General features: G+C 43.8%; 8 protein-coding genes across 13 annotated transcripts in view; 4 read left to right on the forward strand and 4 right to left on the reverse strand.

Moving 5' to 3' along the window:
- celf3a (cugbp, Elav-like family member 3a) overlaps nt 1–6,438 on the reverse strand; it is a gene marked incomplete at its 5' end in the record, with an annotated part of 19,643 nt that extends 13,205 nt beyond the window's left edge. Inside the window, 2 exons of the mRNA XM_083680343.1 lie at nt 5,775–5,857; nt 6,294–6,438. Coding sequence (XP_083536469.1) covers nt 5,775–5,857; nt 6,294–6,438 — 228 coding nt within the window. The remainder of the gene's footprint in view (nt 1–5,774; nt 5,858–6,293) is intronic.
- A 3,020-nt stretch (nt 6,439–9,458) lies between these two features.
- On the reverse strand, nt 9,459–25,357 carry rprd2a (regulation of nuclear pre-mRNA domain containing 2a). Of its 4 annotated transcripts, XR_014554494.1 has the most exons (12): nt 25,168–25,357; nt 21,041–21,170; nt 20,386–20,540; nt 20,132–20,184; nt 19,759–19,885; nt 19,264–19,439; nt 18,584–18,938; nt 18,219–18,443; nt 17,369–17,560; nt 14,813–17,120; nt 10,435–10,531; nt 9,459–10,119 (listed from the first exon to the last, which is right to left on the reverse strand). XR_014554494.1 is itself a non-coding variant. In XM_083680363.1 (10 exons), exons 1-10 carry the CDS (start codon nt 25,259–25,261, stop codon nt 15,217–15,219), a joined length of 3,375 nt encoding a protein of 1,124 aa, XP_083536489.1. In that variant the 5' UTR covers nt 25,262–25,357; the 3' UTR covers nt 13,800–15,216. The 4 variants fall into 4 exon arrangements, 2 of the variants coding, with proteins under 2 accessions (XP_083536489.1, XP_083536488.1); XR_014554495.1 differs by having other exon boundaries at nt 9,459–10,531; XM_083680363.1 differs by lacking the exons at nt 9,459–10,119; nt 10,435–10,531 and having other exon boundaries at nt 13,800–17,120; nt 17,369–17,524.
- A 3,458-nt stretch (nt 25,358–28,815) lies between these two features.
- On the reverse strand, nt 28,816–33,681 carry ciarta (circadian associated repressor of transcription a). Its single transcript, XM_083680437.1, has 6 exons — nt 33,497–33,681; nt 32,214–32,560; nt 30,249–30,324; nt 30,049–30,127; nt 29,745–29,895; nt 28,816–29,479 (listed from the first exon to the last, which is right to left on the reverse strand). The coding sequence occupies exons 2-6, from the start codon at nt 32,556–32,558 to the stop codon at nt 28,925–28,927; spliced, it is 1,206 nt and encodes a 401-aa protein (XP_083536563.1). The 5' UTR covers nt 32,559–32,560; nt 33,497–33,681; the 3' UTR covers nt 28,816–28,924.
- A 1,121-nt stretch (nt 33,682–34,802) lies between these two features.
- mrps21 (mitochondrial ribosomal protein S21) lies at nt 34,803–37,254 on the reverse strand. The gene is made up of 2 exons (XM_083680438.1): nt 37,144–37,254; nt 34,803–35,503 (listed from the first exon to the last, which is right to left on the reverse strand). The coding sequence occupies exons 1-2, from the start codon at nt 37,224–37,226 to the stop codon at nt 35,323–35,325; spliced, it is 264 nt and encodes an 87-aa protein (XP_083536564.1). The 5' UTR covers nt 37,227–37,254; the 3' UTR covers nt 34,803–35,322.
- Nucleotides 37,255–40,204: 2,950 nt separating this feature from the next.
- Nucleotides 40,205–42,651, forward strand: crabp2b (cellular retinoic acid binding protein 2, b; the record flags this gene model as incomplete). Its single annotated transcript, XM_083680203.1, has 4 exons — nt 40,205–40,443; nt 41,410–41,588; nt 42,265–42,381; nt 42,601–42,651. The coding sequence occupies exons 1-4, from the start codon at nt 40,362–40,364 to the stop codon at nt 42,649–42,651; spliced, it is 429 nt and encodes a 142-aa protein (XP_083536329.1). The 5' UTR covers nt 40,205–40,361.
- A 3,153-nt stretch (nt 42,652–45,804) lies between these two features.
- On the forward strand, nt 45,805–52,173 carry scamp3 (secretory carrier membrane protein 3). Of its 2 annotated transcripts, none has more exons than XM_083681230.1 (9): nt 45,805–46,304; nt 46,568–46,648; nt 47,346–47,465; nt 47,695–47,818; nt 48,035–48,163; nt 49,028–49,187; nt 49,917–50,018; nt 50,308–50,425; nt 50,963–52,173. In XM_083681230.1, exons 1-9 carry the CDS (start codon nt 46,251–46,253, stop codon nt 51,110–51,112), a joined length of 1,038 nt encoding a protein of 345 aa, XP_083537356.1. In that variant the 5' UTR covers nt 45,805–46,250; the 3' UTR covers nt 51,113–52,173. The 2 variants fall into 2 exon arrangements, with proteins under 2 accessions (XP_083537356.1, XP_083537357.1); XM_083681231.1 differs by having other exon boundaries at nt 47,698–47,818.
- Nucleotides 52,174–52,991: 818 nt separating this feature from the next.
- Nucleotides 52,992–56,392, forward strand: rnf115b (ring finger protein 115b; the record flags this gene model as incomplete). The annotated part of the gene is made up of 9 exons (XM_083680225.1): nt 52,992–53,069; nt 53,641–53,699; nt 53,823–53,880; nt 53,980–54,254; nt 54,824–54,892; nt 55,002–55,074; nt 55,295–55,388; nt 55,781–55,896; nt 56,134–56,392. 9 exons carry the CDS (start codon nt 52,992–52,994, stop codon nt 56,254–56,256), a joined length of 945 nt encoding a protein of 314 aa, XP_083536351.1. The 3' UTR covers nt 56,257–56,392.
- Nucleotides 56,393–58,047: 1,655 nt separating this feature from the next.
- ash1l (ash1 (absent, small, or homeotic)-like) overlaps nt 58,048–69,954 on the forward strand; it is a 30,862-nt gene continuing 18,955 nt past the window's right edge. For both annotated transcript variants that reach the window (XM_083680378.1, XM_083680379.1), the window contains exons 1-4: nt 58,048–58,165; nt 59,198–59,294; nt 63,137–63,953; nt 64,914–69,432. In XM_083680378.1, coding sequence (XP_083536504.1) covers nt 63,348–63,953; nt 64,914–69,432 — 5,125 coding nt within the window. In that variant the 5' untranslated portion in view covers nt 58,048–58,165; nt 59,198–59,294; nt 63,137–63,347. The remainder of the gene's footprint in view (nt 58,166–59,197; nt 59,295–63,136; nt 63,954–64,913; nt 69,433–69,954) is intronic.

The raw sequence follows: 69,954 nt of genomic DNA on the forward strand, positions 1-69,954 counted from the left end.
CAAAACTTAATTAAAACCGTTGGCTTTCATAGTAACATCCATTGACTGTGGACAGTATATATATATATGACAAAATACTCATGTGGGCTCATTTTCAATGGGAATCAAGATAACACGAAAGGGTTGGCTAATGAATATTGCATTCATGCATTCATGGACGGGAACCAGTCAGTGAGCACCAAGGCGAGAGCAATATGCATATTCATGAAGGTTGACTGGCACAACTCGGATATAAAGTTGGTTTGCTCAAAGCTAGCAACATGACATACTTGCTAACTCATACCAGTAGGCTACCTTCTTAACAATCTAGGCATCGTTAAAGTGGATGTCGCTTAGCTAGGCACAACATTACTAATGAACAATAGATCTTTTTGTTGACCAAATACGACATATCGACATATCTCATTGACTTCCAGTAAAAAAAAATCACGGCTTTGTCTGCATAGCGTAAAATTTCACCAAGAGGGATGGAAGAAGGGGCGGAGTCAGATCTCTCGCTTTGCATATCCCTCTCTGGTGAAACGTCTGGCTCCTCCTATCTCTGTCTGTACTACCTGCCACCCATTGCTTTTAGTAGCATTACAACCTACTTTACAAACTATCAAAACTTAATTTAATTCCTGTTGGGACTATATATACTGAAAAATGTATGCACTCACTGCAATGTAAGTCGCTTTGGATAAAAGCGTCAGCTAAATGGCATATATTATTATTATATTAATTAAAACCGTTGGCTTTCATAGTAGCATGGGTACTTTTAGAGGTATGCAGTTTTGTATGCACAGAACTATGATGAGCACTCGTTTCATTTGTATGAAATGTGACTGGCTAAACTAGCTGGCTAGCTGACCAATATGCTAGTTTTCGTCGTCATTGCCAAATACTGGAAATACAGCAACTCAACTTCAAAACTACTGTGCTAGTCATACAATGATGTAATTAAGAAATTTGCTGGAAAGAAACTTGAAAATCACTTTATTGATTGATTTATTGTTTTATTAAATGAACAGTCATGACTGGTTTGAGGCTGAATATTTCGTCTGTCCAATTGTAACCATGGTGACGTTTTGACAGCGCATATTTTAGTCAGGTTTCTTTTTTATCCTTCCCATAATTGCTTGCGAGTTATCAGACAGATCAGTGTGGAAGGAGTCGCGCTATCTGTCATAAGACAAATGACCTGTCAGTGAATCAATCAAACACAAAGAGACAGACATGTCCATGCTTGTACTGATCAATAATCTATTATCAATTAATCTGTCTCCTATGTGTCAATACTGCTAGACAAACTCAGTTTGATGCTCTGAGAGAGAGTGAATTTCTCTTATTTTTGTTCAGTATTTCTGTTCATTTAGAGATGCACCTGAGTGCATCTCTAAATGTTACAAACATAAAACATGTATGTCTCTAAAAAAAACTCCACAGCTGATTCGAAAATGATGTTGCCTGTTTGTTCTTTGTATGAAGTGTTGGTTGAATGGACAAACATATGTCAATAGCGGTTTGTCTACATTCTGCTAAAATGTTCCTCTTTGAAGCGCTGGTTGAACAGTAATATGTCAAGGGGTGTTTGTCCACATTAGTACAAGGCTACAGCGAAAGAGCCGAATCATGGTGGGATTTCTCTGTTTATAGAGATAGGAGCAGCGTCCTAGTTTTTGGGGTTTAGTCAGCCAGTTTAATTCCACCAAAGTGCAATATATATATATAGATGCATGTCCATCAGATTAAACACTAGCCTCGTCCTGTGCCACTGAGTTCCCTGAGAGAGCTTGATGAGTCTCATCATTAGAGCCCCTTTAAACTCCACACACACACACACACACACACACACACACACACACACACCCCGAAAACACTCCGATGTTACTCTGTAACAGATGTCTGTATTTAAGCTGATAAACGTACTGCCTCAATACCCCCCCCCCCCCCCTTATCCAACGACCCCCCCACCCCTACCCATGCCCAGCCTTGCATACACTGCCACCCGCTGCTCATTATGTCAAACTTTCATTCATTTCTCCCCCCCTCCCCCAATCGTCCTCTCCTCACACCTCCTCCCCTCTTCATTCATCCAATTTCCCTCCAATTCACACCCATTTACCTCCCTCATAAATCCAATCTACGTTCATCATTCACTTCAGTCGACCTGCGAGGCACACACACCAAACCAAACTTCGACAGTGAGGAGAGTCTGTATAATACTGGTCCTTTGACCTCCTCTATTATGCACACATTGATATGCATACAGTATGCAAATGCACACACATATACACACACTCTAACCAAGCACACAGACACACACACACACACGTGTGCTATTGTACACACCGCATAATCACCCCACTAACAGACAGGAGCATATGTGTTTTACTAGCCGACTATTACTCACTCAGTCACTGATTTAGGACTACTCGGCCTAATGTATGCTTGTACAAACGGAGATATCGAACACAGAACAAATACTAAGATACACTCATCCAGGTCACTTTTGTAAAAGAAGAGGTTAAAAAAAATAAAACAATGGGACTAAGCTGTTAAAATAAAGGTAAAAAACTAAACTAAATACTGAACATATACACACATAAATTCACATCATATACAAGCATTAATTTTTAGACTATTCACCAAATTCCTCTGTCTGAATGTTCTGACTCATCATAGCTGAGTAAATGTCAAGCTTAGTCAGATGTTCCAACAAAAGGAGAAATCTTTACTCTCAGACTGAAAGACATGGGTCTATAGGGAAATGGCTATCCCTAACCCTATACCCTCCTTCCAATCCAATCTAGATCTAAAAGGGGTTTTTTCCCTGGCATACACACTCATACTCCATCCCCCACTTCAGTAAAGCAAGTCAGTCTGAACACCTGCCCTTCCCTCCCCCACAGCACACACACACAGACACACATATATGCAAGGAGAGACACACATATATACACTCAGAGACACACACATACTCACTGGAGGACAATCTCAAGTTCTGAGAGACAAATTATCACACTAAAACTCTAAATCACTAAAACATTCAACTAAGCTGATGAAGGCCACTCAGCTGAAACACACAAATGTACCATGTTTTTAAAAAATCCTTGTGCATATGCCAATTTAATAATGTCATTTGAAATTGTATCAACTTGAAGAGTACTTCCACCCAAGCAGCAGTCTTGTTTATGGTACGCTATATCTATACTCAACCAGGCATTTGACCTGTGTCAAGTGTGGGATGGGATGGCCATGGTGAAAAGATTCTATTCAGGTACCAAAATAATAATAGAAGCGTAAGATGACACAAAGGGGAGGGAGGAGAAGAAGGCACAAAGACGTGACGTTTTGGAGTAATTTGTGAGCTGTTCCATTTCTGTGGTTTGTGTAGTGTTTATCTGTCTCGATAGCAGCTGACCAGACACACTGGTCTGGCAGCAGGGCTCCGTCTCCGGGACGGAAGATATCTCTGGGAGATAGCAGGGAGATGGAGGGATAAGGACAGAGGAGAGACAAGAGGACAAGGGTACAAGACCGGAAAAGGAGGAAAGTGGGAGTGTGTGGCTTTTTCTCTCTCTCTCTCTCTCTCTCTGTCTCTTATCTCCCTTTCTCTTTCTATGTCTTTCTCTCTCTCTCTGTATGTCTCTGTCTCTCTTTATCTTTAAATGAAATAGGGAAATTCTCTCTCTCTATCTCTGTCTTTCTCTCTCCAGTGTCTGAATGTGTTTTGACATGTGTTTATTTGGCTCCATCTACAGTGGTGCAGCTGAGTTTAGAGACAAGCTCTATCTCCACTCTCACCTGAAATTAAACAGAAGGCCAGGTGCCACTCAGATCACACCATCTGTTCACCCCTCCCTCCCTCTTCTCTTTCCTTCTCTGTTTCTTTCTCTCTCTCTCTCTCTCTCTCTTTTCTTTTGTATTATATACAGTATACTCTATGCCTTTCCCTCAACCTTGTATTGTGAGTAAAATCAAAAGCAGTCACATTTCCACCATAGCTCTCACTGGGGACAGAGAGATGAATTTAAATACGATGGGAGATAATGGCACACTTCAGCTCTCATTATTCAGGTGAGCATTGGTGTGTTCCAACGTTCCTGTCTTAGTCACAATTGCTTTCATGTTATTTCTTTGTAGCCTCCATCACAGAGATGGAGAAGTTAATTATTCTTTGGCAGTGCAGGAGCCATTAGATGACAATTACACCATAGCTGGTAGTGGCAGTATGTGTCTCTCTCTCTCACTGTATGTGTGTGTGTGTGTGTGTGTGTGTGTGTGTGTGTGTGGGGGGGGGTTTCATCATTGGGAGGGTGGGTGGGTGGGGGGGGGGGTAGGGATGGGGGGACATGGGGGGGAGGTTGTTCATGAACACTTTTACAAGGCTTAGGGTAAGAAGGTTTGGGAGGGGAGTCACAAGGGAGATAGACGGGGGAGAGAGAGTTTAGCCATGGGGAACCTGCACACTGATCTCCTCAGAAAGGTCAGTGAGGTCACACTACTGTCATGCTAATAATAGGATTTATATTGCTGCTGCTAACCCCCAATCCATCTCTCAAACACCCTACTACTGCTCTGTCTCCTTCCCAAACACTTGACTATTTAGGTGACAATTAACATTGAGTTGTTGCTATACCTGGGTAATATTAACATAGTAATTACATCGTTTTTTTGTTGTTGTTGTTGTTGTTTTTTTACATATAAACACTGTTATTACAACATTGTATTACATCAACATGCTGTTACACAGTAAGTAGGTTATTGAATGGTATAAAGAATTGAACGGTTTGTGTTATTACACAAGTGGAATAAGAAGCAGTCCTTATTCCACTTGTGTAATAACAAACCGCTCAACTCCGCTGCCACGCAATTACACAACAATTAGTCTATTAACAGTTGTTAATAGAGTAATTACAGAGTTACTACACACATAGGGGCAATTTAATGTAAAATAAAATAGGCTAAAAAAGGGGAATATGAGATAGAAAATGAGAGAGGTATTAGAATGTGTTAGAACAGAGGAGACTGGGATGGAAACCGGGTCGTCGTCCCAATAATTCATTGCTATCTTGCATGTAGTGCGTTTCTATAGAGACACTAGCGGCTGTCTGTCACATCACATTCTGCTCTGTAAATGTCACTAGGCTGGACACCTGCTGCCTGGGTATGCTAATAAATGAGGTTCAACTTTGATTCAAATGTACGAGTCGAGTCGAGAGAGAGAGAGAGAGAGAGAGAGAGAGAGGAGGAGGGACAGAGAGAGGGGATAGAAAGAGGGGGGATGGAGAAAATTGAGAGGTAGAGGTAGAGAAAGACCTATATATATATATATATATATATATATATATATATATATATATATAGAGAGAGAGAGAGAGAGAGAGAGAGAGAGAGAGAGAGAGATAGAGAGGTAGAGAGATAGGGAGAGAGAGAGAGAGAGAGAGAGGTAGAGAGAGAGAGAGCAAAGTGACTCCGGCATGCCCTGAAGCTGTCATTTATGACCCAAGACATGGGCAGTGTGACTCAAGCACTAACAGGGTGCGTCACGTATGGAGAACAGACCACAGCTGCCTCTGACCTTCCCTCTGGCCATAACAGCTCAGGGGAAGTAAACCTCACATGTCAAAGTGAGTTAATATTTCCTATGTCACTGCTGTCTGTGTGGTGCAGTGAGGTAGAATGGTAGAATGGTAGAATGTAGAATCACAATGTCACTTGTTCTGCTTTACGCTCACGGAGGCGTGTTCTGTTGAGCGTCACATGTGACTCAGAGAAAAGCATGCACTCACCCCTGGTAGTGTCTTCTGCTCATGCAGTGCATTCTGGGCCTTGAGGGCAGACTCCCGTGCACAGTATGTCAAGAAAGCACACCCTGGAGGAAAGTTTGAGGGTTCAATATACTCTTATAGAGAAGTGAGTACAGTATACAGTCGCTAAACTAGACAGGCCTATTGTGATTTCCTTTAATTTGATATGTCAGTTATAGTGTGTTCATCCGACATCTGTAGGCTATAGCCAACTAATAAAGACAAGGGGTTGGGGTTGGCTATATCACAAACAGATCTGGAGGGACCATGCTATGACACATGTACCCTGCATAGGAATTGAGAGGTTTTCTGGTACAGATCTTGCCTAACAGTGATAGCAGGACTGTTAACTTATAGAACATGCCTCATTATGGCATGAACGCAAATAGCATTTGGAAAATAGGTTTGAACCTTAATGACCTGCCTGTAGGCTTATAGCCTAATCGATGTCTGGAGATATGTTTCGTGCGCTCTAAAGACGCGGGTAATAGTTTTCTTTACCTTTGTGCATCCCCGTGTACTTGTCCTTTATCACCGTCAACTCATAGATCTTCCCGAACTGTTCAAAGATGGGTTTCAGGTCCTTCTCCTCCAGGTTACGGGGTATCTGCCCGACAAAGAGCTTGATTGCGTCGGCTTCCTTCATTGAGACAGTGAGGGTGGGAGCGACCCGCTGCGTCCCGAGGATGGACAGTGGAGAGGCGGTCAGGAGGAGTGGAGAGGACCCAGACCTTCAGACGAAGTGGAGATGATGAGTAGCGGTGCTGGAGATGAGGAGAAAGGGAGGCGTTTTAGAACAAAAGTTAAGCATTAGGTGGAACAGGTGAGAGGAGGGGCATATTGTAGGCTTAAGAATTAATTATTCATCCGTGCCTCAATTTACCATAATTTTAATTAAGATGGTGTAGGGCCTACGTTAAACGGGCATAGCCTACTTTCACTAACGCAAAAAATATATTTAAATAACAGCTGTAAAATGCAATGGTAAATTGTTGTTATTAAGGCTGTGATTGTCACTAGATTCTTGTTAAGATTAAAAACAATAACTGTGAATTGCAATTGCAATTGCAAATAGGACGTCATTGTTTCATTTTGTCAACAAAAAATAAAACATAAAATTACAATCGAAGGGCTATCATGTCCTGGACCCTCACTGTCTTTGTTAAAATATGTACTGTAATACTTAATGTACCCTAAATAAACATTGAGCATTGCAACAAGGTCCTTTGTTAAGTCCTCAGTGCATATAAGCTTCAGTGATGTGATGTTTAAATCCATACAGTGGCGTGACAATGTCAATGTATATTCAGTCTCATTGGTCCCTTTGTCAAGAGAGGGTGACAACAACAATGACTTGAATATAATCGCTAATTTCACATACGTCTAGAGGAAAACAAAATGATCACTCACTGGGATTTCTGTGAATCTCTTCCCTTGGTCACGGTTCGTTGGGATTCGCACGTAGGCTATTTGTGTCTTCTGTCCACTCAATCCGTCAAATAGGCTTTCTTATGGTTCGTTTCTTTTCTCCAGTTCAATTCATTTGTCTGTGATTTAGGACCCCTCTGAATATTGACAAGTTACCTCGAAAGAGCGCATGTACCAAATCCGAGCGACGGTCCTTTATCCGGCACACATATGAGCGTGTTGCTTCTTATGTCGTTGTTTTTGGGTGCTCTTTGTGTACACAACCTGTTTTCCAATCTAAATAGAAACAATAATGAAGTATATCTAAAATTGACAATCTTTCTTTCTTTCTGGGATTATTCCTTATGATCCAATACAGCGGAAGGTTGCCTATACTGCTTGCCGCTCGCTCCCGCGTTGGCTCCTACTCCGTTGCCTTTGACGTCGTAAGCCGGTGTCTCCCTCCCAGTCGATCTCTATGCTCCATCCCTCCCTTGGGTTGTAACAAGCCGTGATGTCTGCCGTTAGGGACCGTCAACAATTCAAGCAAGGACTGCCAGGGCGAAAGCCCTTCCTCCTTCCTGTCTAGTGTAATTGTATGGTGAATTATCTTGGCGATATTTTTTTACATACGAAATCTAGGCTACATATGGTGTAAGCCTTGCATTTATAATATGCATGCAAATATGTACGGAGATTATAGCCTGTGTTGAACTGTGTTTTAAGTTGATGTTGATCAGATCATTGCGAGATCTACGTAGGCTACCTATTCATTCATTTGCAGGAGACACTTTAATAATAGAACGAAATCAATCAACAATCAATAAGACAATGGGCGTGGCTAGGCCTAATTATGAATAGCCTAATATCCTTAAGATTGGATATAACTAGGCATAGGCCTACACATATTTTCAAAAGTAAACGCAAGAGCATTTCCACAGGACTAGGATGATAGGTGGGGTTTCATTTCTGTGTCTGTCCTGTTTTCGTCCGTCATCCTAACCATGCACACGCTGACGGTGCCTGACTTCAAGGGATGCAAATCCGTCTTTTGTTCTCGCAGTAGAGCTGGCAGAAGAGCTGGCCGCGGTGCTGAAATGGTAGACGCGGCTGTTGACGGACTAAATGCGTGTCTTCTCAATAGCCTATCCTCTTCATACAGAATTATCAATTTTGATACATTCAATCATATGAAGAGTTAATCCTGGTGCACACAACCATGTATATAACTCTACCCTCAACAAGTGAACATGTAAACAAAGGGCCCACATGATAACATCCACTGTAGCCTATCACTCGACATGCGCACATAGGCCTAGAGGCAGCTGGTACAGTACTTCACTGTAAAATCACTGTAGGCCTACGTGCAGAAGGAGAATATGACCAACATTCGTGTTCTCACACTGACTAACAGCTCTTGCCAAATAACCACTGAGTCAAATTCACATTTCGCATTTTCAAACATCCAGTCGTGTGTTCTCCTTTTTCTTCTCCCGTCGTTGTGCTCGAACCACTTCTTCATTTGCCTCGAATGGTGAGGCTACCATCTGCCATCCGTTCCTAAATCTCCCCCCGACCCTTCCATCCCAACGCACACGCATGGATAAAGGACTTATAGAGTAGACTACTACCATTCGAGTTCAACTAAGGCTATCGGCCTCGCAAATCTAAAGACGGGTTGTGGCCTATCTTAAGCAGGAAATGTTCACATAATATAAATGAGTCGTTTACAGATGGAGCATTTAAATTGACAACAGAAAAGCAAATGGTGAAGTGACAATAGACAGTGCCGTGCAAAAGTATTCGCCCCCTCTGCACAATTTTCATTTTGGTATCTCAGAGCCTGAAATTGACCCCCCCCCCCCCACACACACACACACACACACACACACACGTATTTACACAGCCTACTGGACACTTTCAAAGTGAAAGAACATTTTCAATCATTTATTAAAAATGAAAAACAGAGAAGACCTGTGTGGAAAAAAAATATTGCTGTGGGTCTCCTAAAATTAGCTCAAATGCAAACAGTTTTGGAATGGATAACCTTGTCTTTGCAGGGCCCCTCATTTGAATAGGAATCAATTATACACTCTGTTGATCAGGTTGTCACTACAAACTGAACAAATTGAGAGAGAACAAAACTGCAGAGGATGCTACCCTGAGGCCTGGGGAGACTTAACATCGAAGTTGAATGGCTAAGAGGGAAAATCAGTCGCTGGGACATCATTCCAGTCTATATAACCGAATTGAAATACATTTTAATGTATTTCAAACTTCCAGATTGCGACTATATGCAATGACTTGTTACAGTATGCTAGCTACTGTAATTGTCAAAATTGTATTAACATGCTATTACTCAGTACATTTGTGATTTATTTGTAACTGCATAGAAATGAAGCTGAGAAGTTTGTGTTCCATATTTCACTTGTGTAATACACACATAAAGCTCAACTTAACAAACCATACAATTAATATCATGTCTGTAATCAGTGTTACTACACAGGTATAGGGGCAGCCTAATGTAAAATATTAGCAAACAATTAAATAAAAAGTAATTGGTCAATAATAAAAGAACAATAGTTTGTTATGAAACAAATACATTATTTATTGTGCAAAAGTAAAAAAAAAAAATCAATTTTTTTTTCTAGACATGTATGTGTGTGAGAGAGTGAAATAGAATAGATAGGAGAGAGAGAGTGAGTGAGTGAGTGAGTGAGTGTGTGTGTGAGAGAGAGAGAGAGAGAGACAGAGAGAAAGAGAGAGTAAGACAGAGAGAGAGTAAGAAAGAGAGAGATTAACCAGTCTGTCCTCTTGTTGTCTGCACCATGTTCACTCATCCTGGCAGTACTTACTGTCCCTGACTAAGTGGCAGTGGATTTTCCTTCAGCCTCTAGTCTCTCTGCTTACCCCTTGCACTCTTCACACACGCACACGCAAACATGCACACGCAAACAGACAGACAGACAGACAGACAGACAGACAGACAGACAGACAGACACACACACACACACACAACATTTCAATCCGTATGATATGGTAGGCTAATAATCATGTTATTGTAGAAAAGTACTTTCCCTTGTACCATGGTTAGAAAGAAGGTGAAATCACTTGAATTTTATCTGGAGATGATTTATGAACTACATTATAGGAAACTCCAGGCCTGTAATACAATGTCAGTGTCGAACTTTAGGACCTAATGTTGAAGGGGGCAGTAACATATTTTGTCCTCTACCTTGTGGTATTATGAAGCTCAGTCAACAACATCCTTACATTGGTCCTCTGGTCTCTCACACAGGTATGAGACAGCATCAGACATCCAGGGTAGCCTACTGGTGACACAGAAAGGGGTAAGGATGGGGGGGGGTGGAGGGATGGAGGGAAGAAAGGGCAAGATGAAGTGAGACAATTGATTAGTTCAGAAAGTAAAATGCAAACACTCAGTAACTGTAGCCTAGTTCATAATCTTGTAAGTAGTCTGTCAAACAAGACAGCTATAGGCCTACAGCACAAAGTTATCACACAGGGAATCATTAGGGCATCATCTTGAGAAAACAATATGTGGGTCAATTATAATCCGCAGGCACTTATTTTACAGTATTCAACGTTTGGACCGTCTCTCTATTTTTAGATTGTATCCTATTTAATTCCCCCGCCGTATGTGCGTCATGACCGTTCTTGTTTGTCTGTTTGTTTGTTTGTCTGCCACCCCCTTCTAGTTCACATGCACGACTCGAAAACGCGCACTCGGAAAAAGGGATGACGACAATATGATGGGGAAGACGACTCTTTATTTGCTGCACGGTGCCGTCCACTGATTGGACACAACATAACACATTCGTCGCGACCTTCAAATCACAACACGGTCATCTTGAGGTGGGCGGGGGTAAATTGCAGGATTGTACACAAACCGCAGACTACTCCCGTGCGATACAAAGTAGCCACATCAAACGAGGCGCGCTATGACCTGTACAACAGGTGACTTTTGTTTGCCTCGTTTCAAAACAACGTCACAACGTTACATCTTAGGGTTATCTTTTTGTTCACTACAGCGGTAGGCTATGTCGTTTCGATTCAACCCTCACTGTAATATAATGCTGCTGAGTATTTACTGACATCTGGCGCCGAATACTGAAAGTAGCCTATTGAAATTAATATCAATATTCCCCTATAGGTTTTGACCATTTTACACTACATACGATTTCCCTTGGCTTTAAATCCCAATGTAGGCTATTAGGAGAACTGAAAACTTGTGACTGCTGTGGTTTTTAGTGACTACCCATCACTGAGTATTAGGGTTAGGGTTTATGTTAGAACACTCGCAGGAAAATGGATGTTACAGGATCACATAGGCTACATTCTAAACAATATTTTGATATTGCTTGCAAGCACTTAAGTTTGATTATCCTCTACTGAAAAAAAGAAATAGCCTAAATGTATTAATCTAAATAAATAACCTCCTTAACGCAAACTATCTCCACAGGTTAGACTACTTCTTCAAAGTTTACTTTGTAATGTCATATTTGCCTTGTCAGTATTAAAAGTCACAGATTAGAGTTTGATGTTAAAAAAATCTTCAGATAGTAGGCCTAATCTGAACTACAGAGTGAAGAAGATAGGGGCAGAATTTAAGTTCTAGAGTAGAGTTCAAAGTCCAAGAGTAAGGCTGGAATTCAATGAAATTAGTACTGCAGAAACCCCACACTGCAAGTCTCTGCAGAGTGAAAATTGAGGAGGCCTATTCGATTCATGTAATTTAAAATGTTTTACTATATGTTATTTTCTTGATAAAGCATAGGGATGCAGAAATTTAGGGCCTACTATTTGTCCACAGTGCAAGTTTGATTGAAATGAAATTAAGTGAATTGAGTATTTTCACATAGGCCTAATGGTGTGTATGAGTATTGTTTCTCCATTGATCAACACTGGTAGTTAAACCCTTGACCAAAGGGCATTGTTTACGGGCTAATCCTAGTATTTTAAATTTCCATTACTAACTACTCATTATTGAAAGCAGATTGGCTGTTGTTCACAAAAGCAAATACGTCTATAAACACCTAAGCGCAATGTGGAAATGCTGTTTTATCCTGTTTTTATATACACTAACTTTTTAATTGATTAACAGCCATCCAATAATGATGCCTTCCATCTGGCATTCTAATTAATGATGTAATATTAACATTCGTTCTATTATCAGGTAGTGGTCAGTGTAGGTATGGGTCACACTATTTGAATAGTCCTCCTACATGATTTATATTCAATTAACAATCAACAAACTGTGCAACTCATTATCCACTCAACCTGACCCTAGAGAACTGTTGCATGTCAACAGAGTTGCCGTTGATCGGTTGAGCACTTGTAAATGATGTATAAGGGACTATGCGCATAAAGTGGTGTTGAGGTTCAGATTTGGTAGCAGAATACTTAATTTACAGGGATTCTCAAATTTAGTATCAGGGCCCAGCTATGGTCGTCTTTCAAAGCTAGCCAGTCCCTGACACTAAAAGTTCTGTTTGAATACTTTTAAAGTGCATCTTTCCTTCCTCGTTCCTCCCTTCCCTGAAGAAATCACTGTCTGATCTGACATGACTTGATTGATAAAAGCAACGCTGTGGAAAGCTGCCTTTGACCAATCCAACCATTCTACATCAGTGAATCACATCAAAGAAGAGAGGAAGGAAAGAGGCACTTCTGAAGTATTCAAAACAGGGCCTGAGAGTCACTATTGAAAAGAAAGCAGTCATCTAGTCCTCATCTGACAGCTGACTGAAGTGGAAGTGGACCGTTTAAAGAGCAGATTTCCTGTAGCATGTCAATAACCGCGCCAAGAGTGGAATAGTCAACTTTCAGACTTTTGTTTTTATTACACTAAAAAACGATTTTGCTGTCTTATTGTTGATAACCCCTCCATGCGCTGTCATGCAATGTCCTTTACTGTAGGTAAAGCTGGTGCTGGTTCGTTTGTTCACCTTTTACTACGTATTTGAGTGACGTAGCCTACAGGGTTCGATTTCAGAGACAACCTGATAAAATGGATTCAAACTCAAATTCTCATCAAAATATAAAAAAATTTGACGACATATTGAATTACTGTAGATACAAGTCAGCAGCATTCCACTGAGTAAGGGTTTAGAAACACTGGTCTAAATGCTGTCAACTGAATAAATTATTTGATTTTGATTGCAAGATTTGTGGGCCTATACTGTATATCAAACAGCACTGCCAGATTTAAACAGTACATTTTTAGACACTTTTAGAGAATAGTGATTTAAAACTAATGGAAGACAAAATTGATAAATAGCAACATCTTATCACTGTGACGTTTATTGAAATGACAAACATCATAATGGTCTTAGAAATCTTTGTACTGTTGAATCTTGCACCATAAGGGGTAAATGTTCTATGGCTGACCCATGAGAAACAACCTTTTTGGCTAAATAAACTCATACAAACTGGTGTGTACACACTAGCAAAAGGCACATGTGCACTGAGGAACAGCTCAGTCATATTGTTCAACATTACGTATGTGTACAGTTTAATAGCAACAGATGGGAATCTCTAACTCGCTTTATTAAGTACAACAGTGCACAATGACTAAGTTGTTATAATTTTTGTTATCAAGTGCATGGATAGGTGGGCGTGATTACGTCAAGAACATCTCACTCTCGTGGTCATGGTGTGTGGGCCTATTCAATCAATTGCAGACAGTGAGTTCCTGCAGTATAAGACAAAATGTGATTCTTTCCTTGTGCGACAATCAATTGGAAAAGCAATTTGTTTTCGGTTTGAGTGAGGCCATGGTGGTAGAAGGACAGACAAACAACAAGACTCAGAGAGACACACTTCCCAAGGCTGAGAAAGAAAGTGACCTCCCACTGTAGTTTTCAAACTAAGGTCTTTATTCAAGTCAGTACAAGTAAAACATTGGTGGAAGCTGGAGAGTTCCGTTTCTTTCTTCATCCCCCACAAAAGGAACTTCTTCTGCGTCGGTTTAAACTTGATGTTTCTAATCTCTCCTTAGCTATGCTGGTGTCACCCTCCTCTAAGAAATGAGAGAAGATGTGACACCGCCAGGCAGCGAAGAGTTCTTTTCTTTCCACTACTCTATGTACAGTGAACAAAGCCTCGCTTTACAAATAGAAACATTCAGAGTCAGAACATTTAGCTTCGGTTTTCACCAACTACACACAAACTGATATTGTAGAAGAAAATAATATCTATATACATTCTCTTTGAGTCTACACATGTTAAAAAGGTAGGGTAAACAGAAAGAGAAGTCGATGCAATTCCTATTGGATTCTGGTTAGGGTCTTTGATATCAGCCTCAATTTTTTCATTGAATTATGACCGGAACATAGCATTAACTACATGTCTCTGACACGGTCTTAGCGAAACTGAACTAAACTAAAAATGCAGTTGAAATAATGAACAGTAGTCTAAGACCGGCTCACTCACGCAAATGCATGCACACAAGCATACATACTGTAACCACACACACTCACGCAGAGCTACGTCAGAGGGGGAGATGAATTAAAGGTTTAATGCAATGCTTTATATATTTCGAACAAATAATTAGAACAAAAATTTTAAAAAAAACTGATTTATATAGCCACCTCTTATTTTCTTCTATCCCCGGTCTCCAACCATCTGGTCGACCACTCCATTCATTCTTCTTCCTCCAATTCCATCTGTCCATTTCTTCTCTTCCTCTCAGGCCTTTCTTCTTCCATGCCTTGTTGTCCTTCAAATCTTTTTCTCCATTTTTCCTTTTCCTCCAACTGTTCTCTTCCATCCCCCTCTCCCTCCTACTCCACTCCCCCTCTTGCTTTAAAACTATACTTAAATTTCACCTCTTTCCAAACCCATCTGTCCATTCTTCTTCGATTGTAGTCGTGCGCACATTGACGGCCCGGGAGTTTTCATACTGTGTGACACATACAGTAGGTGATTGTCACATCCATTGACACATCCATATGTTATGCACTGCAATGCGATGAGCTCAGAGCTAGTTGCCTAGTCAGAAACGCGGAGGTAAGTGTGGTCTTTTCGGGGGGAAGAACGGACCCCCTGGTCCCCCTCCTCTTGGGTGTCCACCAAAGGGAGGGCCTGGCCGCTTCCCCCTTAACATCTGCCTTGGTTCTGGGCCGTGGAATGGTGGACGGGGGGTTCCCCGTGGGTGGCCCCTGGGGTGAGGGGGGTGGTGTGCAGGGTGAGGAGGACGGTGGGGGGGCCGGGGAGGCGGGGGTCGTCTGAGCTCAGGGTGGGAGGGCAGGGGGTGCCTGTGGCCATAGAGTGGAGGGGAGGGGCTGCGTTGGGGGTAGTCATAGTAGTAAGGGTCCTCTGAGGGAGAGATAGGGGGGGTGAGACGCTCTCTGCCAGGGTGGTAGTAGGGGTCATCAATAGGCAGGTGATGAAGGTTGTCGGGGTGATGGTAGTGGTCGTCAGGGTGACGAGGAGGGAGATCTTGAGGATAGCAACGGAGGTCGCCAGGATGCCTGCGGAGGTCGTCAAGGGGATGCAAGTTGTCGGGTTGATGGTGCAGGTTGTCTTGGTAACGGCGGAGGTCACCGTCGGGGTGGCGGCGCAGGCCGTCTGGGTGACGACGGAGGTCGTCGTGGTAATGAAGGAGGTCGTCAGGATGACGATGGAGGTCACCGGGGTGGCGGTGAAAGTCGTCAGGGTGATGCATGGACTTATGCTGGTGGTCATGGATCACGACTTCCCCAGCACGATCGCCGCTGATGCCCCCTCTATCCCCCTCCATCTCAGGGTTTTGTAACGGTGGCTCCACAGGCACCATTACCCCACCGACCATGACAGAAGAGGGCGGGACCAGGAAGTCCTGCGATGGGTGTTGGAGCCCAGGGCTGGGTGGGGGCGGGAGCTGAGGAATGGGGGGCAGAGGGCTGGTGAAGAACCTGGAGTTGTTAGCCTGCGTCTGGGGATCCTGTCCCTGGTAAGGCTCCTGTCCCTGTCCCTGGTAGGGGTACTGTCCTGGGACAGTGCTGTCAGTACTACCACCTGGAGCAGCCATGCTGTGGTTACTGGGATGATGAGGCGTGTGTCCAACTAGATAGGCATTACCATACCATCCTCCTTCACCTCCTCTAGAGTTCAACCCCACCGCCACAGGCCCACTGGTGCTGTTGCCTTGTGTATTACTGGGCGGTCCATCCCTGTGTTGCGTTGGGACTGACACATGCGTGGCGATGTGCTGGTAGTGTCCAAACCCTGATTCTGCACGCACCCCCTCCTTCCCTCCGTAGGGAAGCTGGTGGCGGTGGTACTCTTGCCCATTCTGAGCCCCTTGAAGCGAGTGGACGTGATGGGGTTTGTTGGGGTCTTGCCAGGAGGGTTCGTTGTGGTAAGCGGTAGGAGACAGGCTCCCGTCGGCTGGTTTGGTAGCCCCTCCAGAGGAAGTCTGGGCTGGGTTGGACAGGAATGGCTCTAGTCCAGGCTTGTCCATGATCTCGTCCTGGGTTGGGGTACCTCCGGTCTCGGCCTCGTCCCGTACTGGGGTCCCCCCCAGGTTGTCTGCCCCTGCTAACGGGCTGAGGTCACTGCTGCCTCCCTGGAGGGCCTCGCTGGCCAAGCCCAGGTTGAAGGCGCTGAAACCAGGGTTCCCCTGGAGGAAGCTGTGGATCTTGGACTCCAGGGTTGAGGTGGAGGTCTTTTGGTCTTTCTGCTGTTCAGTCCTCATGCCTCTGTGAGGGGCCGTAGCTGGGGTGGGGACGGGTGCTCTCTGAGGGTTGGTGTTAGGCCCTACTGTGGGGACGGGTGGTGAAGACATGGGCGTAGTGGAGGAGAGAGGGAGGCCTCGGGAGGGTGCTGCAGGGGTGGAGGCTGGGGGAGGGACCCTGCCTGTACTGGACGAGGTTGAGGAGACGCTTCCTGCCGGGCTGTGCAGTAGGGAAGAGAGGCCTGAGTGGAGAGAGAGCAAGAGCAAAGAAATTAATTAAGACATATCAGCATACATAACATATCAAAACAGAATCATTCCGTCAGTAATTGGTGATAAAAGAATAGCGATATATAAGAGTAGGATCTCTCTATTTTTAAGCAACATTTGCTGTCCCTGGTGCATTTGCGCCGGTCCACATCTTCTAAACCTCTAAAACTGTACTTATGAATAAAATGTGCTCCTTTAAAGATGATTCAAATGTTCTCACCCTGCAGCCCGCTGGCCTGGCCCTGAGTCTTGGACAGGGCACTGAGGATCTCCTCAGGAATCACGTCCACTTTAGACAGGATGTTGGCCAGTGGGCTGGCCCCCTGGGGGGCCACTGGGACAGGGGGGGTGGTCTTCAGTGTGTAGCTTGAGGAGGCTGGGGTTAGAGAGGAAGAGGTCCCCGGGGACACTCCTGGGGGAAGACAGTCAGGCTTAATTTAAAGAGGCAATCTGGGATTCAAACAACAGCAAAAGCAGTCTCCCCGCCACATTCTTTGATAAACAGCTGAGGGATGGGGCTGGAGAAATGTAACCACTCTCAAATTCATGGATGGTAGGCTTGGGCTTTCAACATGACTCGAACTACTGCAAGTAGTTTTTCTCTCTCTGGCCATCGTTACCAGCCCAACAGTCAGATTTATGACTACCTCCACCCCTTGCCCTCAGACAACAGTTATTGATCATGCCTTGAGATGCTTGTGTGCAAGTTTAATTTGGACAATGTTTATTAAACAAACGTTGATGTGTATAATAAAATAGAGGTGGAGATGGTATGGGCGGTATTCACAGAAATAAACCGGTATAAAAGATTAAAGGAGCTTAGTTCACAATCAAGGGCGTGCATCACAATCAAGGTGACATTGTGAGGTATTATGATGTCAAGGGTTGTTTATATGATGTAACAGCAAATAAGAGAATGTTATGGTTATGTCACAATTAACAGGATGCTATGAGGATGTACCAATGGCTAGAGATACAATGCAAAGCAAATTACATCACAATAGCTGACTCAATGATGCAATAGAGAATAGCAGTGCCTTTATGAAGTCACAATAGCTGAAGCTCCTCACCTGTGTTCTTCATGACAGAGGTGATGCTGCTGAGGATAGAGCTAATTTTACCCAGGTCCACATTGGCCAGGTTGCCTGAGCCTGATAGGTTGGTTCCTGAGGTTGCTGAGGAGGGCGTGGCCTGTTTGATGGGTGTCGCCTCTGCTGTGGCCACTGATGGCTGTGTGACAACAGGGACTGGATTGGACACCACCGTGGGGGCGGGACTAGCAACGTGCTCCTGAACTGTGAAAACAGGAAATATTCAATGACAGATGCTATAACTGTGTGTTAATGAAAACAGTGTCTTTGCAATACTCAAGGGCCTTATTAGCACCTGAACAGACCCCTAACATCCTCAACCCATCACATTCCCTACCCCTCACCTATTATGCTGACACTCTCCTCCTCCTCCTCTGAGAGCTCCATGTCCTCCACATCGCGGTTGTCTTTATCCCCGACCGTGAAGCCCTGTTTAGGGGACCCTCCAGGAGAGGACAGGGGGCTTGGTGCTTCCCCGAGGGTGATTTCTGCCTCGTCATCCATGGCCAGGCCGTCAAGGTCGGGGTCAAGGTCCAGGTGGGTCCCCAGGCCCCGGAAGGGGGACTCAGAGCCCGTGGGGGAGGGAGCATCAGCGGAGGGGGAAGGAATGGGTGAATCATCCAGGTCCGGTAATGTGGACTTCAGGGTGTCCAGCTTACGCTTGAGGTGCAACACCCGGTTGGCAAACGTCTTGTAGGCCTTGATGTGAAAATCAGAATATCATTCATTATTATTATTATTATTATTATTATAATCTGACTGACAAGCATTTCACAAATAAGAATCTCTTCTTAATTGACTTGACTCTAATTGATACAGTATGAAATATAGCTGCGAGCAACAATGAAATGGGGTTCAAGCTATGAAGCACCATCATCATCATCATGGTTCAATACCATAGTCGTCTTCAGGGGGATATCCTTGATGCCCATGAAAATTTGTATGTGAAGTGAACAAACTAACCTGTATTTACTGACCTGTTTTAATTGGGCTATATGAAATTGGAAGTTTGAGTACAACTCACGCTGGCGACTATCTTGACCTCCTTGTACTGCATCTCGTAGAAAATGTCTGCATTGCCCAGAGCGTCCAGTAGAGGGGGCCCTCCTTTGGACTGCCGGTCCAAGAAGCTGACAAACTCCTGCAGCTTAGTACTGCCATCCTCAAAATCTTTAGAGAACTTCTTTCCTCCAGCCTTATCTAAAGGGGTACATTATTAATAAATATTTAGGGGGATGAGGGCGGAGAGAGAGAGGGGGAGAAGCTTGTGGTACAAGCCTTGCTTCAGAATAGGGTTAATGTTTTTTTTCTTTCATGCCAACGGGAGGCACCTTTATATGAAGTGACTGAGCCAATTAAATTACTGAGTCAATGAAGTTACTGAGTCAATGAAGTTACCGAGTCAATGTCCATTTACAACATGGCAGGAAATGTGTGTGTGTGTGTGTGTGTGTGTGTGTGTGTGTGTGTGTGTGTGTGTGTGTGTGTGTGTGTGAGAACTGGGTTTCTATTTGTGCACCTTTCAGTTTCTTGAGAGCCTCAGTGCTGCAGACATCCACCCTCATGGCAGCCAGCTGCTTCTCCCTCAGCTCCACGTCCTCCACAGAGCTCTTGTATTTGGAGAGGTGCTCGACAAAGGCCTGGGGCTGTAGGAAACACAACACACACACACACACACACAACACAGACACAATCAACCAACAGTAACTTGGATATCAGCTTATGATACTAGCTCTTTCATCAGCATTTATTTTCAGTTATTGTAACAGTTCTCAGTGTGATTTATGGAGTTGATATGTGGTTATTTTTCACTGAATATAAACACAGCTGAGGTCTATAGAAACAAGCAAACGGACAAGCAAACGGTTCAACAGTTGGTAGTGTACACTTACCACAAACTCAGCGACAATCTTCGACTTGAGAGCAGCATTGGAGTTGACAGTAGCTGGAAAGACATAACAAATACACATCAGAAAGTTCACATTTCAACACAGAGGTGTGAAATACAAGATTTAAAAACCACGCATTGTCAACATAGCATTTCACACAGATTACATTAAACTCCTGATGGTGCTCTGTGGCGAAAGGGTAACACTATTACAACTTAGTACACACAGTGTGGAGGCGGAGGTTCCGTTGCACTGACCTTTAGGCTCTTCAGCAGCAGCGGAAGGAGGAGACTCCTCTTTGACCCGACTGGCCCTCAGCTCAGATATGAGCTCCTCCGTGTACACACTCCTCTCTTCCCAGATGGTCAGGATCCTATCCACTGACCTCACTACCTTAGGGTCCCCCACATTACTGCAGCAGAGAGAGAAAGACATTTGAGGTGCACTTGATTAAGCTTTTTCTTTTTTTTTCTCCTTTTAAATATGTTTTTTTAGGGCATTTCTGCTTTATTGGGATAGAGACAGTAGAGATTGACGTGAAGGACGGGACGGGAGAGAGAGGAGGGATGACATGCAAGGCGTGTCGGGGGTCGGAATCAAACCAGGAACCTTGCGATTATGTGGTATGCACATTGGTATTCTACGCCATTAAACGCCCCGCACTTGATAAAGCTTTTAAGGCAGACTGGAACCAAGGCAAGGCAAGCTTGTTTATGTACACCCCAAGTTCCTAATTTTCGTGGAAATGTGTATATAAACACACATACATAGATACATAGATAGATAGATAGATAGATAGATAGACAGATAGACAGACAGACAGACAGACAGACAGATAGATAGATAGATAGATAGATAGATAGATAGATAGTATTCAACTCAGGTCTAGTTTGTGTAGTGTAGTTCACTCACTTGACCAGCTGGAAGGCCTCGGGGAGGACCCCAGCGAAGGCCGTACGGTAGACGATGGCATTCTTCCTCTTACAGTTCTGGATGACATCGTTGGCCAGATACAACAAGTTGAGCCGGTGCGAAGCATCAGCTAGCAGGAGAGAAAACAGCAGGAGGGAAAACATTTGTCAGTTAAAGAGGGGGGTAATCTGAACATCAGTGATGGGGCCGTTGCAAACTCAACAGCAGTATCCTACTAATGACATACATTATGCCACACAACCTTTACAAATGGGACAGAGGACATTCCATCCCAGACTCCCCTAGTAGAAATATTGTTTAAGATTATTATACAGGCCTTCGTTGCATTTAAAAAAGAAAATGTATGCAAAAATACCAAACAACGTGTTTACCTCATATGTGTCTAGCCTTTCAGTTCTGAACAAACAGAGCGCTGATGTTAAATCAATAATACTGTGATTACTACAACATTAGACTTGCAGGAACCATACCAGCATTCTCACCTCACTCACTTTAGGCTAACTAACCTTTACTTTGTTTCGGTCCAACTAGTACACTAGCACATCATGTTTTGAGTTGTCTGTATGCTAAGCACTAACGCTAGCCTTGCACCATAACGGCCGGGTGCAAGATGCCTTGGGCAACTGAGGCCATTCCCAGTCCTGTTTCAGAGGAGTGAGACAAAGCTTTGCCCAAGGCTAAGTATGCTCCATGCCTGGGCAGAAAATGAAAATAGCTGTGGCCTGGGGTGGTCCAGTAGTCTAGCACCTTGGCCTACAGTGCACACATATGCCTATGTCCACATGGGTTAGAATCTGGCCCATCCCCTGCTGACATACCCTCTCCTCCTTACTTTCTTCACTCTCTCGATCCAATAAAAATGAAAAATATAGACACAACTGTCTATACACAGCTCTGGGCAACTCCAAGACACAACACTGACATGTGAAAAAGCTTTGAACGAACCTGATTATCTAACAATAACGAAATAGAGCAAAAACTATGTTTATTCTCCCTCTCTTAATCAAACAAACAAGCACATATTCAAACAGTCCACGGGATGATTAGAAAAAAACAGGTCAGCACTGGTTCCCAAGAAAATGGTAGTAATCTATATCAACATGGAACATGAAACTGAATATTTAGCTCTATTCCAATAAATAAATACATGACTCTCCAGCAAGTAAAAACAAAGACACGTTTTCAAAAGACCACTTAAGCCTATGGGATTAAACTAATCAAGGGATTAAACTGAATGCCCAACAGTAGGGCTGCAAAGATTATTCAAATAAATGAAATTGACTATTATCATAATCTATGATATGCACTTCGAAATATATTTGACAAAGACCACTGTTGAAGAGAGTATAATCTCAGCGTGTTAGGATACCATTATCATGTTCCAACACCCAAAATTGAGCGTCACACGCATTTTAAGTGATGACATTAAGTATTAGCCTACAGTGATATTTATATTAAGTGTTACAGAGAAGAACATGTTTCTGCATCCACCGCCAGAATATCTCAACATAGCTTTGTCATGGTGTTGTGTGTGAATACCTGAGCCACTTCAGTGCATTTCTGGTGAAGTTTGTCAAAATCGTTTCTATATTTTGTTGAAAGTTTGATAGAATATAAGATTATATGAAAAGATATTTAACAGAATAATCAATTAGAAAAATAGTAATGACTTGGTGGAGCTTCTCCTTATTCCACTTGTAATAACATACAGCACACTCTCATAATTATCATAAGAAAAACTGATATGCAATTTAGTAGGTATTATGTGGATTTTAACAAAATGTTTTAGTAGAATAATGACAGTTAGTTATTACACAGGTATAGGACAGGTACAGGGCACCTTAATGTCAAGCATGATTCATGATCTGAGCCAATTATTTTTCACCTTGACCACAGCAAACCAAATAGGCCCAGCCTCACACAGCTCTCAAAGACAACCTGTCCATTAGCGCACATCATGGAAGGGAAGGGGCACCTGCCTGGGCCCTTAACCAATACATTTCAATAGCAAATGTCCTGGCTTTTGCATGGCCCATCAGGTAAATTAATAGGGCAACAGCTGTGCCTTTCAGCAAACAGCCCATCACTGTTCAGGCTCTTTCTTCACTAGTAGCACTTACGACAACCCAAGTAGCAAAAGATAATGGTTGTTTTTTTTAATGTTTTTTTTTTTTTTTTTAAGTAATATGTCAATGACTTATGACACATAAACACAGCCATGTCTACACAGAATATTCAACCATGGAGCGATGAGGCTTGGATACAGAACCTAGGTCTAGACCTACTTGTATGAATACAAGTAGGCTTCAGTATATTGTGATACATATAGGCTAGCCACAACCAATGTTTCATTTCACCCACTGAGACAAACACAACCTAACAGCATACACAACTGCTAAAATATTGAGGTGCATAATAGTACATTGCTTCACTATTCACCAACAAAGACTATTTGACTGAATATTAACAAGCCACTCTTTCTCCAACAAGAGAGCCACATCATCAGCAGTCGCCCAGCCCACCTCCTTCTGCACAGTCACTCACTGACAATCTCTAACTCAGAGACAGACCTGCATCAAAACTGAAAGCAGCAACATGCATAGTTTAGTTCATTTACACAGTTCTGTATAGTACAATGTATACTGCAAAACAATTAGTTTTAGTAATCTAAGGGCTGCTGCAACGATTAATCGAATGGATGAGTTGATCGGTGTTTTATAATCAGTCATATGCACTTCTAAATAAATTGTACAAAACCCACGGTTGGTCGGATCCTCTCAGTGTTTTACGATACCAATATCATATTCCAACACCCATAATTGAGCATGTGACACTCATCTTAAGTATTGTGATAGAGAAGAATAGACATATTGCTTTAGAAACTGTATAATAACTTATAATGCGTGTTTTGTGTGCGTACCTGCCAACTGAGCCACTTTAGTGAGATTCTGGTTAAATTTGAACTAGTTTAACATTTTTCGTTGAAAGTCATGATTCTATACAATATTAAATTATTCAACAGAATACTCAACAACACAAATAGTCATCTGTTGCAGCCCTAAAGTTATCAGAGGGTATTTGAAACACCAAGCCAATGCACAGCAGTACATTGGGATCATCAATACTGTAAAACTGCCAAAACAACTGTCACACTCAAAACACAGCAGAGGACAGGAGAGCACAGAGACAGAGTGTTACCTCCAGGAGAACTGATCAATACAGTGATGAAATCAGGCCTTTCTGCCACTGCTCTCTGACTAGCACTGCCATATTACATCAGGAATCAGAAAGACCTATCTGATCAAATACAGTTAAGTAGAGTTTCCCCATGCCCAATGACCTCACTATATTTGAGAGCTTTTGCACAGCACATTGCTCAACTTGCCATCACTTTGCAGAAACACAAACTTCTACAGTTAGTATCAATAGGTAGCATTTCCTTCCGTTGGTTACACATCACTGGCCATATCTTTCATCTTCAGCAAAACCTGCTGAAAACACCTAAACAACATATGTCAAATTGGGGGTAAACCTGGCCTCACTTCTGCAATTCACTGCAAGTCTTCTGCACTTCCCTAAAGTCGTAAAGGTGTGTGACTGTCAAACTAGCTCTAAGATAGATAACCATGTACACAAACCAGGTTAATGCGATTCAAAGTTGAGTTCACTAGACACAGAGATCACCAGCTCCAGACACAGAGGATGGAGTGACAGTTATCATTTTCATTATTAACTATATCATTTCAGAGTTAGGTCAGCTTTGCCAGCGCGGGCCATGTTCAGTTCAGAGCTTACCTCTACTCCACTTCCAAACCTAAACTTTCTAGCTAGCCAAAGGAAGCTACTAGCTACCTAGCACCTATGTTGTTGTAGCCATAGCTACTGCTTGTTGCACCTTTAATAAAGTGGCTGGGGCATTTAGGTTATGTGACCTTGTATGTACAGCTACAGATTTGACAGGTGTCAAAAATGCCATCTAGATGACAAGAGAAGTTCCCCAGCTAGGCTAGCTAGCTAGCTAGCTAGAGCATTGACACAGCTAATAAACAAGCCTGCCTGCCTGCTGCTTTACTACTATCACTTAGCTAGCTAGCATAGCAACTCACATTTCCTCAACCATTTCGTCCAGTACTTCACGACCAGGCTGTGGTATTTCTTGTTCTCGATGCACCAAGTTGACAGTCCTTGAATTGATTCCATTGTGTTCGACAATCCTTGAAACCGTCGGTCCAAAGTGGACTCCAGGGCGGTAGACGAGCCACGACTGTTCCCACTTGACGCGCCAGTTCCAGCAGCCATTTCCCAAGCTTTGTACTGCTGCTGGCTGCAAGCTACTAGGCTAGCTGACTCTCGCTAGACGCGCTGATCAGCGCAGACACAGATACAGTCTGTAGGTCAGGGGGCACTTCTGCCGCCCGCCTAATACAAGTTGTTCTTGTTTTAAATCAGACAGTAATATGAATTATTAGAGTGGTTACTCTTCATTTGTTGTAACTCATACAAATAAAGCCGCGATTATAAATGTTACTATCATTGTTGTTGTTGACTTGGTTCGCTTTCACAAACTGTTCTTCTCATCTGTCAATGGCACGTGTATGTAGCGCCATCATGTGGTTACCGGCAACGATGTGGTTGACTTATTTTTTGTGACTAACGTGACTGACCTTCCGGCATGTGATTTACCGGCAGGCTACAGCTACACCGATGTAGAGAACATGGCAAAGACCTGCAACTATCCAAGAGAAAATATTGGAAAGATTGGAATTGACCAAATGTTGTTCCAAGTTGTTTGGAAATAAAACAGTAGCTAAAGTCAGTGGGACATTTGTTTATTTGTTTATTTTACCATACATCCCTTACTACTTGCAGATAAGCTGCTGAGGATGTTTCCTGGATGTCTCCCCATTGTTTCCTGTATTACGAACTACCTGACCAACAGGCCACAGTTTGTTTGGCTGCAGGGATGTGTGTCAGACTGGGTGGTGAACAGCACTGGTGCCCCCCAGGGGACGGTTCTGGCTCCTTTCCTCTTCACCCTCTATACCTCAGACACAACACAGATACCTGCCATCTGCAGAAGTTCTCAGACGATTCTGCTATTGTAGGATGTATCAGTGGAAGCCAGGAGACCGAGTACAGAGGACTGGTGGACAGTTTTGTTGAGTGGTGTGAGCAGAACCACCTGCTACTCAACATCAGCAAGACAAAGGAGAGGGTGGTGGACTTTAGGAGGACTAGGGTCCCCCTGTCTCCTGTTTCCATCCAGGAAGAGGACATGGAGGTGGTCCAGAGCTATAAGTACCTGGGGGTGCACCTGGACAATAAACTGGACTGGACTGGTAACACAGTTGTCCTGTATGTCCACAGATGTCCCGGCTTGATTTCCTGAGGAGGCTCAGGTCCTTTCATGTGTGCAGGACTCTGCTGAACATGTTCTACCAGTCAGTGGTAGCCACCGCAGTGCTGTGCGCGGTGGTATGCTGGGCGAGCAGCATCAAGGAAGGTGACACCAAGAGGCTGAACAAGCTTATTAGGAAAGCTGGTTCTGTCCTCGTTGTCACCCTGGACACTGTGGAGGAGGTGGCCAATAGGAGGATGAGAACCAAACTCCTGACCATCATGGACAATCCCTCCCATCCACTACATGTCACTGTGGCAGAGCAGAGAAGCTCCTTTAGCAACAGACTATTACAACCACGTTGCACTAAGGAGCGCTATAGGAGATCTTTTCTGCCTGGCGCAATAAGACTCCTCCTCCGGCTGGCTCGATCGGGGTGATCAGAGTCAGGCTGGGGAATGTTAAATCATACTGGACTGTTTCTTGCTGTACATAATGTTCAGATGTCTATTTTATTTTATTCTATTATTCTATTGTCACTTTATTTTGTTGTTGTTGTTTGTGATGTGAGCTGCTGTAACGCCTTAATTTCCCCTCGGAGATCAATAAAGTACCTATCTATCTATCTATCTATCTATCTATCTATGTATCTTTTCGACTAGGTCTTTGTGGTTGTGTATTTCAATTACTTGACATTATTATGGTAGCTTTGTCTATTGTTGACAGTATCGTTTTGAAAAGCACGGAACAGGAGGGGACACCATATACTGTACTGAGGCATATGGAATCTTGCTATGGCTTGATAAGAAGAACACTTTGTTCTACATATGTTATTGGCTTATAACCCCTCCCCCTGATGTGGAAATGTATGGAAACCAGACACACTAGAATAGATTTTGATGGACCAAACCATCACTTTATTGTATCAAAATGTGTATCAAAGCATTGTCTGTCTCAAAGAATAGAAAAATAAGAACAACAACAACCAAAGACATAATTAATAATGTAACCAAAAATACTTGGGCAGATAAAAAAGAGAGATGGAGAGTAAGGAAGGTAGAGGGAGAGGTAACGGGATGGAAGTCAAAGTAGCAAAACAACTTGGTTGACTTAACTACATATTTGGTTGATATTTTAACATATTTTCAGAAGGATTTAAATCAGCAAAGTTGTTTGTTTTTTAAACATGCAGCGGATTGTACCCACAAGCTTCCTCTGCATCTAGGGAGTTACATCTTAAAGATAGCGTCATTCAACATGAATGATATTTGTTGAGCAAAAACATAGTGGATTAATACACAATGGCCTCATGAGGCTGTTGGGGCATTTTTACCCAATCCATCTGAGTCAGATCAAATCTGAGTCATCATGTTTTCTCCCTCACCAGGTAGTCAGATTGACAAACACAATACCAATTCCAACAAACTCAACAAATTGAGGAATTTAGTAGTATATTTAGGGCTGGTTTCCAGGACACAGATTAAGACTAATCCTAGATTAAAATGCATCTTTAATGGAGATGGTCTATTGAAAATGTTATTTAGTCCAGGACTAGTCTTAATCTGGTCCGGGAAACTGGCCCAAAAAACTTTGAAAATGATCAACTTGGATCACGTTGGAAAAAAAAGTACCAGTGACAAGAGTTTCATTTAGTGCAATTTCCAATTTCAAACCTAAACTCAAAAATGTCAATCACCCGACATTAAATGTATCACAAAAAAGAACACTACAAACCTATGCTATCAAATAAATAAATAAAGTATTAAGCCAATTTAACTGTAATGTAACAGTAGTACTGACGGTATAAAGGGCTCCTTTAAGGGACCCAGGTTTTACCAAATACAGACCATTTCAAACAGGGTTTGAGTTAGGGTTAGGGTTACCCTAACCTACCTACCTAACCCTAACCTTCTTTTTATAAGTAATACCTTAAATTTAACATCATAGCATATGCTTCTCCTCTCTTGTATTACATAGTGGTTACTGTCATTTCAATCTGTATGTCATCAGCTACAGCAGTTTGTATTCACACACTGGTCTCCATATAATACTAGTCTAGTTACATAACAATGTGCGGTAAAAGCTATGGTTTTCAATGGCACTTCTTGGCAGTTGTTAGGTGCCAGTTGTATGGCATGGCTTACAATCAATGAGATGGTTGCAGTAGAGTGTTTTAAGCCTTTACCCACAGCTGCCCTTTCCAATGTTCCCTATAGTACATCGGCTTGAGGGCTCACAGGTCTTCGCAGTGTTCTTCATTGTATTATCCTCCATGTTTTACCCCATTGTTAGCTGTACCACAACTAGTGATTTGCTGTCGTAAAAGCATTGGACTCTTTAATGGTGTTCTTATTTTCTTTTACACTGATGAAATGCATTGTATGTATACTGTTAAATAATGAATATACAAGTCCAACATAAAGAAGTGTATTGTGTCACATCAATCACAAAAAATATTCCCCAAATCCTTTTAAAAGGTATTTAGTGTAAAAAAATAAATAAAAAAAACAGTTGTACAGACAGATTTAACGAATGATGGTATGGAGTGCTTCAGTATGATGCGGCCTGAGGCCTTTATATGAGACTGAATGTTTTTGTGCACTTGGACGCAGCCCCTCGACTTCCTCTGACATCACAGCTGTCTTTCCCTTTCCCGTGCCAGAGCCACCATGGCACCCCAGTGGCTGGTGTCCAGATAAGGGGAGCAGGGGTGAGTCAGAGACTAGGATGGTGGAGGAGATGCAGTTGTCTTGTGTTGCTGCGCTCCCACACACAGATGAAGGGGAAATCTCAACCTGTCCATTTCCTTTTTCTCTCCTGCTACATGGATAGGACAGTCTGTTCAAAGTGTCAGTGTTGTATGACATCTCATGTCCTGGGATACAACCCCCCTCCTCCACTCTTTCATTTTCTCCCTCAAGCCTTGTATATTCTCTGGGATTCACAGGCCTTCTCTGAGGGCTGGGGTTTCGTGACCTGACAGCCTGGTAGCTCTCCTCTGGCTGCCCCCGATGCAGGCGCTTGCAGTAGGGCGCGGCGGCACTGGGAAAGTCAGAGTCCGACCAGCTCAGCTTGCGCTTCTGAGGGGTAAAGACAGAGGCGTAAAGACATGGATTTAAAAAACAAAACAAAAAATGGATTCTTACAATTCAAGTCGTAGATATTACAAAGAATGTATCCAAGTCATAGACTACTCAAGATTTGGTGTGAAAATCGAAATGGCTAATGATACATTCACGGGTAACACTTTACAATAAGGTTGTCTTTATACAGATATTTTCTAAGTTGTTTATTAATTTATAGTTAGTCTAAAGGAGGCATTGTCTGTCTGGTGAAGAGGCCCACCTTGACTGGGATGTGTAGCTGGTTCTGGTGCCAGCGAGGTGGGATACTGGGGATGGAGTTCTTGGGTGAAGCAGCAGCTTCCCACTTCACCTGGGGGAACCACATCTTCAGCATCATCTCCACCTGTAGAAGGGTGTGCAAATATTTCTCACTGTGGAAAGAGAGGCGGGAAAGCAGGGGGAATAGTCAATAAAAAGCTATTGTGAATTAGCTAGACCTTGCAACATATTAGACATTATGATTGAATTTGTCAGTACCACACGTTACTACTTGCTGCCCATTAAATTGATTTTAGTTTGCTTACCCCATGTCAGGTTTCTGTAGAATTCCCAAAATCTTCTGGAGTCTGTCCATGGCAACGCTCTGTTGGAAACTGCTAAGACCTGTCAATCAAAGATATAACAATGATTCAAACATCCACAAGTAACAGCTTATTACTTGGCTGCCATCAAAACACACACACACACACACACTAAATTCCATAGGGTGTAGTCAAAAACATACCTCTTTCAAATCTGCCTTTTTTGAGTCCATTCAGAAGCTCCAACACAGGTCTGACAAATCTCTGCATCTCTGCACACTAGAAGAGTAGGGAAACACACGAGTCAATAACCGTTCAGAGCCCATCAGTCAAGGATTGGTCTAGAGAGCAATCTAATTGAGAAATGTACTGCTTAACTGACAAATTACTGATTAATGTCCCTGGATGCTGATATCAGTAGACCATAATGTTCAAATCAGAACAGGATCAATGTTAGGGCCAGCTGACATACAGTGCTGCTTGAAAGTTTGTGAACCCTACAGGAATGGTCATTATTTTTGTATTAAATATTAAAATGAACTTATAAAATCTTTATCTAAACCCAAATTCGTAATAAAATATATTAATAATTAATAATATATATTTTTTATTGTTTATTTAACAAAAACTCAGATTTCATGTGTGCAAAAATATGTGATCCTCTTCAGTCAATAGCTTGTGGCACCTCCATTAGCAGCGATAATTTGGAGTAAACATCTCGTACAGCCACTAGTCAGTCTCTGACATCTGTTTTGAGGGATTTTTGCCCACTCCTCCTTACAGAACTCAGCCAATTAAGTAAGGTTTGAGGGGTGTCTGGCATGAACTGCCCGCTTCAGGTCCTGCCACAGCATCTTGATTGGATTTAGGTCAGAACTTTGACTTGGCCAATCTAAAACACAAATCTTCTTTCTCCTGAGCCATTCTTTGGTAGATTTGTTTGAATGCTTTGGGTCGTTGTCTTGTTGGAAGACACATTTTCAGCCCAGCTTTAGCCTTGACTGATGGCTTGACGTTCTGTTCAAGAATCTCCTGGTATACCTCAGAATTCATGGTTCCCTTAATGATGTGGAGTTGTCTGGATCCAGAGGAGGAAAAGCAGCCCCAGATCTTGACATTCCCACCACCATGCTTGACTGTTGGGATAAGGTTCTTTTGGTGGTAGGCAGTGTTGGGTTTTCGCCAAACATAGTGGTTTTGATTGTGACCAAAAAGGTCAATTTTGGACTCATCTGTCCAGAGAACGGACTTCCAGAAATACTTCAGGCTTGTCCAGATAGTCTCTAAGACGGGCAGTTTGGTTCTTTTTTGACAGCAGAAGCTTCTTCCAAACAACCCTCCCATGAATGCCATTTCGAATCAGTGTTCTTCTTATTGTTGAAGCATGCACAGTTACCTGAGATGCAGCAAGGGAGGTCTGCAAATCTCTAGATGTTATGTTTGGGTTGGCTTTTACCTGATTTATTATTTTTCTTGTGGCTTTTGGGGATATTTTGGAAGGGTGTCCACTTCTAGACCGAGTTGCTGTGATTTTAAATGCTCTCCATTTGTAAATTATTTGCCTCACAGTGAACTGATGGAGCTCAAATCTTGTTGAGATGATTTTATAGCCTTCCCCAGCCTGATGTGCTCTCACTACCCTGTTCCTGAAGTCCTCTGAGATCTCCTTTCCTCTAGGCATGGTGTGTTTTGCATTCACTTGTATGAGTAACACAAAACTGACCAGGTTTTTTTTATCTCTACTTATCAGAGTCCCGCCCAAACTATGTCCTAAAGATCTCTCATTTGATTGGTTCATTTGGTACCCAATTATTTACCCTCCTGATTCTACTCACCGACTTAATTTAACCAATGCAACTTGGGATTTACTTATTTTTGCACCTGCACTAATTTCTTTATAATTATTTTTTCTACTACACGCTTGATTTCCTCTAAACCAACATATGGAATTGGTAAATATAAACCTGTTATGTCAGATAAAAAAGACTGGTTCTGATTAAATAAAGATTTCATGGTAAAAACTAAAAAATCTATAATTGCACAAGGGGTTCACATACTTTCAAGCAGCACTGTATAGTCTTAATTCCTTCTTTGACAGCTGATTTTGCCCTTCATTTCAAAATGCACTGACTAGAAACATAAAGTAGTTTCTTCATTATAAAACTTACTTTACGAGAGAAGACCAGGTCTCCTTGGGTAGCTGCCCCTGTGCCTAATTTAGCATCCCCAGTTGAGGGCACCAGGGTCGGGTAAGAGTCTGTGTGTTGACAGTGTTCTGCTTGGATGACCCCAGTCCTGGAGTGATCTTGACCAACAAAGGCCAACCGTAGCCTGGGAGCTGCCTTGCCATCCCCAGCTAGGATGAAGGGCTTGCCCCCTCCGATGTCTCCCTCCTCAGAGGAGCACAGGTCGGCCTCATCCTCAGTCTGGTCGCTCTCGCTGAGGAGCAAGCTGGGGGTGGAGGGGAGCGAGTCACAGGATGGCCATTTGGAGGAGTTGCTCAACGAATGCATCCCTGAGGAGGGAGAGAGACAGAACAACACATTAATCACATGGAAGATTACATTTTAAAAGAGACAAGTGAAACAGGTAATGCAAGAGATAATCAAAGAAACATACTCAACTTGCATACTAATACCCTACAATTACAAATATTACTCCTTAATAAACACAGTGACACTATATATACAGTATGGCCACAAAACATGACTGCATACATTTATTTGAAACTATAGACATCAATATTTACTAAGCAACACAGCAGAACACTTACTTCTAGTCTATTAGGATATACAAATCTATATTTAAAAAAAATCTATTGAAAATGCAAAACAAAATCAACGCGAATTCGACAGACACGTGACACTGTTTCCATTATTAGAAATCTAAACGGTGTATCGCCCTCCCTTGTATTCATGAGTCAGTGGGTGTCAGAACATACCTCCACGAGCTGGAGCATTGCAACACATGTGAACGCTGGGAGTGTGACGCGTGCTGCTGCTGTAATCTACTGCGAGATTTGGCTGTGTCACGTATTCGATAAAACTGAATTTCAAATAGCTGAACACTGTAACATGATACATTGTAACGATGACTACTATATCGTTACAGATACATTGTTTCAAACACTTTCAATATGCCAGTCTATTTGTAGAATTCCACGTATTCAACAAGAATTCCAGCAACAAATGGCTTGCATGTTTCAAAGACTAAATCTGTTAAATGATCCGAGGTCAGTTTGGTTTTGTTCAGCTCATGGGGATTTATGAACCGGGGCAGGAAAAGCCGAGCCTGAACCAGAGCATGCCAAACCAACAATTTTAGATTGTTTAAGCGAAACATAAATGTCATAAGCACAACTGCTCTATTTACTGTCAGTTTATTTATCAAGACTGAAAAGGAAATCTTAAAAAGAAAATTAAAAAATATACAATGATAGTATTTTTCTTACCTTTTAGGCTGGAGTAGATGTCAAAAACAACAAAGCCTGCAATATCGATGGGTTGTTGTTTTACTTGAACAAATACAAGTATTATAATAACCTATTGAAAAAGGTTTGTCCTGGGCAGTTGCTGTACTCGACCAAAGCCTCTGTCCTGGTCGTGGTCTGCTGTGTTCTGTGTTCCTTTGCTTCCCTTCAGATTCCCTTCAGTTTACCAGCACAGTCTTCAGGACAGCGAACAGCGAGGGAAACATGTGCACATCCACCAGACTTCTCGAAAGCTACACGTGCTAAACAGTGTACTCGGCGCTTATTGGTTACGATTTGACATAACTCTCTCATTGGCTCGGAGCGTAACCATTGAGTGGCTTCCTAAATGCTGATTGGCTAGTGACGGCTGTTCTCTTGCCTATCTGTCCGCACGTGTAGGTCGTGTGGAGGGCTGTATACTACAGCAGTCAACAAGGAAAACACGAGGCACATGAAACTCATGCGTGGTGTTGATTTAAGTGAAATAATATTAGAGAGGCAGACGCGCAGGCACATAATGTACACAGACACACATAGACACATCAGACACTATAAATAACGGATTAAAACGTCTTCATACGGCATCGTATTATTGTTGTAGGAGGCATATGCATTTTTACATTTGGATGTTATATGATGTTATTAAATGTAAAAATTAATTAAACAAAAAACAACAAAACATATTAACATGACATGACAAAAAACATAATTATGGTGGAGAAAGGCACATTTCAAGCTACCTATAAACCTCAAATTTTAAAATGTAGGCCTGTCACAATCTGGTCATGTCCTATGAACTAGATGTGCTGATGCCTTTAACCAAGGCTTCTTTTATTATGTCTACAAGACGTTTCATAGACTTGCCTTTTGCTCCTCATAATACACACACATCTTGTCCCTCCGGTAGAGAAACCAGTGGGTGACAACCCATCTGTACTTGATGCATCTCAATTACAGGTGTTGCTCTGACCTAGAATCTCTACATCTTCAGTACACCATGGAGAGTTCACACAGAGGAGAGAGAATGAACAAAAGCCTCTGTAATGCTGTGCTCTTTCACATTTGCTGTCATGTCTGCATTTAGTGGTACACATAGCTGTTAGAAAAACACATTTATATGAATTGCTCACCTTTGTATTTAACAACCTGCTGACTTTACTGCACAACTGATGTCTTATACCATTCAGAAAGTTGTTTTAATTGAAACTGGACTGAGATGTGGCTTAGCTGTCAAAAAAGGTCAACATAGGCCTACTATAGAAAAAAATGGGCATAAATGTAATTTTAATAATCAATAACATTTTTATTCTCAGAAACAAACAGACATACATAGGATATGAGACAACAGAAACACTATAATTTTATCTTTACATTCCTTTGATCATAAAGGTGTCATAACATAAATCTATCTTGAGGACCGTGACTGTCATGATGTGTTACGGTTCATTCCTCAAACGGATGTTTTGGAGGGCTGTCACGTGTGTTAGCTATCCAGAGGATGCAAGACCGAGACTCGTGGGAGGTCGTAAGTAAGCAATACTGTTTCACTGCAGCGTGATGCCTGTTGAACCTGCCTCTGACACACTCTATAGGAAAACAATTATGATTAAAACAACAAGACTTCGGTGGATAACCTTTTATAACAAAAGCACAAGACTGTGTGCAATGGAATCTTATTTGATCGAGTCTATTTAAGTTCTCTTCACAGGACTTGACCTATTTTACTTCTTCTCATCTTCCAGCCTGCAAGTCCTCTTTCATTGAGCTCTTGTTGATATCATCCTCCACATACTATCCTCTTCTCCCTAACAGCCGGCCCAGGGATCTTGTCTGTGTGTCCGGGAGATAAAGGAGATCTTCCTGGCCATCTCAGAATGGTAGATCCGCTTGCAGTTCTCGTAGTTCTCTCGCTGTCTGCGTCTACATGGCTTCTCATAGTAGCGCTTACGTTTCACTGTGTCGATTATCCCATCCACAGACAGCACCCTAAAAGAGAGGGAACAGAAATGTAACATGAGAATATGCACACTATACTAGGTGTAGTCCTATGAGTTCAAGGGAAAATTAGTCCTATAAGTTCAAGGGAAAATATGAGTCCTATGAGTTCAAGGTGAAACATTTTGTAAATTAGTTTTTGCTATTTTGTTAATATTTTGCTATTTTCGTATTTGTTTTGTTCATATTTTTGCTTATATATTGTTTATGTCCCATGTACCAACCTCACCAAGTCAATTTTCTGCATGTGCAAATATACTTGGCCAAATAAAATAATTCTGATTCTGATCTGATGAGAGAAGACGGTAAAACGTATTGTTTTTGTTGTTATGTTACTCTATAGGCCTAGTTGGGTAGTAAGTAACACAGTAAAAACTATTGTAACTATTATAACAGAGTAATTTTCAAATTGTAAAAATTGTAGTAGTAACATTCCCTATTCTGCTTGTGTAAAAACAAACGACACTTAATTTCCATTACACTTGGTATGCAATTACATACAGTAACAGTTACACAAAACACATTGCTGCATTATCGCTGAAAATTCTGCTTCAAGATATTCTACTTGTTTGTTGTGTTCTTTCTTCCGTTAAGTTGAAATGTCTAAATACTCAGACGAAGTTGTGTTTGATCAGTTTCGCTGTTTTTTCTACGTCGGTGGTGTATTTACATCGGCTCTTGCCAAGCGCACCCTTTCCCCTCATCAAAACAAGAGCCATCGACATCACGCGTTGTTAGAAGACTGACAGAAAGTCTTGCCCATGACTCTTACTTTTATATGCGAATGGAGGGGAAAGGGTGCCCTTGGCACTAGCCGGCACCACGATACAGCAACGCCATAGGTAAAAATATTATCTCTGGTGAGTATTTCGACATTAAAACAAATAAGTAGGATATCTTGGAGCATGTTTTTATTCGCGGTAGAGTGCGGCGATGTGTTTTCCTGTTTCAGTCCATATATATTTGTGTAGCCCTGATATGCCCTAGAGAAAATTGCATAAACTCTAGGCCATGCAACAATCTATCAATTGAGCCGAGAATAAATGAAAAAGTGCTCGCTGGAGCTAATAATCTGCCGTGACGCACCAATCTCGAAAGCTATTTGGACTTCTAGCATCCTCAACTCCATATCATTATAGATTATTCCAAAATTGCAAAAACGTTTTAACTATGCATGACTTTCCTTGAGTAAATGCAATTTTCTCTAGGGCATATCAGGGCTAATATGTTCGCAACTCGCGAGAGATGCCTCTCAGAGTTGCAACCATACTGAGTCATTATATTATTATGGTTGCAACGAGGTTCAGCCATGGCTTCTGTAGCTCCACAGTTGCGACTCCTACATGCACGCATTTACAGAATCGTATTACGACTTATTTTACATCATATTATATCATAGTACACTCTATTCTCATATAGGATATAAATAGCAGTCTCATAACGGCGTGCAACTAGTAGTACGGCTGTGAGGTCAGACTGTCACCAAAAACTCACTGACATTGAGCTAGCTTAGCCTAGCTGGCATAGCACCGAGTTTGATGCCGAGGGACGGGTGATACTGCATGATGTACAGTAATAAATAGCCCGAATCACAGCAAATGAAAATAAATACATATGTGAAAATACAACACCTGTTCAATGCCTTATAGGCTGCATCTACGTTGCCCTCTTGGACCATCACTGTCCGAGCAACGAAGCGAAGATGGTTCGCCATGATGATAATGGTGCAAATGTGGCACTTGACCGGGTGGAAGCAAATGAGCTGATATGACGGTTCCGCACGAAAAGAAAACCACTACAAAATGGAATTCAATTCACCACTAGGTGACGCCACACTCAGATACTACAGGACTAGATAGATACATAGGTACTTTATTGATCCCCGAGGGGAAATTAAGGCGTTACAGCAGCTCACATCACAAACAACAACAACAACAACAACAACAACAAAATAAAGTGACAATAGAATAAAAATAAAATAGACATCTGAAACATTATATACAGTAAGAACAGTCCAGTACGATTTAACATCCCCCAGCATGACTCTGATCACCCCGATCGAGCCAGCCGAAGGAGTTGTACAGTCTTGCGGCAGGCAGAAAATATCTCCTATAGCGCTCCTTAGTGCTACGTGGTTGTAGTAGTCTCTTTCTAAAGGAGCTCCTCTGCTCTGCCACAGTGTCATGTAGGTGATGGGAGGGATTGTCCATGATGGCCAGGAGTTTGGTCCTCATCCTCCTATTGGCCACCTCCTCCACAATGTCCAGGGTGACACCGACGTGTAATGCATCACACGATTCAAATCGAATCCCTCTTTCCTGTATATAGGTATTATAGATTCCCTGGTGTGTGTGTGTGTGTGTGTGCGTGTGTGTGTGTGTGTGTGTGTGTGTGTGTGTGTGTGTGTGTGTGTGTGTGTGCGCGCGCGCAAGTGCGCATGCTAAATAACCTCAGTTATCATATGCATCGCTCCTGTGTTATCAGTTAGGGACAACTGTAAGTAAGAGATGAAGTGATTGAAAAGAAGTAATGTCTTCATTGTAAACTACATTTTTATAATGCATGTCATATTGAATGAGGGTCTAAACAAAGACTTTTGGAATTTAACTATTAGTACATGATTAGGCCTATGCCTATTTTCTGTTGTCATCAGATACAAATTCTAAGTTGATTTGGAGCACTTTAAAAAGGAGTCTCTCTGTTCCAGTCAATGTTGTAACAACCCTTTAAATGACATTACTTATGATCATATAACTGAGGTTGTGACATCTGATATATAGTTTAGTTTAACTTTACTGAAAAAGATGCTCGCATTACAAGGTTTCCTAGCACAACAGACATAATCTGTGATTTGTTTCATTTAGAAATGAATAGACAATGAAATTCAAGATCCCACTTGTATGAGGACAGGGACACATACATCTCTACCAGAGCCATACTGATTCATACACAGGGAATTCCTGTTACACTGAGCACTTCTCCGTGATTATGTCCTGTAAAATGAGACAGCATTCAGGGGGAGACAACTACACCGACATGTTGTCATAGAAACAGGGACTAGATGTCCTTGTGTTCCCTTTTTCATCAGAGGACAGTCCCTTCTTCTCTTTCTCTAACTCCATCCTCCTCTCCTTTAATTTCTCTACCCTACTTATCCCTCTCCTCTCTTCTTTCTCTTCCTCCACCCCTTTGTTACTTTCTATCCTCTCCTAATTTCTCTTACTCCATCCCCCTCTCCTCTCCTCTCTCTTTTCTACCTTCTCCCCTTTCCTTACTCTACCTCTTCTCCTCTCCTTTATTTGCCTCTGTCCTCCTGTCCTTTGATTAATTATCTCCCTCTGTCCTCCTCTACTTTCTCTACCTTCATCCCCCTCTCTTCTCCTTTCTCTACCTTCATCCCCCTCTCTTCTCCTTTCTCTAGCTTCATCCCCCTCTCATCTCCTTTCTCTCCCTCCATCCTCCTCTGGGCCTCTTAACCTCATATTCTGGAGGGAGAGATGAAAGAGGGAGGTCAGCCAACGGTGAATGTACCTTTTTAATTCAAAAGTACCTCATCACCAGGTTATCAGAGGTTAATTACTCTGATATAAGTGATGTTTTAAAAGACATGGTGTGGTGAAAACACAATTAAGTGGAAAGGGTCTTAAAAAACAATAACCCACCAGAACATTTAGCAAACAAACATTGCATTTTTTTGTGGGTTGATTGTTTTTATTCGTTGAATGCAGTGTATTATGTTTCCAGAGGTATCACTTCTAATCCAGGCTTGTTGAAATGTTCCTGGCAGGAAGGAGAGGAGAGGAAGAGAGGGGGGAGGGGGGAGGGGTATATTGTGAGAGACAGAAAGACAAGAAAGGAGAAGCGGGACACAATTGGTTGGTAATTGCCTCTAGGCATTTGAGAGAGAGAGAGAGAGAGAGAGAGAGAGAGAGAGAGAGAGAGAGTAGTCAGTGGTCTCATTTTACACTGGTTCCCCCCACCTCCTCACTCCTCTCTGCTAATGGGATCCATTTGTCTTTGATCTTTCTCTCCGTCCCCAAGTGTACACATATGACACTTTTTAAGGGTTACAAATGATGTGGTCACTGACTTATTTGCTTATTCCCCACTGACTTATTTAGCACATTGTATTTCTTTTAATTATTTTATTCCAATCTGTCCGGAGATTCTTAAAAAAATCCCTGCGGTGGCCATGCACATTCACTGTTTGAAATGCTATCAAGAGAAATGTTATAGGCCTATTGAGTTATTGATTGCCAACGTTATAGCTTGATCCTTTCAGTTAAAATATGCCTAATCGTTATATGGATATTAAAACACTTACAACATTTATAAAAATACTAGTTAAACATTTCAATCATACAATTATGATAATAGGAATAATATGCCAATGCATATTCAAATGTATTGCAAAATCTAATCAATTTATGCTTTAGTATTTAAGCACGCGTCATTTACCAAAATCCCTGTCCAAATCCTTCACCATATCACAGAGTGCGAACAGACCTCTCCAAAGGGCGTGCTCTTGTTTCTGAGGATTCTGAATTCTTACTATTAGTGATCCCACTACCACCCATGACACATGGATCAGACGCAACATGAGCCAATGAAGGGAGAGCGTCGACCAGATCGAATCAACCTCGTGCGGATGCGGAGGATAGAGAGAATGAATACGCAGAGAGCGGCAGAGAGATAGACCAAGTAACGATACCTGAGAGACTCCGCAAAGTAGAGCAAAAACAGAGACGCAGGGACTGCACAGTGAACAAAAGACATTTTGTTTTATTTTTAGTGAATTAGCACGAGATAATTCGGTGAAATTGTTTTACTGCAATAATTTAATAAGAAAATGGACCGTAAAATCGCAGACTTCTCTGGAACATGGAAAATGAAGACTTCTGAAAACTTTGAAGAACTCTTAAAAGCGCTGGGTGAGTGAATTGATGAAAATGGTCGGATTTCTCATAAATAGTAAGAAATATGAAGACTGCGTATTTTTTATATCGTATTTTCATCACTGTATTCACACTCTACTAAGTTCAAGAAAAGGTAGCAGGTCAGCAATCAGGCAAAATGAGATAAGGGCATCAATGGCCAAAAACACACCTTGACCTCTGGCCAAAAGAAAAACGAGTAAATCAGCTTGGTCTGTGGTAAACCACTCAAGTGATTTCCTCTTATGTGGTGACTATAGAGTTTGCCCTATTATCAGACAAACACACACACACACACACACACACACACACACACACACACACACACACACACACACACAGAGAGAGAAAGGAATGGTCAGAAGAGGGCAAGTAGGTAGTGGCATCCATTACAATGTAAAGATAAATAGCCTGTGGAGGAATGTTCAATTTTCTCTGGTCTAAAACCAAGTCCTCATGCGATTGTAATTAAAGCCAGTGTAAACGGAACTAAGCCCTGCAACAGGCCCCCTCCCTCAGTCAGCCGCTGCTACTGAGCCTGACATTCCCTCAGTACCCTGGGCCTCTTCAACTCCCTCCAAGGGTCTCACTATGCACACCTTTTATCATTCCAAGAGCAAATATGGATTGGGGGCCCCAAGAGTAATCCAATCAGATGGAGAAGGGTATAGAGTTTTTACTTCGAGAGTAAATGCCACATTTCTTGGCTGAGCTTCCCAAAAGCGTAGTACTAGGATTATCTTAAGTCTATTGAAGGCAATGGATTTACACATGATCTTAGTGCTACAAAGCTTTCAGGGGAACTCCCTTCTGATCACCTCAGTTTCAGTTGACTCATCCATCCCCTCTCCTCTGCCTTGCAACTCTTCCCCATGTCTTTGCTGCAAATGAGATTATGTTCTCAGTCAACTAAGATTAAAATAAGGGTTAAATAAATCTGTTTGTGTGATCCTCTATGACCAGGTGTCAATGTGTTCCTGAGGAAGATAGCGGTGGCCGCTGCCTCCAGGCCGGCAGTGGAGATCACCCAGCAGGGGGACAGCCTCTCCATCCAAACCTCCACCAGCGTACGCACCACCCACGTCTCCTTCACCGTGGGCCAGTCCTTTAACGAGACCACGGTGGATGGACGCCCCTGCACGGTAACAGTCCATACCCTAATACTAATACCATACCCTAATACTACCCATACCCACAGTCCATACCCTAATACGAATACCATACCCTAATACTACCCATACCCACAGCCTTTGTCAGAGGAGTGAGGGTCCCATCTCCAGCTCTATCTAGGTTGTATATATTGCATTATACTGTCATAACATAGGCACTTTGTTATTTCATTTATATTTCAGAATGTCTGCAACTAAAGCAGGTGTCTGACTGTATAAGCATGTGGAAATCATTCCAGTGTCATTTGATCGTTTTTCTTTGTGATGAGACAGTATGCTTTGCGGAGGTTAAACACATAACTCCTGACATATTTGTGGATGCGGTAACATGAAGCAACAGCACACTGAGTAGTACTACCAGTCCAGAGCCCTTCTGGTCAAACTTTTATCAACAGTATTTCTCTAACCACTACACTTAACTCTGTGGCTGCATTGCAATACTCATTCATTACTGGCTTCCTTAGCCTTCTCTCCTCTCCTTCATCAGCAGGGATCTGAGAGCACAAGTGGGTGAAAGAAGAATTGTGGGCACCAAACAGGCAATACAGAGCAATACAGGTGGAGAGGAGGAGATTAGGAAAGGAAGCCAGTGAAGACTATTGAAATGTAGTCTTTTATGTATATCTTCCTCCTTTGTGGTCATTCTCAGAGTTTACCTCAATGGGAGACAGACAGCAAAGTCAGCTGTGAGCAGACTTTGCAGAAAGGGGAGGGGCCCAAGACTGCCTGGACTCGTGAATTGACGAACGACGGCGAGCTGATATTGGTAAAGCAGCCATCTTATTGGTTACAGATGCAAGGTGATTCTGGTGGTTCAAATAGGTCACCTCCCTTTGAAATGTGCTCCGCAATGGTTAAAGGGGAGATAAGAATAGTTGAAAAGGTTTTAAGTTTACAAGAGTTACATATTATAATGAATAATTGTGGGTGGACAAAGTTACTGTATTAATCCTCTGCATTATGTTTTGTTTTGATTCTCTTTCAGACAATGAGTGCTGGGGACGTTGTGTGCACCAGAGTATATGAACGAGAGTGAAAGACTTTCATGACTGCGGTACTTCCATTGGCTGCCTCTTTTTACGCATTTTGAATATCTACCTGTTCTATTTGCTTATCTGTCAGTCAATTGTATCAGTCAGTTTTGAGTTGTCAGTCAGAGTTTGACTGTTCTGCATGTGTCTGTTTATGTACCATGTTCTCATATTTGCTTGTAACAGTATAGATCTCATTGTTCCACTACCAAAGCTGTATTTATTCTCAGTATACTGCATAAAATACCCTACACGTTTTAAAAAAATATTCTACCAAAGCAACTGTAAGTCCTCCTCTAACGGTGTGACTGAACTGAAACTATTATAAATTCATGATGTATTTTCAAATCTGATTTCTTGAACCTCTTAAAACTGGTTTCAACCAAGAAAAAGTGTCCATCATCCTCCTCTTCTCTTTCTCTCTCACTAAACTACATTCTCCTCTCCTTCTGCCTTATCATCTTTGGTTACATTTTTCCATCACTCCCTGCCACTCATCCTCTCTTGTTCTCCTCCACACCCTTTCCTCTCCTCCGCCCTCCTCCTCCTCCTCCTCCTTGTCCTCTCTGCTCTCACTTTCATCATCCCTCACTATTTTCCCATTTAGAGTTTTAAAACTCCCAAAGAGAATCCATATTTTATTAACACCACTGTATCTGAGAGATATTTGGCAGGGAGAGAAGGGGAAAACGGGGAGTGGTAGAAAGGAAAGAGTGAGTGAGAGAGGGACCAAAAGAAAATAATTTCACTTTGAGAACCGCACTATTCCCTCCGCTCTCCTTCACAGCTGAACCTACTTACAGTACAGTATGAGCTCAATAAAAGTTCCCCACCCCTTCTTCCCTGGCCCTGCACCCAGTTACAACGTGTAAAAATGACTGACGACCACTGCTTTGTGTGAGGAAGCTTATAGCTAGACACAACTAGCAGACACAACTAAATGGACACATGTGCATTACATTCAACTATGGGAGGCCAGGTCACAATGCATAAAATAATGGATTTAACAGACTCAAAAAAATCTCTGCTGTATCCATTCACCAAAAACGTCACTCTGATCCAGTCACTCACAGACTCGAGTATGCAGTGAAATACAGTGCAAGGCCTCTTATTCATGCACTTCCTGGGGAGAGCACTTATAAGGTCCACAGGCAGTGATGGTTTTTCCAGGTTTTCAGACGGTGTGCACACACAAGCCCCTCTCTGAAGTCCTTCTCAGGTTTATACACTCTGTGTTGAGCCAGCAACTCCTCTGGGCTTTCTCCAGACTGTGTGTTTTCTCGCATTAAACTCACAGGGTGAATGAGTGTGTGTGTGTGTGTGTGTGTGTGTGTGTGTGTGTGTGTGTGTGTGTGTGTGTGTGTGTGTGTGTGTGTGTGTGTGTGTGTGTGTGTGTGTGTGTGTGTGTGTGTGTGTGTGCATGTGCGTGTGCGTGTGTGCATGTGCGCATCCTAAATAACCTCAGTTATCATATGCATAGCTCCAGTGTTTTACAGGGTTCTCGGTTTCAATACTCTCCCAGATTTACTGTAACTGTTTGTTTGTTCAACAAAACCACAGTCCTATGCTCTAGTCTAGTTTGAATGGAAAATCCTAGGAATTTATTTGCTCAATAAAGTGAACAAGCTGCAAAAGAGACACATACCCCATGTCTAATTCTGATTAAATGTAAACTTTGATAAATTATTGTTGCCCTAATAGGGACAGTTGCAGTTAAAAGCGCATAGACTGCCCAGTTCTCTCCATCGCTCCTCGTTACAGAGGTCACTTTCCACACAGTTATTATGACAGCTCATTCCACAGGCGATGATGTCATCGCATCGCTTGATTGGCCGCGGAATGCTGTGGTTTTAGGACCGGGAGGTACCCAACTCTGCAACTGTAGGGAAGCAATCTGGATCAGTATTTCTACACTCATATGAGAGATGAATCACTGCAGACAAACACAGATGCAGCTGGACATAAATATGCATGCAAACCCTCACAAACAAACAAGCACAGAGCCAACACTGCCATGCAATCTGTGCAAGCATCTGGTTTATCAATCTGGTTTATCAATCTGGTTTACCAATCTGGTTTATCAATCTGGTTCATCAGTGTTTCTTGTGCTCCTGCCCTTCACCATTTAAATATAGCTCTGCATCTCTAATTTGTGTGTGCTTGTATTTAAGTGGAAATGACTGTGTGTGTGTGTGTGTGTGTGTGTGTGTGTGTGTGTGTGTGTAATGCTATCATATGACTGCCCTCCTGTCTCCCATGTGACCCCACATGACTGGAGGGGCAGGAGGAGAAAAGGGAGCTAATGGGAACTGAGATGGTCTGACATAGTTACCATGAGAAACAGAGATCCAGGAGGAACACGAACAAGTGCATGTATACACAAACTCTGTCTCTTGTTGATTGAATATTTTGTAATGGGTGTGATGGGTGTGGGTGTGTTTCTAAACTAGAGCACCAAAAATATTAATAACTGTCTCATGGAAAACCAGTTTCTTCAGCTCCCTATACCTCAAAGAACACTAAAATGGTAATGTCGAAAACAGCCTATTTCTTGATAGAGTTGACTACTAATCAAGTGAGACTAGACGACTAACAGACCTCGGGGGTTTTGGTAGATTATACTCCCTGCCAACTGGTTTGATAATTCAAGGAGCGACAGTGACACCCTGTGGTGAAAACAATAAACTGTCACAATAATTTAACGGATCTTCCTATCACACCTCTATCCCTCTAGCGCTACTCTTTTTCTTTCTGCTCTTTTTTCCTTTTCTTTTAACTTGCTTACCTATATCCCGATAAACTGGATATAGCCTACTGTAATAGTAATCTATATGTAAATCAATATTTAATCTAGATTGATCACACAGAAAAGATAACCCCTTTCATTAGTACGCGACCAATTTTAGGCAACCGAATACACGTAAATACAGAACAAAGAAAAAAATGTCAGTGTCATCATTTAACATAAATGGCTGTTAACTGGTTGTTGGCAGCAATAGTCACAAGAAAATGAATATAATGTAAACATTAAACAAGAGTGTATGCAACGTGTGATGTTTATTTGGGTTTGGCCAGCACAAGCCCCCTTCATTGCGCACGTGTCTCGAAGACCCTGCCGCCGCAGTCACATGACATTACTTCCTGGATAACATATTTTTTTAGTGCAGCAATACAACATCGCTGTTATAGCTGGCAATAACAAAGACCATCTTCTCAAACAAATACGACAGAGGATCAGACATCGTGTTAGAAAAAAAGAAGGCATACAGCATTTTCAGTTAAATGAACAGATAAGATTTGTTTTTACAACATCTTGCCAGGTTAACGCTACGTATGGATCGACTAGATGACAGATCAAGCTAGCTAACGTTACGCGGACGATTTTATACTAATATCAGAGCTACGTTGTCTTCAACTGTAACAGTAACAGCTGGCTAGCTAGTGAGACAATGACAAAGCCGACTTGAAGAAAAAAAAAGCTGTGTGTAAATCCATAGCTAATTTGTTTAGCATTCTTTATAACGGCACTCTGAGACTGGTTTGCCTGTAACATCAATCGGCTCTCCCTTTGAACGGAGTAGGGGACATACAATCGCTGTCAAACATGTCAAAATACACAAGTTTTCCGGCACCAAGTGACGACCACAACCCATTTCAGGTGATTGTTGATGAAATGTACTGTTGTTATATTATGTCAATTTATGGAAAGCAGAGAGTATTTTTGCCTTATGTACTGTAATAGCAGGCGTGATGTTACTCATGTGATGTTAGCTAACAGCTCTCTCTCTGGTCAACCCCTTTTTAAGGATCCCTAGGCGAGTAGCTTTAGAAATGTGCGAAGGGCCTGTTGTTGAATGAGGCCAGTCGTAAGTCAAAAGATTGCTGATGATGCTTTGAATTTTGTCTCTGTCTAAATGTCAGGACCCTGCAGTGACCCAACACAGCAGCAACACTGAATATGCCACACTGGACCTCTACAACCCATTTGACAATAAAACTGGGGTGAGAGACAGAGTGTGAGTGTGTGTGGTTTTAGACCAGAGAAAATCAAACATTCCTATTCCTATTATTCCTATACATTTTAATGGATGCCACTAACTACCTGAGAGTGTGTGTGTTTGTGCGAGTGAGTGAGTGAGTGAGTGAGTGAGTGAGTGAGTGAGTGTGTGTGTGAGAGAGAGAGACACACACACACACACACACACACACACACACACACAGAGGCAGAGAGAGGAGGGATAGGTATACAGAGGAGTGTTGCATATCTCTCAATCTGTTTGTGTGTCGAGACAGGAATCCTTATTTGATCAATAAAGCTGTAGAATACAGTAATAACGTACAGATGGGACTTTTCCCAATAATTAGCCTGTACAATGCCACAGTCACAGGGATGCGGTTACATTCTAAGCAGTTGGGTATGGCAACGTGCCATAATGCACCACTCCCATAGAGTTGAGTATAAACCTAAAGATGTTTCTATATTACCACCACCATTAGTCAGTGGTGGAACAGGTTTTGTTTAACCAGTGAACAGGTTTACCGGACACAGATTAGACTATTAAAACCTAGACTATTAAGTGCCTCCACTGGCAGTGCAATGTCTCCTGGAATAGCCTTATTATGTGTTAGGGAAACATAATAAACTCTATGTTTATGGGTAAAATCATTGAGTGATGTATTTTTTTCATGCTCTCTCCAGCCTCCACCTCCACCCTATGAGGCCACTTCACCGTCCGCCCAACCTCTTCCTGCTCAGACCCCACCCAGCAGGCTCACCTCTCCCACTGAACCCCGCAACTATGGCTCCTACAACTCCAAGGTCCTTGTTCTGTATGCATTATAGGCTACAGGTGTCTGAACTCACCAGTGCAAGTTATAGCACATATAGGAAACGACAGTGTATAACACTGCACATGAACACTCCATTGTAAAATACTGCAGTTGAACAAGCAACAAATTGGACATGTCTATAGATAACGATTATCTAGGGTGACTTTCTGCTAAGCCTATATTGGGTCTGAAGTGAGGTGTTTGTCGTCTCTCTGTAGCAGACGGTGGTGAACGCCACCACGGCAGAGCTCCTGAGGAAGCAGGAGGAGCTGGAGAAGAAGGCCCGTGAACTGGAGAGGAGAGAGAGGGAGTTGGATTCGCACGCCCTCGGCACTGGAGCATGTAAGAGAGGGAGGAGGAGAGAGGAGGAAGAGAAAGGAGTTTGAAGAAAATGATGTTTTAGTTTTTTTTCACGCCTTTCCATCCCTTGTCTGACTGCTGTTTACAAAACGTACTCCAGTATGGGGAAGATAGCACTATGTGGTTACATATTATTTATTTTGGTACTGACACTTTATTACATGAAGTAACCCCCCCCCCCCCCCCCCCCTCTCTCAGCTCGTCAGAATAACTGGCCTCCTCTGCCATCGTTCTGCCCTGTGGGACCCTGCTTCTACCAAGACATCAACCTGGAGATCAGCCAGAGCTTTCAACGCACCGTCTCCATTATGTACTACTACTGGATGTGTGAGTGTCGTCCCTCTCTGTATCAGCTGTTTCTCTGTTGGCATATCAGTCTGTATTATTACTGGATGTGTGAGTGCCCTCCTCTGTCTGAGGCTCATCAGTAACCATATCACCATAATGCACTGTCATCTGCAATAACTACCACTTCCATGTGATGATCAGAATCAAAATTCTTTTATTTGGCCAAGTATATTTGCACATACAGGAAATTGACTTGGTGAGGTTGGTGCATAGGACATAAAAACAACAATATATAAGCAAAATATTAACAAAATAGTAAAAAAATACCAAAAAGAGATTTACAAAATAGAACAATGAATTATGTAGGCTGTGCGATAATAATAATAATGATGATGATTATGCTAATTAGGACAACACATGACGATTTAGAAGATGTTGCATTTTGTTATTAGTAAGTACCAGCAAGCTATGTATGTAGACAACTTGTGGGTAAGAATTATTGACACATTTTGCTGAGATCTCCACATGCACTTCCATTAAGAAGTAATAATATTGTAGCACACATTTTGACATTGTTACACATTAGATACTGTATCATCAAAGTCCTAAGTGGTCCTGGGCAGTCTACCTGCTGTATGTAACTCTCACCTCTTCTCCTAAAGTCTTCGACTTTAAAGTGCTGTAGTATCCAGACTAGTTTTAACTCTCTCCCTACCTTTCTTTTTCTATCTCTCCCACATATCCACTCATCCCTTCATCCTCTGTCTGCTAATCATCCTCTCTTATTATCATACTCTCTTCTCTCTCCTTTCCACTCCTCTCATTCTTTACTCCCTTTATCTCATCCCTTTCTCCACTTTCCCTTCTATTTTGTCCCGTCCCCCCCCTCTTCCCGTCATCCAGTCACCGCCTGCACGCTGCTGTTTAACTTAATCTCCTGCCTGGCTCTGTTCTGTGTGGACACCAGTGGTGGTGTCGGGCTGGGCCTGGCCATCCTCTGGATTCTCCTCTTTACCCCCTGCTCCTTCGTCTGTTGGTACAGACCCGTGTACAAAGCCTTCAGGTAAGTACCCTTCAACAGTTCCTAATATGGGTTGTAATTCGCTTCGGATTATGAATTTAAACATAATTCAAGAGACTCGTCATTTTTGGAGGCTGGCTGGCAGCAACATTATGATTGCTACTAGCATAAAGTCTAAGTGGATGCTAATTAGCGGTAATTCATGGTAAATACAAGCAAATGAATACATATTCAGCCCACAAACTTAGTTTAGCCTTGGGGCGAAACTGCCCACAGACAGTCCTCAGGCAAACATCATTAACGTGGGGCAAAACAGTCCACAGGCAATCATTGTTAACCTTGAGGCGAAACAGTCAACATATTTATTGTTAATAACTACCCTTCTGGCCTGTCTCATGTTTACATTCAGCAAATTATGACATATGAACTTAGCGAATAGCCTGTTTAGATGATCTAAACATACACCTATGGCATGTCTACAACTGCCACAGTGCAGTATATTTTGTTATACCATTTACATTCACATTTATGGCATTTAGCAGACGCCCTTATCCAAAGCAACTTACAACAAATACATTCATCTATCCATCAGTCATCATAAGAAACATTAATCTATGCTAGGACCAGGGGCTATTGGCAGTCACAATGCTAGAAGAAATGAAGATTTTTATTTTAATTGTTTTATTATTATTATTTAAAAAAACAACAACAAACAAACAATTTCTTCTATACCCCACATACAATCTGATACTGAATGTATTTTCTTTTCAGGAGTGACAGCTCCTTCAACTTCTTCGCCTTCTTCTTCATATTTTTCATCCAAGTGATTGTCTACATCATCATGACCATTGGAATCCCTGGGTGGGGTTTCAGGTATGAGCCATAAACAAACCCACCAACCTTAGTCGGGGAAAGGGACTGGGACTATAATGTTATGACCGTCATATTGTAGCTAAATCTTAATTTTATCTCTTTTATTTACTCCTTGTACCTATCCCTCCTCTCATTCTGCCTCTATCTCTCTTGGCCCTCTGTCTCTGCCTCTCTCTCTCTCTGCCTCTCTCTCTCTGCCTCTCTCTCTCTCTCTCTCTCTCTCTCTCTCCCTCTCTCCCCCTCTGTCTCCCCCCCTCTCTCTCTCTCTGTCTCCCCCCCTCTCTCTTAGTGGATGGATTGTGAGTCTGGCCGCTCTGAAGAGCAGCGTGCCTGTTGGTGTGATCATGATGCTCAACTCCGTCCTCTTCACTGCCCAGGCTGCCATGGGAGTGGTCATGCTGAAGAAGGTACGTTAGAAGGAAGGGCCGATGAGGACAGTGTAAGCAGAGTGACATCTTAGAAGAGTAGCGCAAATTAAGGGGTACATTTTTTATTCTATTCTAACGCTTATGGAGACTCAAATAGTTCCTTCACGCAAACCTATGGAGCAAGTTGTCAGGCAACCGTTTGCTTGCCTGGGTAGCCAGTCTGAGAAATATTGCTAGTTTATTCAGTTTTTGATTTTTTAATAAATTAGCAAACATTTCTAAAAACCTGTTTTGGCTTTGTCATTATGGGGTATTGTGTGTAGATTGATGAGGAAAAAAAAATATTTAATCAATTTTCGAGTAAGGCTTTAACATTACAAAATGTGGAAAAAGTAAAGGGGTCTGAATACTTTCCAAATGCACTGTATATGTATGTGAATCTGGTATCAAATGTTACAGGAAATGTGTGAACCGTAACATGTATATCAAATTTTAATGAGTATATGATGATGATGATGAGTATGATGATGAGTTTAGTATGTATATCAGGTATCAATGCCATCTTCTCCTTTCCAGGTGCACTCTCTGTACAGACAGACTGGTGCCAGCTTCCAGAAGGCCCAGGCTGAGTTTGCCACCGGAGTGATGTCCAATCAGGCTGTCCGCCAAGCAGCTGCCAACGCTACAGCCAATGCTGCCCAGGGGGCCTTCACTGGGGCTCGATAGAGAGGGGGGGGGGGGAGGCCGGTAGGGACAGTAGGCAGGTCTAGAAATAAGGTTAATCTCAAATGTATTTCCTCCATTACTCACCTCTTCTCTCCTTGGCTCCTTTTCAAAGAGTTTTGGAGTAGAAGACCCAAGGGGAGAAACTGTGGATCGCCTCCCCCGATGCATTTTGAAAATGAGGCGAGGATAGAGGACACAGGAGTAATCAAGGAGAGAGTTTTGAGATTCACCTGTCAATCACTAGCCTCTACCCCCTATGCACTTATGGAGATCTGAGGGGACGGGACAGGTGTAAGGAATTTGGTAGTTGCTCCACCTTGCTGCCTTATAGGCTAGGATTGCTTACACCGATCCAAGCCTCTCAATTCTCCACAAGTGCAATGGGAGTTAGGGGCTAGCGTTTGATTTGGGGGCCTGGTGTGTACAGTATGAGAGTGCAGCCCATAGGGGATGCTTGAATTGTTACATCAGGAGCCCCTGGAGTTGGGGGGGTCAACATGGGAGGGAGATTCAGATGTCTGGGAGGAGGAAATTCTTATGTGGAAATAATGGAAGAAGTTGACTATCCGTACTGATGGAAAAACAGTATTAAGAAAATGGCTGTGGATCATTTTAAATTAGGGTTGAGCAGTGAAGAGGTGGAGACAAAATGGTTGAGAGTCACAGTGTCAGATATAATGTGACAGTGAAGATCTTTTTGTTCCTCTAGGAATGCTCTGCAAAAGGTAAACGTTTTAATGTTAAAAAGAGGGGAAGGGGATTGTGGAGTTTGATATGGATACATACACTGAAGCTATGCTATTTAACATTTATTAACAGCTGAATGATTCAACTATCTGTGGCCAATGATATTATGTTGCTAAAGTGAGCATTAATGTGTTGTTTTTCCAAAATGAGAATGCCTATTCATACTACTTTTGCCAAAATTATACTGTAACTGTAAATGATGTTGTTGTTTTGATCATAATACTATCGCTATTATTGTTATGTTGGTGCTGTTTGTGTTTGTCATGATCGTCACTATAGTTCTGTCTTGGTTTGAATAAAATCAATTGATATGCTTTATTGTTTGTTTGTTTTCATTTCCCTTGGTCAACAACATACAGTATTCTTGTCTTATCATGTCACTAGTCTAACCAAACAATAATAGTAATGACAATCACTTTTCAAGTGTCATCCTTCTCAGTCCTCTGTTAGCCTATATGTCAAGTTATTCTCCGCTTTTAACATATAGTTTATAACAAAGACTTCTCTTCACTTGACTGTGATCAAGAAGCACTGTAGCTCTCTTTTATATCCTCTGGCGACCTCCATCTCACTCTGGGGAAACTACAGTAGTGAAATATTCTGTCCTTACTGTTGAAAGCCTCTGTATCAACTGTGTGGTGTGTTACTTGTACAGGACCGACACTTCAAAACTACAAGTCTACAGTATTTTACTGTTTTGCATAGTTGTCTAATAAGTTACGTTTTTCTATTGTTGCACTGGTCTTTGCTTTTGCTATTTCCTGATTAATTTCGTTTTCTGTTCATTAGTATAATTACATTGTAACCAGGACCAGGACTAGTATGCTATGCATACTGCAAAGGCACGGATCCTATTTACTTGTTATAGCCTGAGTCAGGTGTTGACGGAGACCAATAACTATTAAATTGCACGATTTAGTTGAAATTGGACAGTTTCACCCATTGAATTAAGATTCAGACTCATTGCAATCAGAATAAGTGTTGTTTCTCAAACAAAACAAAAAAATACATTTAACAGTTATGGGACTCTAACTAAATAGAGTTTGGACTGACTTGACCCTTATGACAAGCGTCTACGACGCCTTCTTCTCTTAACGACCGTACCGACGTCAGTGAGTGCTTTACCGTGAAGATGGCGGAGGCAGCGGCGGCACCACAACACCGGTTTTTCTGTCACTGCTGTAAAGGTGAAATAGACCCAAAACTCCCGGTGAGTTTGTAAAAGTGCGCTCCTTCCTCGCGCTCCAGTTGCGCTTCTTGAGTTCGTTGCTGTATGAATGTAGCGGTAGCCTACATTTGAGATTATCATTGTCAACGCCTGCCGAAAACACACTCTAAGAAATATTAAAACATTTATTTCAAACTGAACACACATATGATTATTAGGATATTGCCGCACTCATAAGCCTATATTGCTTATAAATGTTGACCTGTTGTTTGCGCGCAGTAAAGATCTTTCGTTGGGAATAAATCTAGTGATCCAACTTTCGGGTTTACTTCGTTGCCATATTTAGAAGCACTAGCCTACTGTTGGCGACGTTTCCAGCTAGTAGGCAACTGTCAACTGCATGTGGGAAACATAAGGGGAAGGGGCAGGGTGTCTCTTGTCGCCACACCACCAGGCGCACCAGCGCATTTGTTGGGCAGCTGACACATTTTTTTGACGTGCGCGTGCATCTTGAATGTGATTCACTTGATAAGCAAATGTGCGCGCGTCTATATTTTGATCTTCTTATATGTCCTGATTTGAAAATAGGTTTAAACATTTTTGACCCCTCTAGGAATACATATGCCCCAGGTGTGAATCAGACTTCATTGAGGAGGTCACAGAGGACTCCAGGTGAATTATTGCCCTTGAGCATAACAAATCATGCTGTTGACCTCTGTCTCTCTCTTTCAAGTGTATCTATTAACGGCAATTGAAATAACAAAAACATTTATTCAGGTGAACTTTGCCTTTCAGTCTCCTGCAGAACAGCACTGCTGTGCCCAACGAAGATGCAGGTACCCTCTTCTCAGAGGTGCGTCCACCTAACTTCTCTCTGTCTCTCCCCATAATAGTCCTCTGTTCTCTCAGACGCTTCTCTAAACTCACTGTTGTGATCTGATCTCCGTCCAAGCTGTGGCAGCTGCTGTTTATGGAACGCTCTGCCCTCCTGACGGATCCCTCTGGACCGGACGCTCCCAACTCTGACTCAGACTCTGACCCCAGCCACATCCAGGGTGGCGGGGCCCCAGCCAGTGATCCGGGTGAGGTAGATGCAGGGTTGCTGGACGTTCCTCTTCCTGGGGAACCCTCAGGGGACACAGAGGCCTTGGTGCCAGAGCTGCCCTTTAGTCCACCTAGCCAGGGGAGACGACTGTCCATGCCTGACCAAACGCCAGCAGTGGACGGGTGGGTAGGAAGATGCACATCACAGGTCTCAATTTGATCTCAGTTTATCTCTGTAAGCTGCTGCTTATAGTTTTTCCACCTAATAACACACAGACAGTAATAGACAGTTATAGCTGATGGGATGTTTATTTCAGTTGGACCTAAAAACTAACTTAGTGACGATTCCTTGCCAACCCTTTCCAATCCTTTCCTACCTTTCTGTTCCTGTTTTTAGGAGGCTATTCCCTCTCAACTCAAGAGCCTGTATTGGTATTGAGTCATTGTACAATTATATGAAGATATCATATAACACATTACATAATCCAAGTTATCCAAAAATGTTACTATTTTAATAATTTGACCCAAAACACACAATATCATTATACAGTATGATCATGTAGTATATTGTCTCTCTTTCTTACACACATCTACAGCATCATGCTTTCTTTAATGTAAAAGTAGTAATAATATACTAACTTCATTCATCTGTCTGTGTGTTTAAACAACCATAATGTTGCCAAATAAATTATACAGATAATATGTTGTGTAAAATAACATTTTGAATCTCTCTTTTAAACCTTTCTCTTCAGAATTGTGCAACAGTTTTTGGCAGGTCTGTTTGCCAACAATGGAAATACAAGCTCTCCACCAGCCTCACTGTAAGTAATTCATATTAATGAGTATATTATTGATATAATATAACTATGTAATTACTACTAGTTTTAATGGTGTTATAAATATGGTCGGTCCCCCCCCCCCTTCTCTAAGGTCTGGCATGTTACACTCCAACCCAGGGGACTATGCCTGGGGCCAAGGAGGTCTAGATGCAGTTATTACAGAGGTCAGTGATGTCACCACCGACCACTTGCAGGTCGAGGCTTAATAGCAACACATTGAGTCATAATCTCTCTCTCTCTCTTTTTTTCTTCTTCTCTCTCTCGCTCTCTCTCTCTCTCCCTTTCTCCCCCCCCCTCTCTCTCCCTCTCTCTGTGTCTCTCTCTCCCTCCCTCTCTGTCTCCCTCTCTCTTCAACTCTTCGTCTCTCTCCTCAAACTCTTGTAGTTGTTAGGCCAATTTGAGAGCACAGGTCCACCTCCTGCAGAGAAAGAGATGATCTCATCCCTCCCAACAGTCAAAATCTCTCAAGAACAGACAGGTGGGTACAGTACTGTACAGTTCACACTGTGAGTGTATTTTCAGTATGACATCATTGGTTCCCAGCAAACACATCATCAGCGTACTGTGTATATACCCTGTGTATGACATCATTGCCTCCCACTTCCCGGACTCACCACCAAACCCATGCCATATGACTGTATATCAGGGTTTATGGGAGTTGATAGTGTGTACCTTGTCTTGTCCTCTGTGTTGTGTACATAACATCAAACGCTTCTGCCCCCCATACACACTTTATTCAATTTTTGAAAGATCCCATTTGATGAATTTGAAATGTGTTTTTTCTTTTGAGTATCATATCAAACTATCGTATGATCTTCATCTCTTCAATTCAAATGTCGTACAGTGTACCCCCTGTATCTCTCTCTGCAGACTGCAGACTGGAGTGCCCGGTATGTAGGGAGGAGTACTCCATGGGAGAGTCCGTCAGACAGCTGCCCTGCCTCCATTATTTCCACAGTGACTGCATAGTGCCATGGCTCGAACTGGTAAGGAGGCGCGGAATGTTGGTGGTGGTCAGTGTTTTATTTATTTTTATTTATTTTTTAATCATGGAGGATTAGGGAGTGTATCATCGATGTCACGCATGCATCCTGACTTGGAGGTTTTGTTATTGTGTTATTACCATTCAACTATTGTATTACTGTTTTGGAAATACTAAGTCTTGACACCTAATGTTAGGCATGTTTTTCATGGCTTACATTTATGTTTCACCCTTCTCTTAGCATGATACCTGTCCGGTGTGTCGCAAAAGTCTTGACGGCATTGACAATAGCATCCTGACCCCATCAGAACCCCCAGAGCCCCCCTCCATCAGGACAGATCCACAGGAGGGACAGGCGATTTGAGAAACAAGCCTTCAACCTCTACCTCTCTGTCCTCTTCCCTCTCTCCTCCAGAGAGAGGCTCATCTCTGTCCTTATACCTCGTCCACCCTTCCCTCCTCTATGGCCGCTCATTAATTGAAGAGACAGATTTCTGTTAAACTCACCTACGCATCATCATCAAAATTCAACTCTCGTCAAAATTCATTCACATGACTTTCACCCTCAAACCTGATACATTTATTAAGGATCTTCATGTTTCTTTTTGGTTGATGTGAGAAAGCCCAATATCCCTGATGCATTGAATCACAGTAGGCCTACATGCAAACAGATCCCACTGTTTGCGAACAAGATGTTGTGGGTTTGATGTGTCCCTCTAAACTGGAATTTCAGGGAATTACAAATAATATGACATTTGAAGAGTTCCTAAAAGGTGAGCTGAACTCACTCTTGCACATTGAAGAGTCTGGAAAGAGAATTCTCTCAGATCTCTTCGCCTCCCTCTTGATTTCACTTATTCCTATTCTTCAATAATGTCCACCTTTCCATTTATGTTCCCTATTAAAGCCTGATGCTGTGCTCTCCTCACTCTCCACCTCCTTCCTGTTCTGTTCTGTTTTGATTTTTTCATGTATCAGTTTACAGTCTTTTACCTCTTTTCTATCACTCTGTTTTCAATCAGTTTCTAGTCACAGTAAAACATGTGATTCTTATTTACAAAAATGTGAAACATCATGTGCTTATACAGTATGTAGTGGCATGTAGCCTATGTATATACGTGTATATGTTTAGCGGTGTATGCTGTATGTATAGCCTACTTGTAAACAAATACAACCTTGGCAATGAGGTGAAAATGAGATTAAAGATGTGCCCAAATTCATGATGTAGGGCTCTATGTGTTTCACCAAAAATGTTCACAAAATGAGAGACATTTGATAGAAAGAAAGTTTTGTTTATTCAAATTCAATACAACTTTATTTATCTCCACAGGGGCTAAAGAAAGACAATGACACAGATCACAAATATTGACATCCTATAACCCACAGACAACAGGCATCGCATCCACTGATACACCCAGATAAGTCAGTGATCACATCCTTTACAATACAATACATATTCCTCCTCTCTACCGGATCATTTGAAACCCGACCTTGCTGTCCCATCTCATTCTTTGACAATGTCCTGAACTCCAACACACCTGACCCAACCGAATGATCTAATTTATCCCAACAGGTACAGGTATCACCTATAGTCCCGACTATTTTAAGTAGGGACCAATGTTTTGCAATGATAGAAATAAATAGCCAAATAAAATGTGAGTTATAAATGTTATCTGGAATTTACATATGTTTGGATTGATCCTAACAGACAGACATCTCGCCTCCCACGGGAGTCTGGATACTTCGATCATTGTGGGTAAACATTGCCACAAGCGCACGCAAACATTCCTTTGCTCATGCAAGGTTTTCAAATACGCTTCAAATGCTATTGCAGACGGAGAGAGAGAGAGTTATGTGAAAGTTGAATCTCATAATTGTTCATTTGATGTGTAAAATGACACTGTCTGCTACTGCAGTTCATCGTTTTTCTTTTCAATATAATGAGAGGTGAAAATACGGTTAGGCCTGTCTGGGCGCATTTTGCGTAACGGCTCATGGGAGAAAGTGGCCAGTACAGTAGTACCGTGCGACATCTGCCCTCTTCCCTCCCCTCAATTCGTCCTCCTCCCCCCGTTACCCGTCTCCTTCCCTCCCACCCTCCCTCCCTCTGTGACTGAGTGAGAATGCCCGTGTTGTACTGACAGAAACGATACGGGCTTAGCAGACATGGAGGCCCGATTAATGAGAATGGCCCATTCGGATACGTCTCGGCTCAGCTAACGCCTGGAAGAAGAGTACAGTAGCGTTTGGAGATATCACGGATACTATTTGATGTGAGGAAAAAAACAGGGCGAGGGAGAAGAAATAGAGGGAGATCCATTTCGGGACTCTGTTGATTCAACGCAGCCGCCATTTTGTTGACAGTTCGTGTTTTTTTAATAACGTACACAGCGCTGCATTTATTATTTTGTTTAATACAAAGGCCTATATCTGCACCGCTGTACGCAGTGAGCTGTTTTAATGTTAAATTTATCTTTACTCAATCGACAAAAGAAAAGGCATCGCTGAACTAGTTGGCTCGCGAGCTTGCTAAACAATATTGCATCGCTAGCCGTCATAGCTTGAAAGCTAGCACGAGTCGCTTCTCGAATATGACAGGACAGGTTATGCAGTTATCATCGGGAGCCGTTTTTATTATTCATCTACTTAATACAATTAAACAGAGATAAACACATTGTGTAACGTAGTTTAATGTGTTATCACTAATTCACAGTTAACAGCCACGTCGCTAGAAATTGGGCTAAGTTATCACTAGCTATAAGGTAATCCAGATGATTAGCTAACGTTAGCAAGCGAGGGCCATTGCATTGATACAATAATATGTAGCGAGCACCTCGGTTATTATTGGACGAACTGTTAGAAAATAACGTCGTCCCACAATGAATTGATTGTGTCAAGTGGCTGTGCAATCCTTGATACTTTGTTGCCTCTCTCCATAGATTGTCATTAGTATTGGAAACAATTTAACATGAACGCATATGACCCACGTATTCGCATCTGTCTAACAACTTTCTCTATTTTGTTAGCCAGCTAGGTAGCAATATTTTCTCTTGAAAGAAACATCCCCCTGTGTCTTAGGACGTTGGATGGGGTCACACTGTTTACCTAGATTATCATGCAGACACTTTTTTTTACTACACAAATCAAAAGAAGATGTGTCGACCTATGCAGTTGTTACAAATGTTATACAATTTTGTTACGTTTTTCTGATATGTCAAAATTAATAATTTGCGTGCAAATGGAATCGGATAGGTTCTAGCTATGATTTTGACATTTCTCTCATCTTTGCGTTTTTGGCAAATCAGCAGTTGGAACATAAATACTGTGGCCACCATGTTGATGCGCACGAAGGGAGGATTTCGATCCAAATAATGTGAGCACCGTTTTTGGACTCTAACGAAGGTGAGTAGATTAATGTTGTTAGCTAAATAACCACAGATTGAGATTTGCTGATTATTGCTGTTGACACTATAAATCATTATGATTTTTATTTATTATGCAATATGTATTTGTGCCACAACCCCCCCACCCATATAACGCATGATGTTCTGACATTCTTGCACGAGGTGATTTTATAGTAAAGCGGTGTTCGATTACAGCGCATGTAGTTTTCGCAATGATATCGTCGCAACGGTAATTATATTTTTGATATGATAGACAGCAATATATGCAACAACTATGATAATATAAAGTCATATACTAATATTGATAAAGATCGATATGATTTATAGCGCAATTAGTGACAGTATCTGTGGATGAATCGTACCAGTACAGTATATCTGATTCAATGAGAGCCTCAAGTGTGACTGTAGCGAGATGTACAACAAACTACTATTTGGCTTCTTGATAATAGCACCTGTGTATGATTTACCTCCGCAAATAACGTGCAGGTATTCCAGACAGGATGAGACTCTTGTCCTCAGTAATTGATGCATACATTATTACTGTGCGTGCAAGTGCATCCAACGGGATGATTGATCTCGGGGGCACGCTGCCTCCCGTGAAGGACCTCTAGCAAAAAATTCAAATGAACTAGTTTTGGCCTGATGCAACTGTTTGGCCTGATGCAACTGGAACCTGCCACTAATCACGTTTCTTAACAAATCGCAAACAGTTTCATATTGTCCCATTGGTTGATAGTCTGTTGATAGTCCGTCTCTCAACACATAGGTCGAGATAGAGGTAGATGATCTTAACTTCTGATGGTTGTGGTTGAGGTTTGGTCTAATTGTAAGAGATTCGTCTAGGTTAACACCCAGGGAATTGTTTCTGAAAATGACGAAGATGCACAGCAATATGTGATGAGTCAGCAGCTGCTGCTGGTTTCATAATGAATCGTTTAGTGATCGTTTCTGTAGTCCTCCTGTGCATGCCACCGAGGCTGGTTTCTCTAGTATGCTTGTCCACTGGCTAAAGGGAAATCAGCAGTTATGAACAACGTGTGCAAAAGTGAGAGGGGAGCTAAGGAGGGAGGGAGTTAGGGGAGGGGAGTGAGCATAAACTTGTTTACTATGTTCCAGTTGCACTGTATTCCTTGGTCCTTGTCAGGCCATCAAGCAATTCTTTCCCGCTTATTCAGTTTTTCTGGTGGCATTTCTCCTGCTTCACTACTGAACCCAGGTATGCAGGCGATGTAGACATTAGCACTGTGTTGATAAGATGTAAAACAGACAATGTGTGCTAAATTGATTACCCTTATTGGCCACAATTAATGGGGTTAAGCGATTATAACACCAACTTCTTAACTCCATATATATGTCTGTTTCTAGTAAGTGCAGTGTTATTACACGGGTATAGGGACAACTTAATGTAAAGTGTTATCCATATACTTTAGTTTTCATTAGTAATGGTCTTTTAATGTTTTACCCATAAGTACAGCTTTATTACACAGATATAGGGACAACTTAATGTAAAGTGTTACCCATATATTTCAGTATTCCTTAGTAATGGTCTTGGAATGTACTGTCCTGAGACAACACCAAACTGTCCCACCAACCAGAGAGAGCCTTGAGAGAGAGTGGAAGCACAGCAGATGATACATAAAACAGTGCCTCATGTCAGTAAAGATGATTTTTTACTAAATCTAGAGATTGAACTTATATAGGTCTAATTTGCAGAGAGAAATTAGTCTCTTGAGTCAGTATGTTTAGAAATAGGCCTACTCAACAGAAGAGCCATAATTCTGATGGAGTGGATAACCTTGTTAGACTGTGAGAATAGGATAGGCTTCATGTTTTGACTCACTCCGGTCTTGAGTCAGTAGTCATTTACATAGCGTGCTACAGCAGCTTATTTTTGGCATAGCTGCGTGCAGATCAGCGGAAGCGACATAATGAATATGCACATAGTACCACTTGAAGCAGCTTGATCAGAACTAAGAGGGAGGGATTGTCACTGAGTGAGGGAAGGACAGGGGAGGGGGGGGGGGTGGTTTGAGGGAGGGAGGGGGAGTTGAAATGTGTTTTCGATTAGGAGGAACACAGTGACTCTGTTGCTGGAGCTTTCCAACTGAGTGAAGGGAGAGAGAAAAGGTAGAAAAGGAGAGAGGGAAGGAGATGGATGGAGTGCAGGGAGAAAAGAGGGAGGTGTGATTTGAGTTTGGTATGTGTAATTGGGGGAGTCTGGTGGAGTTTGAGGTGAGTAATTGAAGTAAACATAGAAAAGGGGGCGTGGGGAAGTTCAGGCAAGACTCCAAGTCCTGGACTGCAGTTACAGTGATCCCTCCTCAAACAATAATCCCAAAACAATTGATATTATGAGCTTCTGAACCATTGTCAACGTTTAGACTGTTTCGTATTATATCTGATGTCTCGGATTTGTATTGGACTTTCCTTAGGCACGTTCGACTCCACTAAGTGACTCCTCTATTGCTCTCTGCCACAGTAGAGCACACAGAAACCCGTTAGTGCAAGCAGCACGCCACTTCTCTCTCTCTCTCTCTCTCTCTCTCTCTCTCGCTCATTCTCGTTCATTCTCATTGGCCGCTGTGTCGGGGGCTGGGAAAGGCGGCCGGATCCTCTGTCTCCCAGAGGGCCCAATGTGCTGAGGTCACAGTTCTGAATCGCCTCCAAATGACTTCACCCGGAGAAAGCACCTGCTTAGGGCGAACCCGCATTAAATCACTCAATGGCCGTTGGGAGCAGCAGACGATTTCTCTCCTCATACAGTACACAGGGCGTCCTCTGAGAATACAATTAGTTAGGAACATTGCCTTGCCGCACCGTGCCTTCTGAGCAATTACACATAGCTTAGCCTCTCGACGACAGACTCAGAGCACTCCGCACACTCCACACTCCAGAGTCTGTCAAACATATTGCTCAATGGTAACTGAGAGGTCATAAGTGGGTGGGTGGTTGATGTTCAAAATGAAATTACTGAGAAGTCGTGGCACCAATCAGATATCACAAGCGACCACATCCTGTTTTAGGATTAAAAACTACAAACAAGCTTTTTGTTTTTAGACTGTTGGACATGCCCATCGCTAACTTCTAACTGACTAGTTAGCTTCATAAACAACTCCAAAACAACAGCATGGGGGTGGGTGGAAGCTTCCTCAGGCTCAATAGAATTTCATTCTCTGTGTTCAAAGAAAATCCAGTAATTTTTTGGGGTCTCCATCTCAGAATTCCAATATAAGGAACACAGGCATTGTGTGAGATATATCACCTGTGAAAAGAGGGTACACATAACTAGGCTACACTTTCACTAAAACTAATGACGTAGCCTTGGGGGGCTCATTTAGAAGCTTGATGGCTCATTTAGAAGCTTATCAAAGCACCAAAGCACCTTTTGGGTGGGGGTGTGGTGGTGGTGTGGTTTGAACGCTGAGCTGTCTGGACCCTGGACCTGGAGGGGTAGGGGTTGTAGTTCTCAGGTGAACAGCTATAATTGAGTCCTTGAGCACAGGACTACACCTCTCCTTTGTCAGAGAGACACCAAGCTGTGTAAATAGGTCACGGATTGTTGGAGGCTGTTAAGGACGAGCACATCATAAAAAGTCACCTAGGATGAAGGACAGTTGCTAAGCAAATAGATGACAAAAAAATGGCCTCACGTCTGTATCGTCTCCCACCCTCATTTATTATGGGATGTGATTTAGGACAGCCTGTTCTGCAATGCAGTGTTTGAGATGTCATTGTTATGTGCATGTTTTTGTTATTACTCTTGACTAATGGAGAACTCTTGTCTTTCTTTACCACTCCCCTCCCTCCCCTACCCATCCCTACCTATCATTATCTCTACAGCTCGAAGGACAGAGAAAGAGGGCTGGACAACCAGGAAGAGAGGATAGCCACCACCAAACAAGGATTGCTTTTCAGTCTCACCATTATCCCCCTCCCCCTTTCCCCCCTTCACCCCCATCCCACCTCCTTCTGGACCACTGCCTTTCCCTAACAACTGTACCTGGCGTCTAAAACATCCCTCCCTAGTCGCCCCTCACCCCCTAAATCTCTGATGGATCAGAGGACTCAGGGGGGGCCTGCTACTCCACCCCCCCTCCCCACCACCGCTCCCCCAGGGGAGCGAGAGAAGGAGGGAGGGGGTGGGAAGAAAGAAGAGGAGGAGGAGAAGAAAAAGAGGGAGAAGGAGAGAGAGTCCCAGTCCCAGACTGATCCCAGTGGTAGTACGGGAGGTGGGTCAGGTGACCTGCAGCAGCAGCAGCAACAGCAGCAGTCGCCCCAGTTTTCAGTCAAGGAGAGCAGCTTCTCTGAGGGCAATGTAAAACTCAAGATCGGCCTGCAGGCCAAGCGCATGAAGAAGCCCCCCAAGATCCTGGAGAACTACGTGTGTCGCCCAGCCTTCAGGGCAACCGTGAGGCACAGCGGGCGCGGAGGAGGCGGGCGAGGGAGCCGTGGAGGAGTGACAGGCGACGGAGTGGGCAACCAGACTCGGAGCCCCCCACATGGCAGGGAAAGGGAGCCGAGTCCTGGCATCAACAGACCCACCCCACCGCCTTCGTCTCCCTCCCCTGCTGCCGCTGCCCCAACTCCTCCTCCACCTAACGCTCCTCCCTCTACGACTTCACCCTCCCCGGTGAATGGGAGTGCTCCAGCTAAAAGGGTAAGCAAAGCTTGTATTAGGATCCTTCTGATTAAAAAAACATATTCCTGTCAAAGAAGGAATCCAAACAAGTAAAGAGACTATTAGGAATTGCGCAAGAGGTGTCTGGCTTTGGACTCTGCCAAAAAAAAGACTAAGCAATACGTACAGCCAGTACACAGTTCCGAGAGCCTTTGCAGCTTTTCTTCCTGTTGTAAAAATCATGAATGGTATTTTTCACTTTCATATATTTTTTATTATATTTCAATCAATCCTTTAGGATCTCTGTGGTGCATGCTCTATTTTCTCTTCCATTCGCTCACTCTATTCCAGCCTGTCTCCCCCCCAACCTTCCACTGCTCCCCCCCCCCTCTCTCTCTCTTCTCTCTCCTCTGTGCCTGTGTGACTGTGTGTCCTCTCCTCCCCCCCGCTGCATCCCTCTGTTCATCTCTCCCTCACTGTCCCCAGTCTGACCCTGATAAGTGTTATTGAGTTGAGAGGATCTTTCCCTCTGGGCAAATCTGGGAAGCAGTAGTGGACAGAAAATCCCATCAATGAACTGCAATTTACGCAGGGATAAACAAAACCTCATTGGATTTGTTGTAGGTCTAAGTTCGCTGATTGACAGGGTTTATGCTCAGACGCTGAAGTATGTATGTGTTGGTCAAACGTGATTGTTTGTGTGGTTTGGGTTATGTTTAACATGAAGTTGCCCTTATACCTGTGTAGTAGTGCTGCTCTAGTATATCTACTGCAGTGATAACATTCTATTAACATGTTGTTAAGCCCAATTTTTGGGCCAACATTTCTGTTCTAGATATTTGTCTTTGTAGGTTCACTTTTGCTTTCGACAAGGAGTGAAATTATACTTAGAAAAGGTGGAATGTTTAGTAAAACATGCCTATCCCTAGATAGATATGTGCCTTTTCATTGCTTTATTATTCCGTAATCTTATTTCTTGTGTGTTTTAATTCTCTGCAGGGTCCCCCAAAGCTGGCCTGTAAGTCCGACGGGGCAAAGTCGGACACGAAAACCCCTGCCTCCATGGAAAGACCCCTCAATCTTCACAGACCTGTTGGAGAGGGCAAAATGCACCCCTCTGGGAAGAAAACACCCACTCCGCAAACCAACCCCACAACATCCTCTCCTTCCCCTCCGGCCCCCCCACCACAGGAACCCAGCATGGAAGGAGGCCTTACCAAACTCCCCCAGTACACATACAACAGCGAGAGCCAGAGGGAGAAAGACAGGGGGGGTGTCCCGAGCTGGGGCACACCAACGGTCACTGAGAAGTTAGCCCAGCTCATTGCCACCTGCCCACCCACAAAGTCAACCAAGGTTAAACCGCCCAAAATGCCTCCCTCTGCAACCCTCACCAACTCAAGCTTTATGGCCCCCACCCCAAAGCAGCGAGATAGAGCGATGGCCAACAGAGCCACCTATTCCAGAGCACTTCACTTAGCCCCGCCCCCTCCTGTCTCGCGCCCTCCCGGACGTCCCTATGGCTCTCGGAACAAAGACAGTATTATGGATAAGTTACCCACCCCGCCTAGGAAAGAGGAGGTAGATGGGGCTGGGAAGTCTAGCAACAACATCAACATCAACAACAACAACAACAGCAACAGCAACAGCAGCAGCAGTCGCAGTAACAGCCCTGCGCTAACCTACGCCAACAGCCGCCTGGCAACCACCTCAAAGGACAACAATGACAACAACAATAATGGCGTCAAGCCACAGTCACGTCTCACTCACTGCCCGCCCCACTCCTCCTCCTCCTCCTCCTCCTCCTCCTCCTCGTCTTCCTCATCTTCCTCATCTTCCTCCTCCTCACCTCCTCGTCTGTGTCCCTCCTCCTCAGAGCAGAGGACGGGGAGTGCGGGGAGCCGCCAAGGCTCCCCTGCCTCTCAAGGACACCATGCGAGAGACAGCCAATCACAGGCAGAGGAGAGTAGCGAGAGGGAGAGGGAGCAGGAGCGAGACGGACCGAGAGACTTAACCAAATGCCTTCCTCCTTCTTCATCATCATCATCAGGAAAGCAGGAGGGGAAGGACAAGGGTGCGAGAGTGGAGAGGGGGAAGAGCTCCAGCCCCAGCAAACGCAGTCCCAACCGGGACAGGGATGGCCGCTCCAGCGGGAGTGGGAGTGGCAGTGGAAGTGGGACCTCCAGTCCCCCACATTCTGTGAGACGGACAGTCTCGCCTCCAGAGCCTGCTGGTGACAGCTCGCCCCTTCCTCTCAGAGACGAGTCCCCGGAGACGGACCCAGGGTCCCCCCCTGAGCAGGACAGCAAGCCTCTGAAGAAACGGCGGGGAAGAAAGCCCCGTTGGACACGAGTTGTCAACAGGACACAGAGGGCGGGCCAGGACAGCCCCACTGACCAGCTCAAAACCACCATGCCTTTATCCTCCAGCCTGGATACACCCCCACCCATACGTAGGCCTGTAGGACGGCCCCCCAACCCCAATAAGGTCACGCAACCTGCAGTGTCACAGCTCTTCCCTCCCCCAGCCAGGAAAAGGGGCCGACCCAAGTCTAAGATGCCCAGGCTAGATGCCCCTACCCGGGGACGCCCCCCTCACAAACTGGCCCCTTCCAAGGTGTTCTCGTTACTCAAGTCTAAAGAGGAGCAGGACCCCCCTGTGCTTCACCCAGAGGTAGATCTGAATCCTCCCAAACCCATTCCCAGGAAACGGGGTCGACCCAAACGTCTTCCCCCAACCCTTCCACAGGAGGGCCAGCCTCCCACCCTTGCACCTGAGGCCGGGAATGCAGGAGACAAACGCTTCCACAACAAGGGGAACGGCCAGCTCATCATGAAAACCATCATAGGCAAGATCAATAAGATGAAGAGTGTCAAACGCAAACGGATCCTCAGTCAGATCCTGCTCGGCCCAGGCTCTGGCCCAGAACAGGAGGCCCCTAGAGGGACCAGCAGTGGGGTGGTGGGCACCGTGGCCGCAGCAACACAGTCTCTATCTTCCCTGGCCGCCTCTTTCGGGGGTAAACTGGGACCCCAGATAAACGTAAGCAAAAAGGGGACGATATACATGGGTAAGAGGAGGGGTCGCAAACCTAAATTGTCAATGAACCCCTCATCGGCAGCTCCGACACCTCCCCCTGAACCTTTCCTGTCCCCCAACACCACGTCCCCACTCCATCACCACCACCAGTCCCAGTCCCAACAGCAGCACCATCTCCCTGGCTCCGAGGTGTTCCCCTCACCCTCCCTCTCCCAGTCCAGTGGAGGCCAGAGTCCCATCAGTGACGCCAGCTTTGTGGAGCCAGGCTCTGTGCACTTCCTGACTCACCCGCACTGCAGCCACTCCCACCATGGCCACCACTCGTTCCCCTTCCCGCCCCCGACATTCTCGGCCCCCTCCCCTCGCACCCTTGCCCCGCTGGGCTCCTCCTCCGCTGCTGTGGCAGCGGCCCAGAAGAAGTCGTCGTTCCGTGGGTACCACCACCACCACCATCATTACAGGCAGCACTACCACTACCGTAAGCTCTCCCCCCCCAGACCTCTCCACCCCACCTCCCCTGCTCCCCTCAGTGAGCTGAAGGAGGCCACGCCCTCGCCCGTCAGTGAGTCTCATAGCGAGGAGACGGTGCCGAGCGACAGCGGCATAGGGACAGACAACAACAGCACCTCCGACCGGGGCGAGAAAGCTGGAGGAGCCGGCGGTCTGGGTGGCGTGGGGATGCCACCCGGGATGGCGAGCGGGTTGCTCATGCCTGGCGTCATGGGTTCAGCCGTGGGGGTCGGGGTTGGGGTCGGCGTTGGGGGGCTCAACCCCCGCGGGAGAAGACGGCACTCCTCCTCCGTGTTGCTGGAACACCCCTCCCCTTCCCCGTCGCCCCTGGGGACAAGGTCATCGCCAGACCCGCGCGGAAGACCCCACCCGGCGGCTCCGCCCTCGGCGCTGGTCGGGCACAAAGAAAAACACAAGCACAAGTGCAAACGCCGCAGCCATGGTTGCCCGGGCTACGACAAGCTGAAGAGGCAGAAGCGCAAACGCAAGAAGAAGTACCTGCAGCTGCGCTCCCGTCGGCAGGATCCGGACTTCCTGGCCGAACTGGACGAGATCGTGGTGAGGCTGAGCGAGATCCGGATAGCGCACCGCACACCGGCGCTAAGACTGGGCAGTGGGCTGGGGATGGCTGGTGGAGCAGGAGCGCCGGGTAGGGTGCCAGGAGTGGCTGGCAGAGCTAGTGGTGCCATAGGAGGTGCCGGTGGCCCTCCTCCGCACCATTACCTGCACAGGGACCTCCTCCCCACCATCTTCAGGATCAACTTCAGCGGCTACTACTCCCCCCACCCAGCGTATCCCTGTGACTCCCTGCATTATGTCCGCAAGCCGGACCTGAAGAAGAAACGTGGACGTCCTCCTAAGCTGAGGGAATCCATGTCAGATGTGCCCTTCGTACACGGGCTCGGGTTCCCGCTCTCTAGCGGCGGGTTCTACCACCCGTCCTACGGCGTTCCCTATTCTTCCAGTCCCCTGGGGTTGGGTTATTACAGAGGTTACCCCCCAGCTAGTGCCCTGTACCCGCACCCCCATCACCAGTCCCCCCACTCAGCCCCCTCCCACCACTCGCATCACTCCCCGTCATTCCCCGCGGCCCCTCCCCCCTCCTACGTGCACCACCACCACCCCTCCCACCTCCTCCTCAACCCTTCCAAATTCCACAAGAAGAAACACAAGCTGCTGAGGCAGGAGTTCCTGGGAGGGGGCAGGTCCCCCGTGCTATACCCGGCTATGTCCTCGGAGTTGTCCTTCGGTTGGCATCACAAACACAAACACAGACACAAACACAGGGAGCGCTGCGCCGAGGAAGACGGGGAAGAGGGCGGCCGAGGAGGAGGAGGCGGAGCGGGAGCGGAGAGCGGGGTCCCGGGAAGGGGAGAACGAGCGGGAAGCAGCGGAGGGATGTCAGAGTCTCTCCAGCACTGCCGGTTCGGACGAGACTCCACCCCTAACGCCAGTGCCAACAAACAGGCCACCGCCAACTCGCCATCGTCATCCTCCTCTTCCTCAGCAGAGAGGTTCAAGCGTAAAGAGACCTCCCTCTCCTGCCTTGGCCCCTCCCGGCTAGCCCTGGGCAGTGGGACGAGGGGCCACCACCCAGTAGAGTCCTGGTTCAGGATGGGCAGCTCCGACGCAGACTACGCTATGCTCTCCCGTAACCCCGCGGCGTCCGGCCAGGGCCCCTTCACAGACGGACAGGCTGACGACCCGGCCGGCTGCTCAGACAGCGAGGAGGAAGAGGAGGAGGAGGAGGAGGAGGAGGAGCCTCTCTCCCCCACGGACGAGACGGACCCCAACTCCCAGGAGCCCCCGCACCACACCAACCTGTTTGCATCAGCCCTTACACGCACCTCATTGAGGGGGGCCCGAGGCAGGAAGGGGGGGGGCTCGGAGAGTGCCGCCAACTTCTCCTCCCGCATGGACCGGACGCTGAGGAAGGAGCGCTCCACGTCGGCGGAGAGGAGAGAGACGGGTGAGTCACAGTCAGGGGCTTCTGTTGAACTTAGGGAGAGATGCTGGGAATGGGCTACACAGAACCAGTGTCTAAAGTAATGGGAATCATTCATTGGGAGTTGTCAGGCCTATTTTACATTGATGGAAATGACTTTGAAAGCATTATGTCTCTGTGCTATTTATAGCTCAGAATTTGATTTCCTGTAACATGAAATGTTTCTTTTGTACTTTGGAATTCGACCTAAATTTAATTTGACATTGTCGAAGGTTGAATGGTGCACCACATTCATTTTTCCAAAAATAGTTACCTTCTGGCTTGGATTGCCTCAAGAATTCTCTGTGGTTAGATATGATTGGATGATTTCCTCTTAGTTCCCTTGCCTGGCACAACCCTAGTGAAACTGGCATGACGAGCGTGCCATTAGCGACTGTATTTATTCCAGGGTATCCAGGCAGTGACCTTTACAAAAGCCACCATATGGCAGAGCGAGCCGGGAGCCTCTCAATGTGTCTTTTTTAAAATCCCTTGAAAAGACACAAT

This window comes from Argentina silus, assembly GCF_951799395.1.
Source record: "Argentina silus genome assembly, chromosome: 11".
Taxonomy (NCBI): domain Eukaryota; kingdom Metazoa; phylum Chordata; class Actinopteri; order Argentiniformes; family Argentinidae; genus Argentina; species Argentina silus.

Excerpts from the sequence above, each read along its gene's own strand:
- scamp3 (XM_083681230.1), top strand. The coding sequence starts at position 46,251 with ATGTCAAAATACACAAGTTTTCCGGCACCAAGTGACGACCACAACCCA. Across the intron at positions 46,305-46,567 it reads ACGACCACAACCCATTTCAG|GACCCTGCAGTGACCCAACA; the intron begins GTGATTGTTGAT and ends TCTAAATGTCAG. Across the intron at positions 46,649-47,345 it reads CATTTGACAATAAAACTGGG|CCTCCACCTCCACCCTATGA; the intron begins GTGAGAGACAGA and ends TGCTCTCTCCAG.
- rprd2a (XM_083680362.1), bottom strand. The coding sequence starts at position 25,261 with ATGGAATCAATTCAAGGACTGTCAACTTGGTGCATCGAGAACAAGAAA. Across the intron at positions 20,185-20,385 it reads TGCTGCTGAAGAGCCTAAAG|CTACTGTCAACTCCAATGCT; the intron begins GTCAGTGCAACG and ends ATGTCTTTCCAG. Across the intron at positions 17,561-18,218 it reads CTCTGTCATGAAGAACACAG|GAGTGTCCCCGGGGACCTCT; the intron begins GTGAGGAGCTTC and ends GTCTTCCCCCAG.
- ciarta (XM_083680437.1), bottom strand. The coding sequence starts at position 32,558 with ATGCATTCGTTGAGCAACTCCTCCAAATGGCCATCCTGTGACTCGCTC. Across the intron at positions 30,325-32,213 it reads ACCTGGTCTTCTCTCGTAAA|TGTGCAGAGATGCAGAGATT; the intron begins GTAAGTTTTATA and ends CTACTCTTCTAG. Across the intron at positions 30,128-30,248 it reads AAAAGGCAGATTTGAAAGAG|GTCTTAGCAGTTTCCAACAG; the intron begins GTATGTTTTTGA and ends TTTGATTGACAG.
- mrps21 (XM_083680438.1), bottom strand. The coding sequence starts at position 37,226 with ATGGCGAACCATCTTCGCTTCGTTGCTCGGACAGTGATGGTCCAAGAG. Across the intron at positions 35,504-37,143 it reads GCCTATAAGGCATTGAACAG|GGTGCTGTCTGTGGATGGGA; the intron begins GTGTTGTATTTT and ends CCTCTCTTTTAG.